At 42.8% G+C, this 72,089-nt stretch overlaps 1 long non-coding RNA gene across 1 annotated transcript; it reads left to right on the top strand.

The window, feature by feature from the left end:
* Window positions 1-15,745: 15,745 nt before the first annotated feature.
* Window positions 15,746-50,526, top strand: LOC130357045 (uncharacterized). The gene is made up of 3 exons (XR_008889082.1): window positions 15,746-16,640; window positions 45,551-45,615; window positions 50,262-50,526. It is a non-coding gene; the product is annotated as an uncharacterized LOC130357045 (long non-coding RNA).
* The last annotated feature ends 21,563 nt before the right edge of the window (window positions 50,527-72,089 follow it).

The raw sequence follows: 72,089 nt of genomic DNA on the forward strand, positions 1-72,089 counted from the left end.
TCGCTTCATTAAACTCCATTTAGTGCAGTCCAGGCTCCAGAGCTAAAATGGCGAATCTACATATAAGGATATGGGGCAAGGAATGCTGGGAAGGTGGGAACAAGGGTAGGCAGGATGACTCTGAATCACATGCAGGATGCAGCCTATCAGCAGCCAGTCACCCCAGTGATGTCACAGCCCTATATAATCGTCAGCCATATTCCGGCTAGTCACTTCGTCCTTTCACAGCAGAGAGATAGGACAGACAGCGCTGTATGTTACACAGAAAAGCTTTTTCCAGCAGCGTTCTGGTGGACAGAGAGCAGTGCGTTTTTCACAGAAAATAATTTTTCTGCAGTGATTAACCTCCCAGTCACTTTCTACAGCATTGTATTACAGAGAGGGGCAGGGAGCTGTGTGTTGCCTCATACGTTTGAACAAGCTGGCTCAGCTGGAGAAATGTTAGGAGAGGAGGGAGGAATATGTTTTTAGCGCAACTCTGTGTCTTTGTTCCACAACAAATGGTGTGCTGGTTATACTAGTCTGTAGACAGTATAATACATACCCAGCAGTCCATTCCTAATAGTCTTTGAGAGAAAAAGTGCAATTTTGGGTTAAGTACAAAGCGACTGTGTGCTGCAGCACTGTTATGCACTGCTGATGTTGTGCACAAATACTTATTTATGCGTACTGTAGCACATTTTTCTGCCCTCATAAGTGCGTACCTTATACCTACATCTAAATGGTGCACTTTTTTGTACCTGTTAAACTCTCAAGGGCTTAGATCAGTGTTACACAACCTTTTCCAGTTAACCCCCCCCCCCCCCCGAAAAATTAAACTTCGAGGGGCACCGCTACCGAGGTTGACCAGCAAAAAAAAAAAAAAAATTGAAAAACCGCAGTACACAATCTATTCTATCTGTGGGTATGTAGATTACAGTGCCGCTTTAGACAGCAACTCACAAATGATGTCTTCTCTAATCGGCGTCGTACCCTTCTCTTCTTCATCTGGTCTGGGACATCATGACGATTTTTTCCAGCCACAATTCTTTACTGTTAAACCTGCAAAAATAACTTTTAGGCTTGGCACTTTTTTTTTTTTACATGGGTGACAGAGGGGTGTAGAAGAGTGTACATGGGTGGCAGAGGGGTGTAGAGGAAGGTACATGGGTGTACATGGGTGACAGAGGGATGTAGAGGAGTGTACATGGGTGACAGAAGGGTGTAGAGAATGTGCATGGGTGACAGAGGGGTGTTGAGGAGTGTACATGGGTGACAGAGGGGTGTAGAGGAGTGTACATGGGTGACAGAGGGGTGTAGAGGAGTGTACATGGGTGACAGAGGGGTGTAGAGGAGTGTACATGGGTGACAGAGGGGTGTAGAGGAGTGTACATGGTTGAAAGAAGTGTATAGAGGAGTGTACATGGGTGACAGAGGGGTGTAGAGGAGTGTACATGGGTGACAGTGGGGTGTAGATGAGTGTACATGGCTGATAGATGGGTTTACATGGGTGAGAGAGGGGTGTACATGGGTGACAGAGGGGTGTAGAGGAGTGTACATGGGTGACAGAGGGGTGTAGAGGAGTGTACATGGTTGAAAGAAGTGTATAGAGGAGTGCACATGGGTGACAGAGGGGTGTAGAGGAGTGTACATGGGTGACAGAGGGGTGTAGAGGAGTGTACATGGCTGATAGATGGGTTTACATGGGTGACAGGGGGGTGTAGATGGGTGACAGAGGGGTGTAGAGGAGTGTGCATGGGTGATGGAGGGGTGTAGAGGAGTGTACATGGGTGACAGAGGGGTGTAGAAGAGTGTACATGGGTGACAGAGGGGTGTATATGGGTGACAGAGGGGTGTAAGGGGTGACAGAGGTGTGTAGGGGGGTTAACATCGGTGACAGATGGATATAGAAGAGTTAACATGAGTGACAGGGGCATAGGGGGTGAAAGAGGGGTGGACAAGAGTGACAAGGTGGTAACAGAGGGGTGGACAGGTGTGACAAAGGGACAGAGGGGTGAATAGGGGATGGACATAGGTGACAAGAATGTGGTCAGAAAAATTCACAGCAAAATCCCACGGCACCCCAGTGTGCTGGGGCCAAACGGTTGAGAATCACTGGCTTAGATACTGTGAAAGTCCAGGCAAAAGTAATCACCGACTGGTGTTTTTTTTAAATACTTTTTTTAAGCATATTATAGCACATTTTTCTGCCCTCATAAGTGCCTACCACATACCTTCATCTAAGTGGTATACTATTTTGTACCTGTTAACCTGTTAAGGGCCTAGATACTGGGAAAGGACAGTCAAAAGTACACACCTGCTGCTGTACTAGACAAATACTGCTAAGCGTAATGTAGGGCATTCTACTGCCCTCATAAATGCATACCATATAGGTACATCTAAGTGTTGTACCAATTTGTTCCTGATAAAGACTTAAGGGCCTAGTTACTGTAAAAGGCCAGCCAAAAGTACACACCTGCTGCTACCAGAAATCAATACAAATCTCACTTGACATATTCGTATTGCTTTTTCTTTAGTGTTCAATCTTCACAGTACAAAAGTCGATAAATAGACCATTAACTTTGTATAATTAAATAGATACAAAAGTTTTTCACCCAAAGTGCTCACTGTGACAGTCCTTGTTCAGCTGACCGAATAAATTTCACCCTTCCACGGGCATAACGTAGCTGACCTTCCTTCCTCTCACGAAGGGGTAGACAAGTGTGAGGTTGCCGGACACTTCCAACGTTTTGGAGGACACGCCCCCTTTATCAAGTGATCCTATCTTGCACCCATCACCATTTACATAGTAATTCAAGCAAAAGACCCTTCGTAATAAAATCAAACATTTTATAATAATTCTAAGTAGCAATAATTTGATGTTATAAAGCCAGAATACCTACAAAAATCAAAGCAACTGATGTTATAGGAATACCGAGAAGCTACACATTTCATTGAGCCCATCCGGGTTCAATTAATAAAATTTTTCAATACAGAACACCTCTCTGTAGTAACTTAATTTTTAGGATCTCTTCTGTATTTCCTTCAATTTCTTCTATTACCATCCAGCGCAATTTGCTGGCTTGGTGACCATACTCGAAAACATATTTAGCTACTCCTGTCTCACCGAACTTGTTCGTTATTTCAGTTTGAATCTGGGTAATGGAAGTTTTCCTATTCCGGATTGCGCACCGATGTTCGCTAATCCAGCATTTCACGTTTCTCATTGTTTGGCCTACATATACTCGGCCACATGGGCATTTAAGCATGTAGACTACATGTTTGGAATTGCAGTTATACATACCCCTGAGAGAAATTTTAGTACCTCTCAGAGGATGATAAATGCAATCTGTTTTAATGATACTATTGCAGTTCTGACAACCCAAACATGGAACGGTCCCTTTCTTTGCAGTATTTAGAAATAACTGTTTAGATGTGTGCAGGGCACGACTATGTCACGCTGTTCTTCACATGTTTTGCCTTGGCGAACGGAGTCACACAGGGGAGGAAGTGCTAAAAGTGATTCATTAAGAAATCAATCATAGCTTACTCCACTAAAACTGGAAATGGGAATCATGGTGACCGACAACGGGAAGAACATCTTGACTGCGATGCGACAAGGAAGTCTGAGCCATGCTCCTTGCATGGCACATGTGTTCAATCTGGTTCTCAAGCGGTTCCTGAAGTGTCCCCCCCCCCCATCTGCATGACATCCTAACAATGGGAAGGAAACTGTGCATGCACTTCAGCCACTCGTACACAACAAAGCACATCCTCCTTGAGCTGCAGCACCAGAACGGCATCCCCCAACGTAGTCTGATTTGCGACATTTCCACACGTTGGAATTCCACCCTCCATATGTTGGATCAACTGTACGAACAGAGTAAAACCATTACTGATATCTTGATGATCCAAGCAGATAGGGGGACTTCTCTGTGTAACTTCAATGTCAACCAGTGGCAGCTCACACGTGACACCTACCATTTGCTCAGGCCCTTTGTGGAAGCCACATTATTAGTAAGTCGCCAAGATTATGGGAGGAACAACATCATTCCACTGCCTCATCTACTACAACACGTGTTGGAAACGATGGCTGGTCAGGGCACTGGAGACATGGCACCTACATCTCAGGGCCACATGAGCCCTGTGGGGGCTGAACTGTAGGAGGAGGAGGGGGGAGGGGCACAGTGGAGCACTGTTTAAATTTCGCTAAATGGGCAGTTTTTCTAGTCATCTCACAGCAGAGGAGTAGGAGGTGCAGCCAGAGGATCTAGAGTGTTATAAAGAAGGCGAGACAGAGGACCCAGACACACCGTGGCAGTATGCAGTGGAGATGGAGGCAGGAAGTCCCTCCGAGTCACTTACACAAATGAAACAATGCATGCTCAATTGCTTGCGTAGTGACTGCCAAATTGTAGTGACTGCCAAAATGCATCAGAGTAGACTGATCATGGTGCCACACCAACACTTCACAAATATGGATAGTGCAAAACATATTTAAGGTGCTGCTCCCCAGCTACAGAAATTCCTCAGCATCAGACCACAATGTAAGTATTGAGGATATGCATTAGCTAAAACTTAACTTTTCTAACTTTTTAACTTAACTATTTTATATACATGTACCCCAAAAATGTTTTATATCTAAGAAAAGCAAAGGTGTGCAAAGAACACCATGTGCCACCTACACCACTAAGTATTAATGTGATGCAAAGACCTCTAAAAGGTGGAAGGGAACAACGTATGGTTCATTGTAACAGGTGGGGGTAAAAACTTCTCATGTTTCTCGCCCCATTAATTCCTTTCTTGGCAAGTGTTACTCACCCTAAATAAGGGCGGCCCCACACAGGAACCTCTCCCTATTTCCACCCAAAAACATTGCCCTTTCCCAGGGTTTTTAGTTTGAAATAGGGAGAGATTTCTGTGTGGGGCCGCCCCTTTTAGGGCAAGTAACACTTGTCAAGAAGGGAATTAACACCTTAAGCCCTTTTTCACCTTAAAGACTGAGCCCTTTTTTTGCAATTCTGACCACTGTCACTTTATGCATTAATAACTCTTGGAAGCTTTTACTGTTTATTCTGATTTCGAGATTCTTTTTTCCATGACATATTCTACTTTAACATATTGGTAATTTTTCGTTGTTATTTGCATCCTTTCTTGGTGAAAAATCCCCAAATTTTATGTAAATTTTGAAAGTGTTGCTTTAACTTTGAAACTCTCTGCTTGTAATGAAAATGGATATTCCAAATAAATTATACAGTATATTGATTCACATATATATGACTAATTTATGTTGGCATCAAAAAGTTTACATGTTTTTACTTTTGGAAGACATTAGAGGGCTTCAAAGTTCAGTAGCAATTTTCAAATTTTTCTCGAAAATTTCTAAATCGGAATTTTTCAGGGACCAGTTTAGTTTGAAGTGTATTTGTATTTGAAGTGTATACTCCATAAATGACCCCACTATAAAAACTGCACCCCTCAAAGTAATCAAAATGACATTCAGAAAGTTTGTTAGCCCTTTAGGTGTTTCACAGGAATAGCAGCAAACTGAAGGAGAAAATTTAAAATCTTAATTTTTTACATTTGCATGTTCTTGTAGAGCAATTTTTTTTACAAGGAGTAAAAGGAGAGAAATCCCCTCAAAATGTGTAACCCCATTTCTCTCGAGTAAGGAAATACCTCATATGCGGATGTAAAGGGAAGGAGCGACGATGGGATTTTAGAGAGTGAATTTTGCTGAACTGGGGGGCATGTCCCATTTAGGAAACCCCATATGGTGCCAGAACAGCAAAAAAACATCCCACATGGCATACTATTTTGGAAACTATACCCCTCAAGGAATGTAAAAAGGGGAACAGTGAGCCTTAACACCCCCAGGTGTTTGAAGACTTTTCGTTAAAGTTGGATATGTAAATGAAAAAAAAAAATGTTTCATTAAAATGCTGCTTTTCCCCAAAAATTTCACATTTTTACAAGGGGTAATAGGAGAAAATGCCCCCCAAAATGTGTAACCACATTTCTTCTGAGTATGGAAGTAGCCCATGTGTGGACGTCAAGTGCTCTGGTGGCGCACTACAATGCTTAGAAGAGAAGGAGTCACATTTAGCTTTTGGAAAGCAAATTTTGCTGAAATGGATTTGGGGGGCATGTCACATTTAGGAAGGCCCTATGGTGCCAGAACAGAAAAAAAAACCTCACATTATTTTTCATGTACACATCTGACACCCCACAGGTGTTTTGCGACTTTTCGTTAAAGTCGGATGTGTAAATGAAAAATAACTTTTTTTACACTAAAATGCTGTTTTTTCCCCCCAAATTTTACATTTTTACAAGGGGTAATAAGAGAAAATGCCCCCCAAAATGTGTAACCTAATTTCTTCTGAGTAGGGAAATACCCCATGTGTGGACATAAAGAGGGACATTTATCAATGTTTGCTTATGTATTCTTTTTTTTAGTAATTTTTTCCTTACTTTTTTTTTGCTTACGTGTGACTTATTTATCAACTGGTTTCAGCCTATTAATAATTTTCTTTCACGTAAGCAATTTTTCCTTTTTTACTTTGGTAGTAGCTTTTTCTGCTCCATGTTTGAGCTGGAGTAAATTTAGTCAATTTTTAACGCTGTTGCGACTTTTTTTGCGCAGTTGCGACTGTCGCAGTTAATAAATACCTGATTACCCGTAGTCCATTTTAAAATTATTACTACATAGTTAATTTTTGGAAAACTTGCTTTTCTCGCTTTCCAGTAAAAATGTCGCACGAAAAATCGCGTAGTCGCAGTTGCGACAATTTTGCGACAATTATAGTAAAGAAAACCTGACTAAACCCGTTGATAAATGTCCATAAAAGTCTTCTGCTTCCGCACTATAATGCCCAGGAGAGAAGGAGCGCCATTGGACTTTTGTAGAAAGAATTTGTTTGGAATGCGGGGGCCATGAGCATTTACAAAGCCCCCATGGGGCCAGAACAGTGAACCCTCCACATGTGACCCCCTTTTGGAAACTACACCCCCTCACAGAATTTAATAAGGGGTGCAGCATTTTAGTAAACATTTTTTTTTTCATTTTCCCATCCAAATTTAACGAAAATTCATCAAACACTATACTCCTTGTTACATTTTGTGAGGGTGTAGTTTCCAAAATGGGGTCACACGTGGGTATTTATTTTTTGGTGTTTACCGTATATACTTGAGTATAAGCAGAGTTTTTCAGCATGATTTTTCGTGCTGAAAACGCCCCCCTCGGCTTATACTCGAGTGAACTCTCCGCCTGTCAATCCCTTCATCAGTGGTCTTCAACCTGCGGGCCTCCAGATGTTGCAAAACTACAACTCCAGGCAAGCATGGACAGTCATCGGCTGTCCGGGCATGCTGGGTGTTGTAGTTTTTAAACCTCTGGAGGTCCGCAGGTTAAAGACCACTGCGGCCTTCATCATCATCCAGCCCCCCCCCCCCCTTCCTTTTGGTTTGTACTCACCTCCCCTCGGCGGGAAGTTAGGGTGAGCTGGTTCGGGCCATCTATGCTGCAGGGACCGTCTGATGGGGATGGTTAGTCGTTGCGGGCTGTCCATTTTCACCGAGGGGGGGCACTCTTCTCCGTGCTTCGGGCCCGGCCCCGGAGTAGTGATGTTGCCTTGATGACGCCACACAGGGACGTTCATGCGCAACGTCCCTGTTCATCGTCGTCAAGGCAACATCGCAGGGCCGAGCCCGAAGCGTAGAGAAGAGGCCCCCCCGGTGAAAATGGACAGCCCCTAATGACTAATCCTCCCCACCAGTTGGTCCCTGCAGTATAGATGGCCCGGACCAGCTCACCCTAACTTCCTGCCGAAGGGCATGCTGGGAGTTGTAGTTTTGCAACATCTGGAGGTACGCAGGTTGAAGACCACTGATGAAGGGATTGACAGGCGGTGATGATGAAAGGGGGAGGGGATGATGACGGGGGTCTGGATGATGACATGGGGGGATGATGTATTTCCCACCCTAGGCTTATAGTCGAGTCAATAACTTTTCCTGGGGTAAAATTAGGGGCATCGGCTTATATTCAGGTCGGCTTATACTCGAGTATATACGGTATATCAGAACCGCTGTAAAATCAGCCAACCCTGTGCAAATCACCAATTTAGGCCTAAAATGTACATTGTGGGCTCTCACTCCTGAGCCTTGTTGTGCGTCCACAGAGCATTTTACGCCCACATATGGGGTATTTCTGTACTCGGGAGAAATTGCGTTTCAAATTTTGGGTCTCTTTTTATTCTTTTACCTTTTGTAAAAATAAAAATTATTTGGCAACACCAGCATGTTAGTGTAAACATTTCAATTTTTTTCCACAGGCTGGTGTAGACGCCAACTTTTCTTTTTCACAAGGAGTAAAAGGAGAAAAAGCCCCCCAAAATTTGTAACTCATTTGCTCCCGAGTATGGAAATACCCCATATGTGGCCGTAAACTGTTTCCTTGAAATACGACAGGGAGCGCCATGTGCAATTAAGGACTAAATTAGCGTAGGGGTTTACGTAGGGGTATTCTAGCCAGTGATTCCCAAAAGGGTGCCTTCAGCTGTTGCTAAACTCCCTGCATGCCTGGACAATCAGTGGCTGTCCGGAAATACTGGTTGTTGTTTTGCAACAGCTGGAGGCTTCGTTTTGGAAACACTGCCGATGTTTTTAATTTTTATTGGGGGGGGGGGGGGGGCAATGTAAGGGGGTGTATATGTAGTGTTTTACCCTTTATTATGTGTTAGTGTAGTGTAGTGTTTTTAGGGTATATGCACACAAGCGGTGTTTACGGTGAGTTACCCACTAGGAGTTTGAGCTGCGGCGGAAAATTTGCCGGAGCTCAAACTTGAAGCAGGAATCTCACTGTAAACCCACCCGTGTGAATGTACCCTGTACATTCACATGGGGGGGGGGGATCTCCAGCTGTTGCAAAACTACAACTCCCAGCATGCACTGACAGACCATGCATGCTGGGAGTTGTACTTTTGCAACAGCAGGGGGCACACTGCTTGAAAAACCTTCAGTTAGGTTCTGTTACCTAACTCAGCATTTTCCAACCAGTGTGCCTCCAGCTGTTGCAAAACTACAACTCCCAGCATGTACTGATCGCCAAAGGCCATTCTGGAAGATGTAGTTATACAACAGCTGAAGGTACGCAACTACAACTCCCAGCATGCTGGGAGTTGTTGTTTTGCAAGATTTAGAAGGTAACGGTTGAGAAAACCACCGCACAGTGATCTCCAAACTGTGGCCCTCCAGATGTTGCAAACCTACAAATCCCAGCATGCCCAGACAGCAAACTGCTGTGTGGGCATGCTGGAAGATGTAGTTTTGCAAGATCTAGGAGGCCACAGTTTAGAGACCACTGCGCAGTGATCTCCAAACTGTAGCCCTCCAGCTGTTGCAAAACTACAACTCCTGTATTAGCAAACAGCTGTCTTGGCATGCTGGGAGTTGTAGCTTTGCAACATGTGGAGGGCTTGCGTTTAGAGACCTTTGAATAGTGGTCTCCAAACTGTAGCCCTCCAGATGTTGCTAGGCAACGAGCGGCGGGCAACGAGCCAGCCACATGTTATCGCTGCCCACTTCCGCCGCTGCCGATCGCCGCTGATGGTAAGTGACCTCCGGCGCCAGTCACAGGACAGTGTCCCCATGCTGCCCTGACTACTGTGGGTGGGCAGAACAGGGGAACCAAACTTTAACCACCCTGCCCCCGATCTGCTATTGGTCGGTCGCTTCTGACCGGCCAATGGCAGGGATAGGAGGGGTGGCACCCCAGCACCCTCACTCCTATGTGTTAAACAAAACAAAAAATTTGGGTACATATATTTTATCCTAAGAATATTATTAAAAATTACATTTTATATAATGCATATCCTTAATACTTGTGCACTCTAACACTTTTACATAAGAGACTGTTTTCTTCTGCCTACCTTCCTCAGCTACTATTCTGATCCTGCCACCCGCCTGATGCCACACATCAGATGCCAAGTTCTCCTTCTTTCACCTACCTTAATCACCGGGTACTGGAATTGTCACCCACCACCCACTCAGTCACTGGGTCACTTTCTGGACTCCTAATGCTGCTGATGCCACCTCCAGGCTGTCTCATTCTGCCACCATATCTTTTCCTCATGCTGATTCCAGCTCCAGGCTGTCTCATTCTGCCCCCATATGTTCTCCTCATGCTTCTGCCATCTCCAGGCTATGTCATTCAGCCACTATATGGTTTCTTCATGTTGATGCCAGATCCAGGCTCTCTCATTCTGCCACAAATGTTCTCCTCATGCTGATGCCAGCTCCAGGATGTCTCATTCTGCCACCATATGTTCTCCTCATGCTGATGCCAGCTCCAGGCTGTCTCATTCTGCCACCATATGTTTTCTTCATGCTGATTCCAGCTCCAGGCTTTCTCGTTCAGCCACCATACGTTCTCCTCATGCTTCCGCCACCTCCAGGCTGTGTCATTCAGCCACTTTATTGTCTCCTCTCACTGAAGCCAACTCCAGGCTGTGTCATTCTGCCAGATTATGGTCTCCTCAGGCTGCTGCCAACTCCAGGCTGTGTCACTGTGCTGCCATGTGGTCTCCTCATGCTGCTGGCACATTAAATAATACTTTTTAGGTTAATCTATTAGAAATCTTCAATTTAAATGTTAAAAAATATCTTTAATAATTTCAATTGTGAGGCCCTATGGTCTCATCAGGCTGTTGCCACCTCATGGCTGGGTCATTCAACCACTATATGGTCTCCTCATGCTGCCGCCACCTCCACACTGTGTCATTCAGCCCCTATATGGTCTCATGATTCCACCACCTCCAGGCTTTGTCATTTGACCACTATGTGGTCTCTTCATGCTGCTGCAACCTCCAAGCTTTGTTGCCATATGGTCTCCTCACACTGATGCCACCTCCAGGCTCTGACATTTTGCTGCTCTGAAACAGTGATTCTAATAGCGACGCCTGTAATCTGCATGTCATACTGAATAACAGTATTATTTCACTAACACAGCACACTCCCTATGAGTGGTACGACAAGGCAAATTGTTCTACACCCTTATTGAGGCTCTCTGTAGCCCGGAAATAGCTGTTTTTAATAGCAATTTGCCGCAAATAAATTCGGACAGAACCCAATTTTTGGAAAAATTCGGCAAATTGGCCGAATTGAATTTTTCAAAATTTTGCTCATCTCTAGCTGTGAGTCCAAAGCAGCATTGTGCTTTGAGAAAGACCTAAAAATTATGTATTGAGCCTTATTTGTACCTTTGTGCTGTAGAACCATACTGTATCACAGTGCTGATTTGGAAATATATTTATATTCTTTCTATCTGTCATTCCCATTTATTCTTATTTTTTGTAGGTTGCAAACACAAAGCTCCAGCTGTGTTTTGTGACAACCCTCCTGTAAAGCAAATGAGGTTTGAAGATCACAGTTTCTTGCAATCTGTGTATAAATTACAATGTACTTTTTGTTTGTGCTACAGCTTGGCATAAGCAAGGACAGTCCTTTGAGCTCAGTATTTCTTTTTTTTCTTTTACTTTTCTTTGCTTATCCTCTTAAATTTTCCATTCAGATTTTATCAGCCTGAATGTATACATTTATAATAAATGTATATATATATATATATATATATATATATATATATTATTTTTTTTTTTCCAATAAATGACTTATTTCTGTTAACAAAAATCGGTGACCATGATGCTTTAAGTGTTTCACTTTGTGTCAGTAAATTTTCAACTTTATTTATTTGTAACATTCTGTATTAATGAATTCCTCAATTTATGTTTACGGTATACATAGGTACAAATCCTCTGAACAGATGTAGTGCTAAATAATTTAAAATTAATAATTACATAAACAACTAAATAAATTTATCTTTTTACTTGTAGCCACATAAGAAAGACATATATATATACAGTATGAAGTTAATGAATCGTTTTAAGGGGCTACCTGATACAAAAACTGCAGAGACATGATAATTGTCTATTTGTTGGGGGTACAACCATTGGGCTGCTCATAGTGTTAAAGGGGTACTCTGGTTTCAAAAAACATATCCACTACCCACAGGATAGGAGCTATCTGTCTGATTCCAGGGGGTCCTACCAATGCGTACCACCCAACACACACATAATCTCTTGTACGGTGCACTGGCTCTCCTCGTGGACAGAGCGGTCGTTGATGAAGGGAATGTGAATAGGGGATAACCTTTTCATGGTCCACTGATAGTTTGTGCCTTCTTTTGTTTTTGTTGTCCAACATTTATGTTTCTTTCATTTTAATTATTTGCATGAAACAAACAGGAGAATTACTCCTGGACAGTGGTTGACCTGAAAATAGCTGACCACTTTAAGAGTCCCATCCAGGCAGTGGATGCCTATAGAAACTGGATCAAATATAGTTAGAATTGGACTATGTTTTAGACATTAAAGTCAATGTGATGATCGGGTTGTATGTCAGCTTCGTTTTGACAAGTTTGTTGACGTGTAGCTCAGCAGAAACTTAGGAATGCAGATCAAATGTGGCCTTACATGCACGGCAATTTAATAGCCATGTTCTAAGTTTACAGGGGTATCATTTCATGCTGTTAACCTGGCTTACACAGACCTAATCTATATATATAAAACTCAACGTGTGTTTGTGTGTGGGTGTGTATGTATGTATGTATGTATGTGTGTATGTTCCACAAGAACTTCCAAACGGCTAAAGATATTAAAATGAAACTTGGCACACATGTTACTTATATGTCAACAACAAACATATGATAGGTGATTTAACCCTTACTCACCCCCATTTTCCAGGGGCAGGGTTTATGTTTAAAGTCCCATACAAGTCTATGGAAAATATATGTTACTACTTAACTTCGAAACGGCTGGAGATGTTTCCATAATACTTGGTTACATGTTACTTATATGTCCACTTAAAATATAGGATAGTTAATTTAACCCTTAACTACCCACATTTGTGAGGGTCGGGGTTTTTGTTTAAAGTCCCATGCAAATCAATGGGAAATGTATGTTCTCACATAACTTCTGTACGGCTGGAGATATTTCAATACCTGGTACACATATTACAGGTCCGGATATGAGGACGGGATGGGAGGTCGAGATAGGAGGTCAAGATAGGAGGAAGGGATGGTCGGGATATGAGGATGGGATATGAGGACGGGATAGGAGGACGGGATAGGAGGTGGAGATAGGAGGTCGGGATAGGAGGTCGAAATAGGAGGTCGAAATAGGAGGCTGGGATAGAAGGTCGAGATATGAGGATGGGATAGGAGGTAGAGATAGAAGGTCGGGATAGGAGGACGGGATAGGAGGTCGAGATGGGAGGATGGGATAGGATGACAGGATAGGAGGACGGGATAGGAGGACGGGATAGGAGGAAGGCATAGAAGGACGGGATAGGAGGTCGTGATAGGAGGACAGGATAGGAGGTCGGCATAGGAGGACAGGATAGGAGGTCAAGATAGGAGGACGGGATAGGAGGACAGGATAGGAGGACAGGATAGGAGGGCAGGATAGGAGGAAGGGATAGTAGGACAGGATAGGAGGACAGGATAGGAGGTCGGGATAGGAGGTTGAGATAGGAGGACGGGATAGGAGGTCGAGATAGGAGGACGGGATAGGAGGACGGGATAGGAGGACGGGATAGGAGGCCGGGATAGAAGGCCGGGATAGGAGGCCGGGATAGGAGGTCGAGATAGGAGGTCGAGATAGAAGGTCGAGATAGGAGGTCGGGATAGGAGGCCGGGATAGGAGGTCGAGATAGGAGGACGGGATAGGAGGTCGAGATAGGAGGACGGGATAGGAGGTTGAGATAGGAGGACGGTATAGGAGGTAGGGATAGGAGGTCGAGATAGGAGGTCGGGATAGGAGGCCGGGATAGGAGGTCGAGATAGGAGGACGGGATAGGAGGTTGAGATAAGAGGTCTGGATAGGAGGTCTGCATAGGAGGTGGAGATAGGAGGATGGGATAGGAGGTCGAGATAGGAGGACGGGATAGGAGGATGGGATAGGAGGTCGAGATAGGAGGTGGATATAGGAGGCTGGAATAGGAGGTCGAGATAGGAGGACGGGATAGGAGGTTGAGATGGGAGGTCGGCATAGGAGGTGGAGATAGGAGGACGAGATAGGAGGTCGAGGTAGGAGGACGGGATAGAAGGACGGGATAGGAGGTCGAGATAGGAGGACGGGATAGGAGGACGGTATAGGAGGACGGGATAGGAGGTTGGGATAGGAGGCTGGGATAGGAGGTTGAGATAGGAGGACAGGATAGGAGGTTGAGATAGGAGGTCGGGATAGGAAGTCTGCATAGGAGGTGGAGATAGGAGGACGGGATAGGAGGAAGGGATAGATGGACGGGATAGGAGGTCGAGATAGGAGGACAGGATAGGAGGTCCAGATAGGAGGTCCAGATAGGAGGACAGGATAGGAGGCCGGGATAGGAGGCCGGGATAGGAGGTTGAGATAGGAGGTCGAGATAGGAGGTCGGGATAGGAGGCCAAGATAGGAGGACAGGATAGGAGGTTGAGATAGGAGGTCGGGATAGGAAGTCTGCATAGGAGGTGGAGATAGGAGGTCGAGATAGGAGGACGGGATAGAAGGACGGGATAGGAGGTGGAGATAGGAGGTGGAGATAGGAGGCTGGGATAGGAGGTGGAGATAGGAGGAGGGGATAGGAGGTTGAGATGGGAGGTCGACATAGGAGGTGGAGATAGGAGGACGGGATAGGGGGTTGAGATAGGAGGACGGGATAGGAGGTCGAGATAGGAGGACGGGATAGGAGGTCGAGGTAGAAGGACGGGATAGAAGGACGGGATAGGAGGTCGAGATAGAAGGACGGGATAGGAGGTCGAGGTAGAAGGATGGGATAGGAGGACGGAATAGGAGGTCGGGGTATGAGGATGGGATATGAGGACGGGATATGGGGTTGGGATGTGACAACAATATATGGGGATGGGATTTGAAGTAAAAAGCTTCCTCCTTTGTTTATTTTCCTCCCCAACAAGGATGAGGAAGGAAAAACCGGGCAACGCCGGGTACTCCGCTAGTAAACAATATAAAAACTTTAGTCCCATCCACTATACATAGATTGACCTCCCACCACTTTAGGATCTGTGGAACACAAACTAAACATACATTTATAATACAGGTAGATATGTGAAATGGAATCAAAGGAGGCAGTTTCTGAAAGCCCCCCATTATACATGCAATTGTCCCCTGCTTCATCTTTCTATGAGGGGTAAAAAATATAATTAGGAAATATTGTTTTATTTTTTCCTTTTTTATTTTTTGGCGGACGGAAGAAGCATGGCGGCCAAGGGGTGGTGAGATCATGTAGGGAAAGCAGCATATGAAATGAAAACCAAGGTCTATAATGTGATTGACTGCTTTCATGTGTCAGTCAGCACAAAGGCCAATGGGATGCAGCAAGGGACACAGATAAAAGAGAACTGACACCACTACATGCAGAGTGACGGAGCTACTGAAGAGAGCAAGAGAGACTGTTATAGGAACAGCTAGTGTTTAGAAAGATAGGTAGAGATACAGATTAGAAATAGAGACTGTGAGGGAGATTTATCAAAACCTGTCCAGAGGAAAAGTTGCTGAGTTGCCCATAGCAACCAATCAGATGGCTTCTTTCATTTCTCAGAGGCCTTTAAAAAAATGAAAGAAGCGATCTGATTGGTTGCTATGGGCAACTCAGCAACTTTTCCTGTGGACACGTTTTGATAAATCTCCCCCTGTGTGTGTATGTGAACAGGATTAAATCTCCATGCAAGAATCTTATAGGGGCTCCTATACACCAAAAGAGCTTAATCACAGCCTCTGAATGGTTCATCTTTCCCTACTACAAATACAAAGCCTTTTTTAAGGCTCATACCTGCATATACCTGAATTGAATAATGTTCCTGAAGCAGCTACAGTAGCCAGTGAGGTGCAGTGATCTGTGCCACCCACCCACAAATTGTATTCAAGTGGCACCTATATATGTCTATCTGGCCTGTGAAGACAGTAGTGATCTGTGACTCTAATAGTGTTCCTGAACCAGCTACAGTAATCAGTAAGGTGCAGTAATCTGTGCCACCCACAAAGTGTAGTCAAGTGGCATCTATATATGCCTATAGGGCCTGTGAAGACAGTAGTGATCTGTGACTCTAATAGTGTTCCTGAACCAGCTACAGTAGTCAGTAAGGTGCAGTAATCTGTGCCACCCACAAAGTGTAGTCAAGTGGCATCTATATATGCCTATAGGGTCTGTGAAGACAGTAGTGATCTGTGACTCTAATAGTGTTCCTGAACCAGCTACAGTAGTCAGTGAGGTGCAGTAATCTGTGCCACCCACAAAGTGTAGTCGAGTGGCATCTATATATGCCTATAGGGTCTGTGAACACAGTAGTGAATATACAGTAATAGATTTACACAAACACTTTCAGTTCTCATTGTGCTGACTAGGGATGAGCGAATCAAATCTGACGAATCTGAATTCATTACGAATTTCAGGAAAAATTAGCTTTCCAACTAATCTGAATATCGCCCCCGATTGGATCGCACAAATCGCTTCATTAAACTCCATTTAGTGCAACCCAGGCTCCAGGGAATCTAAAATGGCGGATCCACATGTGAGGACATGGGGAAAGGAACTCTGGGAAGGCGGCAAGACGGGTAAGTGGGATGACCCTGAATCACATGCAGCATGCAGCCTATCAGCAGCCAGCCAACCCTGTGATGTCACAGCCCTATACAATCAGCAGCCGTCTTGCGTCCAGTCACATCTGCATTTTATTTCAGAGAGAGCGTTTCATTGCAGGGAGAGATTGAGCATTGTGTACATTGCACAGAAACACAGCTTCACAGCAGCGATTTACCACAAGCTCAAATCACTGCATAAAAGCACTGACAGAGAGAGAGAGAAAGTACACTTTTGGGTGTAATACACAGCGACTCCACTGCTGCAGTGCGGTGTACAACAACTGTAAAACTTAAAGGGGCCAGTTAGGCAGAGCAGTAAAAGCCATTGTCACTAGCTATTAGTGCCTAATAATACTGTGTGGTGGCAGATGAGAGGATACTGTCTTGTGGGAGTGTAGGGTAGTTAGGGTGTTGCTGTTCAGGATAGTTAAGGGCGCTGTTAACACTTGTCACTCATAACGCCAGGGTGAGGGTTAAATGCTGTATCCTTGATAGGCCTATTGCCACCCTTCCCAAGAGCAATAGGTGATGCAGATATAAAGGATTGTCCACAACCACTGTTAACTGAAAACTTGCAGGAACTTTTACTGAAGAATTTCTGTACATGCAGCAATAGTAACAGTCCAGATAACATAGTCTCTATGCATATAGCTGAGCAGCGATTGACAGTTGGTTGGGATCCGATAAGCTCAATTTAGCTTCTTAGGGATTGTATAGCAGAGATCCGCTGGATTTAGGGGGGGCGTTTAGGTCCAGTGATCTTGCGATGAGTAGCAGGGAATTGCTTAGTCTATCCGCTAGGTTGGTCCATACAGCTGTCACTCACTGTTACAATGGATTGTGGGTGATCACATGTCTAAACCACCAAAGGCCCTTTAGCAAAAATCATAGAGTTCTGAACCTAATCACATGACCTGCAGGTTCTGCTACGCTTGAATAGGTAGACAATTACATATATACATATATCTGTACTTATATTTATATGAACTTCTATATAGTCATAGACTAACTGAAGGGTGACAAGGGGATAACTATAGAAGAGGGACCCCGACGTCCTAGGGACTCTGACTATGAGGACCTCTATACAGGTAATGTATACAATACGGTACTGGGACACCACAACTGTACTGGGCTCTACTGCACAGCGATTCTGTACTGCTGCAGTTGGTGGTACAACAACTGTAAAGCTAACAGGGGCCAGTTAGGGTGAGCATGGAAAGCTATAGTCACCTGATTACAGTGCCTAATACAGGTTGCAATGTGGAGCTTATTGTCCTCTCATAAGTGTAACCTATACATACATAGGTGTGTAAATTTTTGTTTTTTTCCTGAAAAACTAATTTTGACCTAGTTTCTGTGAAAGGCCAGCCAAAGCTACATCCTTGTTTCTATAGCCTTACACAGTTTTAAGCGGAGCGTATTGTCCAGCTCTCATAGCTGTAAATAGTACATACACCTACGGGGTGTATGTTATTTTTTTTCTCCTGGAAAACTAATTTTGTCCTAGTTACTGTGAAAGGTCAGCCAAAGCTACCCACTTGTTTCTGTAGCCTTATACAGTTTGTAGTGGAGTGAATAGTCCTCCTCTCATAAGTTTAAACTGTAGGTACACCTACATTGTGTAAGTTTTTTTCCCTGAAAAACTAATTTGGGGCTAATTACTGTGAAAGGCCAGCCAAAGCTACACCCTTGTTTCTGCAGCCTTATACAGTTTTAAGCTTAGCGTATTGTCCAGCTCTCATAAGTGTAAACTGTAGGTAAACCCACGTGGCGTAAGTTTTTTTTCCCCTGAAAAACTGATTTTGGCCTAGTTACTGTAAGAGGCCAGCCAAAGATACCCACTTGTTTCTGTAGCCTTATACAGTTTGTGGTGGAGCGCATAGTCCTCCTCTCATAAGTTTAAACGGTACGTACACCTAATTTGGGCCTAATTTGGGCCTAGTTACTGTGAAAGGCCAGCCAAAGCTACACACTTGTTTCTGTAGTCTAATACAGTTTTAAGGGCAGTGAAGCGTATTGTCCTCCTCTCATAAATGTAACATATATATTTCCTTTATATATTTTCCTGTTAAATTAATTTGGGCCTAGTTACTGTGAAAGGCCAGCCAAAGCTACACACTTGTTTCTGTAGTCTAATACAGTTTTAAGGGCAGTGAAGCGTATTGTCCTCCTCTCATAAATGTAATATATATATTTCCTTTATATATTTCCCTGTTAAATTAATTTGGGCCTAGTTACTGTGAAAGGCCAGCCAAAGCTACACACTTGTTTCTGTAGTCTAATACAGTTTTAAGGGCAGTGAAGCGCATTGTCCTCCTCTCATAAATGTAACATATATATTTCCTTTATATATTTCCCTGTTAAATTAATTCCGGCCTAGTTACTGTGAAAGGCCAGCCAAAGCTTTACACTTGTTTTTGTAGTCTAATACAGTTTTAAGGGCAGTGAAGCACATTGTCCTCCTCTTATAAGTGTAACATATACTCAGCTGGTGTATAAGTATGTCAGGCAGAGTAGTGCCAGGATGGGCACAGAGGACTGCAGAGGCCTAAATTCATCACTTAGTGGTTGCAGCAGACTAGGAATGAGTGGCAGCAGGAGTTGCAGCGAGAGGCCTGAGCTCCCGGTATCAGCTAGCAGTCGTGTCTCGACCAGCAACCCATCTGCCGTCATCGCTTGGTTAACTCGGTCATCCACTTAATCACAAGTGACATCTAACACCCCCAGTCAACAGTCGGGGAGTTCCTCAGACACAACGCTCAGTTGGCATGGCCCGGGAGCAGTCAATATCCTCCCATTGCCTCTTTCCTATGCTGTTGCCTCCCCCACAGAAGTATCGTATGCTGTGGGTTCAGCTCCACTATTTAGTGAGGACGATCTACTAGAGGACAGTAAGCAGCTACTGCCCAGCCAAGAAGTGGAGGAGACATCCGCCGCTTACTCCCCTAGGCTGGCAAGTAGTGATTAGGAGAGTGGCGTGGGAGGTGGTGATGCAGCAAGCGTTCAGGCTCCTGAAGCAGACACTGTTGATTAACCTAAGAAGGACATCAGTGATGTGCAGACACAACTCGATGATGATGAAGCCGATTGCACTTGGGAGCCCGGCGCAGAAGGGAGAAGAGAGTTGCAGGTTGTCAGTGAGGCAGCAGCTGAGCCAGCAAGGTGGTAGCATGGTTGGGATTCAGCATTGGTGGAAGAAGTGGAAAGTCTGGAGCCAAACATGCCCGGGGTAGACCACCTGCTTCACGGCAACCTACCGGCAACCTAGTGGAACAGGGGTTCCTGGAGTGGGTGGCAATAGCAGTCAATCAGCGCAGACTGTTGGTGGGAAAATCAGCTACTCAGCGGTGTGGCAGTTTTTCATCAAGCATCTAGAGGATGTTAAGGACTCGGAATGCAGGGCGTATCCATACGCCCTATGTCCTGAAGAGGTTAAAGGGGTATTCCAGCCCAAAACTTTATTTTAATATATCAACTGGCTCCGGAAAGTTAAACATATTTGTAAATTACTTCTGTTAAAAAATCTTAATCCTTCCAATAGTTATTAGCTTCTGAAGTTGATTTGTTGTTTTCTGTCTAACTGCTCTCTGATGACTGACGTCCCGGGAGCTGTGCAGTTCCTATGGGGATATTCTCCCAACATGCACAGCTCCCGGGACGTGACATCATCATTGAGCATTTAGACAGAAAACTTCAGAAGCTAATAACTATTGGAAGGATTAAGATTTTTTAATAGAAGTAATTTACAAATCTGTTTAACTTTCCGGAGCCAGTTGATATATAAAAAAAAAGGTTTTGCCTGGAATACCCCTTTAACCTGACCACATGCAAGATGTGTCGGCAGAAGATAAAGTGTGGCCAGGGTCCCAATGTTGGCACCATGACCTTGCGTCAACATATACAAGAATACTGAAACTAAATGGGAGACTTTTAAGAATATTTTAAATTCTCACTGTAAGAGGTATATACCTTATGGGAATAAAAGGGTCAGGAATAAAAGAAAACAAATATGGATGAATAAAAATGTTAAGGGGGCAATAAATTACAAAAAATAAAGCATTTAATCTACTAAAACAGGATTGCAGTGAAGAAGAATTAAAAAGCTATAGAGAAAAATATAAAATCTGAAAAAAAAACAAACTGATAAATGCCACAAAAATAAAGACAAAGATTAATTAAAATTAATTAATTAAAACTAACTAATTAAAACTAACCTTAAAATGTTCTTTAACAATATAAGTAGCAATAGGTCAAAAATGAAAGTGTAGGCCCTTTAACCCTTTAACGACGCAGGACGTATATTTACGTCCTGCGCCGGCTCCCGCGATATGAAGCGGGAACGCGCCGCGATCCCGCATCATATCGCGTCGGTCCCGGAGCTCATCAACGGCCGGGACCCGCGGCTAATACCACACATCGCCGATCGCGGCGATGTACGGTATTAACCCTTTAGAAGCGACGGTCAAAGCTGACCGCCGCTTCTAAAGTGAAAGTGAAAGTGACCCGGCTGTTCAGTCGGGCTGTTCGGGACCACCGCGGTGAAATCGTGGCGTCCCGAACAGCTGACAGGACACCGGGAGGGCCCTTACCTGCCTCCTCGATGTCCGATCGGCGAATGACTGCTCCGTGCCTGAGATCCAGGCAAGAGCAGTCAAGCGCCGATAACACTGATCACAGGCGTGTTAATACACACCTGTTATCTGTGTAAAAGATCAGTGTGTGCAGTGTTATAGGTCCCTATCACCCCCCCTTTTCCCATAAAAAAAATAAAACAGTGTAAAAAAAAAAAAAAATAAACATATGTGGTATTGCCGCGTGCGTAAATGTCCGAACTATAAAAATATCTAATTAATTAAACCGCATGGTCAATGGCGTACGCGCAAAAAAATTCCAAAGTAAAAAAAAACGCATTTTTGGTCACTTTTTATACCATTAAAAAATTAATAAAAAGCGATCAAAAAGTCCGATCAAAACAAAAATCATACCGATAAAAACTTCAGATCAAGGTGCAAAAAATGAGTCCTCATACCACCCTGTAAGTGGAAAAATAAAAAAAGTTATAGGGGTCAGAAGATGACATTTTTAAACGTATACATTTTCCTGCATGTAGTTATGATTTTTTTCCAGAAGTGTGACAATATCAAACCTATATAATTAGGGTATCATTTTAACCGTATGGACCTACAGAATAATGATAAGGTGTAATTTTTACCGAAATATGCACTGCGTAGAAACGGAAGCCCCCAAAAGTTACAAAATGATGTTTTTTCTTCGATTTTGTCGCACAATGATTTTTTTTTCCGTTTCTCCGTGCATTTTTGGGTAAAATGACTAACGTCACTGCAAAGTAGAATTGGCGACGCAAAAAAATAAGCCATAATATGGATTTTTAGGTGGAAAATTGAAAGGGTTATGATTTTTAAAAGGTAAGGAGGAAAAAACGAAAGTGCAAAAATGGAAAAAGCCTGAGTCCTTAAGGGGTTAAAAAATTACGAGGAAGAAATTATAGACGGGGATCAGGAAAAAGCAAATATATTAAACAAATTCTTCTCCACTGTACTCACTGGGGAAAATGAAATGCCAGGGGAAATATAGCGAGATAAGGTAAACTCCCCAGTATAGGTTACTTGTCTAACCCAAATATATAGGGCAAATACTATGTGCCAGGGATGTGCATATATAAAACTTAGCTTTTAATTTATCAAAAATACTAAAAAAAGATATAGTGGTGTTTGGTGATGTATAAATGATATTTGTTAGATCACTAGTATCATTGGTCTACACTGGCCTCTGCAGGGCCCAGCCAGTCCAGTGCAACCAATCACCCTAGGCGGCACATGCACACCACAAGGTGATAATAGTTTTAAACCACAACGCGTTTCTACCTGCTGGTACTGAGCAGGTGTCCTCAGGAGGTATAGAAAGTGATCAAGTGAATAATTTGCTAGAGGATTGTTGTATCCCTACTAGCTCCACAATTGCAGCTAAAAGAAAATTCTAGCTCATTGATCAGACCGCTTTCATGATAGACAATAATACCACATAAGTTGACATGGGTGCCTGTAAAAAAGAATATTTCTTCTATCCCTACAGTATTTGCTCATTCGGAGCTTATACATCTTAAAAACCTGTGGGGATAAATAATACAGGCTTTCCCTAGTAGTCACACGTGGTATACAGTTGCGGTCTGGGGCAATCTGCCTCCGTGATCTCCACCTGCAAAAAAAATGAGGGTATCGATGTTGAACATATTCCCTATGGAGAGATAGACCAGTACTGTGTTCTAACAGACTGTATGCAACTCACGGTTAGTTGTAAGCAGAGTGCTTAGACGCATCCCCGCTCTCCGCTGGGTGCCGGAAGTGTCCGGACACTCTCACCTGATGCGGTGAGATGTGGCGTCTGTCGTCACTTCCGCCGGCAGAGCTGCTTCAATCAGCGCGGCGCGCACCGCCCTCTGTGACGCAACCAGATGGGCGTGCGTAACCATTGTAAACAAATACACGCCGCGCTGACACCAATGAAAGCAGATGCCGGGAGTGACAGTTAAATTAACAAGTGATGTTAGTAAATCCCATTCGGCGGATCCCAACATTGGTAAATCACTATATTAGATCAGGTATGCTGCATAGTAGGGACTTGAATCAATAGATTAAGGGCAAGTTGATAAATAATGGCTCACTATTTGTACATGTGAGTGCTAAAGAGCTCATTATATTCTGATGAGATGTGTCAAAGAATAATGTTTGATTATGTTATTAGATAAGATACTGGGGATCAGCCAGATCACGCACCAAAACTGTATTTGTAATTATTTTATTCAGAGTGTAATTATTTATACACGTGACATGGGGGGATGGAGAGCCCTATGAGGATGTTGACAGAGGTTAATGGGGCCCTAGGGAACCTATCCTTTCCCTATTACACCCTATAGAATTGACCCTAGGCCTATAGACAGAATTTTAAGACAATTTGTCTTCAGTCTTCCCTCATACCTTAGGGATACGATGGACCTCCTAAAAAGGATTGAGGGAATAACAGTAAATAACTCTACTATGCTGGCAAGCATTGACGTCGAGGCGTTGTACTCGTCCATACACCATACAATGGGTTTGCGAGCCGTGGAGTATTTTTTGAGTGCACGTGGATCGCAGTTCCAGGAACACAACCAATTGGTATTACAATTATTACAGTTTACACTAACCAGAAATTACTTTCTGTTCCAAGGTCGCTTCCATCACCAGCTCAGGGGGACTGCCATGGGGAGCCCTTGTGCCCCCAGCTATGCAAACCTCACCCTGGGCTGGTGGGAAGCGACCACCCTGTTCCACGACGAACAGGAACACTTCAGTGAATCAGCCATGATTTGGCTTAGATTTATTGATGATGTGTTCGTACTGTGGAATGTGACCTCTGAAGAATTTAGCCAATTGGTACAATCTATTAACAATAATGATATAGGGCTCTTGTTTACGTATGAAACTCAGACCAAAGAATTAGCCTTTTTAGATATAAAAATTTTCATTGATTCTGACCACGCTTTACAAAGTACTATACATCGGAAATTAACATCTACGAACAGGCTCCTGAGGTGGGAGAGCTGCCACCCGGGCCCCCTCAAAAGGGGGATCCCGAAGGGGCAGTTCTTACGCCTCAGGAGGAATTGTTCGAGGACAAAAGACTATAAGAGAGAGGCCCGAGACATGACGGCACGTTTTCGGGAGAGGGGTTATCCCCAATACATCCTCACTCAGGCATATAGAGAGGCATCTGCCAGATCACGCACCGAGCTTCTTAGCCCCAAACCATCTACAGAAACTACAATGCAACCAGCCAGAATTATTGCCACATATGATAAATTAGCAACACCAATACGGGATATCATCAACCATCATTGGGAAATTCTGAAAATGGACCCTGACTTGCACGAAATAGTGGGAATAAAGCCAGAGATCACCTACAGAAGAGGAAAAAGCCTGGGTGATTTACTGGTACATAGCCATCTAGACAATCTGAATTTACAGGGTCAGACGTGGCTAAACAAACAGAAACCACCACAAGGTTGTTTTCAGTGTGGCCATTGTCGCGCTTGTCAACATATCTGTAAGACAGCGATGGTCCCTACATCTACCCACGGGATCAAACAGTTCATCAACTTCTCCACCGTGTCTGTGATCTATGTAGCTATATGCACATGCCCTATGCTTTATGTTGGTAAAACCATCCGTCCTTTAAAAAAACGAGTATTGGAGCATATAGGTGACATACGGCACTCACGTGATACACCAGTAGCAGTCCATGTCAACACAGTACACGGAGGAGCAGTTGGTGATATTAAATTTGTGGGCATTGAGAGAATAATCCCTTCAGAAAGAAAGGGCAACCTTGATAGGTTGCGCTTACAAAAAGAGTGTAGATGGATCTACAATTTGAATTCCATCTCACCATGGGGGTTAAATGAACAACTACAATTTGCTTGTTTCTTATAATGCGACATGGGTGCTCCGATTGAGGTGACCACTAGGCAGTTAGGGATGACTTTAGTAGGTCGGACAGGAGTAATATACTCACCTCCTCCCCCTAGAGAGGATATTATAGATACAGAGTAGGAGGTTCCTGTGCGGGACCGCCCTTTTTAGGGCGGCCCCCCCGCCTAGGCCTAGGGTCAATTCTATAGGGTGTAATAGGGAAAGGATAGGTTCCCTAGGGCCCCATTAACCACTGTCAACATCCTCATAGGGCTCTCCATCCCCCCCATGTCGCGTGTATAAATAATTACACTCTGAATAAAATAATTACAAATACAGTTTTGGTGCGTGATCTGGCTGATCCCCAGTATCTTATCTAATAACATAATCAAACATTATTCTTTGACACATCTCATCAGAATATAATGAGCTCTTTAGCACTCACATGTACAAATAGTGAGCCATTATTTATCAACTTGCCCTTAATCTATTGATTCAAGTACCTACTATGCAGCATACCTGATCTAATATAGTGATTTACCAATGTTGGGATCCGCCGAATGGGATTTACTAACATCACTTGTTAATTTAACTGTCACTCCCGGCATCTGCTTTCATTGGTGTCAGCGCGGCGTGTATTTGTTTACAATGGATACGCACGCCCATCTGGTTGCGTCACAGAGGGCGGTGCGCGCCGCGCTGATTAAAGCAGCTCTGCCGGCGGAAGTGACGACAGACGCCACATCTCACCGCATCAGGTGAGAGTGTCCGGACACTTCCGGCACCCAGCGGAGAGCGGGGACGCGTCTAAGCACTCTGCTTACAACTAACCGTGAATTGCATACAGTCTGTTAGAACACAGTACTGGTCTATCTCTCCATAGGGAATATGTTCAACATCGATACCCTCATTTTTTTTGCAGGTGGAGATCACGGAGGCAGATTGCCCCAGACCGCAACTGTATACCACGTGTGACTACTAGGGAAAGCCTGTATTATTTCTCCCCACAGGTTTTTAAGATGTATAAGCTCCGAATGAGCAAATACTGTAGGGATAGAAGAAATATTCTTTTTTACAGGCACCCATGTCAACTTATGTGGTATTATTGTCTATCATGATAGCGGTCTGATCAATGAGCTAGAATTTTCTTTTAGCTGTAATTGTGGAGCTAGTAGGGATACAACAATCCTCTAGCAAATTATTTACTTGATCACTTTCTATACCTCCTGAGGACACCTGCTCAGTACCAGCAGGTAGAAACGCGTTGTTGTTTAAAACTATTATCACCTTGTGGTGTGCATGTGCCGCCTAGGGTGATTGGTTGCACTGGACTGGCTGGGCCCTGCAGAGGCCAGTGTAGATCAATGATACTAGTGATCTAACAAATATCATTTATACATCACCAAACACCACTATATCTTTTTTTTTAGTATTTTTGATAAATTAAAAGCTAAGTTTTATATATGCACATCCCTGGCACATAGTATTTGCCCTATATATTTGCTATTATGCTGGATGATTAAATTATTCATTGGGGAAGACGTGGACCCCGTTAAATAACAACCACGTCTCTTTATATACTTGTCTAACCCAGGAAGAAGTACAGTGCCACCTACAAAAAATCTAAATAGACAAATCGCCAGGTCCAGATGGCATTCACCCCCGTGTTCTAAAGGAATTTAGTAATGTAATAGACAGACCCCTATTTTTAATATTCAGGGACTCTATAGTGACAGATACTGTTCCCCAGGACTGGTGCATGGCAAATGTAGTGCCAATATTTAAAAGGGGGTCAAAAGGTGACCCCGGGAATTATAGACCTGATAGTTTAACCTCCGTTGTACGTAAATTACATAGTAGTTACATAGTTCATAACGTTGAAAAAAGACCAGAGTCCATCAAGTTCAACCTATATCCCTACTGAGTTTATCCAGAGGAAGGAAAAAAAAAACTCAGACGAGAGGTAAAAATTCCTTCCCGACTCCAGAATAAATCCCTGGATCAACATTCTGTCCCTATAAATCTAGGATACATAACCAACAATTTATTATTCTCCAAAAATGCATCCAGACCCCTTTTGAACGCTCTTACAGAGTTAACCATGATCACCTCCTCAGGGAGAGAATTCCACAGTCTCACTGCTTTTACAGTTAAGAACCCCCATTTGTGCTGCTGTAGAAACCTTCTTTTCTCAAGACATAGAGGAGGCCCCCTTATTATAGATGCATTCTTGGGTATAAATAGATCATGGGAGAGATCTCTGTACTTCCCCCGATATATTTATTAATTGTTTGAGGGTTTCCTAAGGAATGCTTTTTTGGAGTATCTTGATAAAAATAAATGTATGACTCAATATCAGCATGGATTTAAGAGGGATCCGTCCTGTCAAACTAACCTGATCAGCTTATATGAGGAGGTGAGCTTCAGACTGGACCAGGGGCAACATCTGGATGTCGCATATCTGGATTTTTCCAAAGCATTTGATACAGTGCCACATAAAAGGTTGGTGCATAAAATGAGAAGGATGGGGCTTGGGGAGAATGTGTGTAAGTAGGTAAGTAACTGGCTCAGTGATGGGAAACAGAGGGTGGTTATAAACGTTACTTATTCTGATTGGGTGACTGTTACTAGTGGGGTACCACAGGGGTCAGTATTGGGCCTGTTCTATTTAATATATTTATTAATGACCTAATAGAGGGGTTGAATAGTAAAGTAGCAATCTTTGCAGATGATAGTAAACTCTGTATAGCGGTAAACACTATAGAGGACAGTGCACTGTTACAAATGGATCTGGATAGGCTGGAGGTTTGGACTGGGAAGTGGCAAATGAGGTTCTACACTGATAAATGTAAGGTTATGCACATGGGGAAGTAAAATACAGGCTGGGATTATGTATTAAATGGGAGCACACTTGGGATGACTGACGTAGAAAACGACTTAGGAGTCTTAGTTAACAGTAAATTTAGCTGTAGTGACCAGTGTCAGGCAGCTGCTGCTAAGGCAAAAAAATCATGGCGTGCATCAATAGGGGCATAGATGCCCACAACAAGGAAATAATTCTACCGCTGTACAAATCACTAGACCACACATGGAATGCTGTGTACAGTACTGGGCACCAATGTACAAGAAAGTGGATAAGGGAAAAAATTGACCCATGCATCAGGCACTGTTCGGATTCCCAATATAAATAAGATCCAGATCCAAATGTAGCATGATAGTATGAGGTACTATGTTTATTTAGCACACTAATGACCCATTTCGGAGGTGGCACCCTCCTTCCTCAGGTGGCACCCTCCTTCCTGCCAATCTGAGGAAGGAGGGTGCCACCTCCGAAACGCGTCATTGGTGTGCTAAATGAACATAGTACCTCATGGTACTTTAATGCTACATTTGGATATGGATCTTATTTATATTGGAAATCCGAACAGCGCCTGATGCATGGGTCAATTTTTTCTCTTATCCACTACACTTAACAGGACTGGACTCTCCATCCCTGTGACCATTCAGGCTTTGCAGTTCACCTCCATCTTAACTACTACCACTATACCTCGATTCAGGGGTGATAAGCGCAGTTTTACTTCAGTAAGGTGAGCGGCCATCCGCAAAGCTGGTGCAATCCAGCCACTCCTTCATTCCCACCCCATTGTCTTGGGTAATACACGAGGCGCGGTCCCTCTCTTTTTGTCTTTTTCTATGGGGAATGGGAGGACTACAGTACCCAGAAAGATTACCAGAATTGGTGTTATTTAGTTTAGAATAAAGAAGGCTTAGGGGAGACCTCATAACTATGTACAAATATATCAGGGGGCAGTACAGAGATCACTCCCATAATCTTTTTATAGCCAGGACTGTATCCATATCAAGGGGGCATCCTCTACATCTTGAGGAAAGAAGGTTTCTACACCAGCACACATGGGGGTTCTTTACTGTAAGAGCAGTGAGACTATGGGTAAACAGTAAGACAATACACAATCGGGAACACTTTCTCTTAGGCTAGTGAGCATAAAGATCCGGCAGGGAACAGGAGGAAGTGTGGGGTTAAATAAGACCAGTTCCAAGTAAACACCAATCAGTGGTGCACTGGCCCTTAAAATCTCTGAGAACCGACACGTGTGCGCCCCCTGGGAGGTGGATTTTCACGCGCTGGACACCAGGGAGGACAGACGAAGCAGGAAGACAGCGGGGCAGGTGAGAATCGGCGGACCAAGCGCTATCGCATCACATCATGCAAAGTGCATTGCGGTCTGTGCGGGGAGTTGGGTAGAGTGTGTGCCCACAGCCGGCTACACGTTAACACATAAGGTCCATTGTAACCGGTGGGGGTAAAAACTTCACCTGCAAGGCCCTACTCTAGCACTATTAATTCCCTTCTTGGCAAGTGTTACTCGCCCTAAAAAGGACAGCCGCACACAGGAACCTCTTCCTATTTCAACGTTCACACACTGCCGTTTTCCAGGGATTTTAGGTGGAAATAGGGAGAGTTTCCTGTGTGGGGTCACCCTTTTCAGGGCAAGTAACGCTTGCCAAGAAGGGAATTAATAGTGCAAGAGTAGGGCCTTACAGGGGAAGTTTTTACCCCCACCGATTACAATGGACCATACGTTGTTCCCTTCCACCTTTTAGAGGTCTTTGCATCACATCAATACTTGGTGGTGTAGGTGACACATGGTGTTTTTTGCACACCTTTCCTTTTGTTAAATAAAAAAAAAATAATAATAATTGGGTACATATATTTTATCCTAAGAATATTATTAAAAATTTAGTTTTAAGTAATGCATATCCTCAATACTTACTTTTGCATACTAACACTTTTACAAAAGAGACCATTTTCTTCTGCCTACCTGCCTCAGCTACTATTCTGATCCTGCCAACCGCCAGATGCTACACATCTGATACCAAGTTCTCCTTTTTTCACCCACCTTCGTCACCGGGTACTGGTATTGCCACCCACCGCCCCATTCTGTCACCTGGTCACTTTCAGGACTCCTGATGCTGCTGATGCCACCTCCAGGCTGTCTCATTCTGCCACCATATGTTCTCCTTATGCTGATGCCCGCTCCAAGCTGTGTCATTCTGCCACCATATGTTCTCCTTATGCTGATGCCAGCTCCAGGCTGTCTCATTCTGCCACCATATGTTCTCCTCAAGCTGATGTCACCTCCAGGCTGTCTCATTCTGCCACCATATGTTTTCCTCATGCTGATGCCAGCTCCAGGCTGTCTCATTCTGCCACCATATGTTCTCCTCATGCTTATGCCAGCTCCAGGCTGTCTCATTCAGCCACCATATGTTCTTCTCATGCTGCCGCCAACTCCAGGATGTGTCATCCAGCCACTTTTTGGTCTCCTCTAGCTGCCGCCAACTCACTCCAGGCTGTGTCATTCAGCCACAATATGGTCTTCTCATGCTGCCGCCACCTCATGGCTGTGTCATTCAGCCACTATATGGTCTCTTCATGTTGTTGCCACCTTCAGGCTGTGTCATTTAGGCACTATATGGTCTCCTCTTGCTTGCGTCAACTCCTAGCTGTGTCATTCAGCCACTATATGGTCTCCTAATGCTTCTGCCACCTCTAGGCTGTTTCATTCAGCCACTATATGGTCTCCTCTTGTTGGGGCCAACTCCATGCTTTGTCATTTTGCCAGAATATGGTCTCCTCCTGCTTCTGCCACCTGCAGGCTGTGTCACTTTGCCACATGTGGTCTCCTCATGCTGCTGGCACATTAAATAAAACTTTTTAGGTTCATCTATTTGAAATCTTCAATTTAAATGTTAAACATATCTTTAATATTTTCAATTGTGAGGCCCTATGGTCTCGTCAGGCTGTTGCCACCTCCAGGCTGTTTCATTCAGTCACTATATGGTCTCCTCATGCTGCCGTCACCTAAAAGCTGTGTCATTCTGCCACCATATGGTCTCCTCATACTGATGCCACCTCCAGGCTCTGTCATTGTGCCACTCTGCGACAGTTATTTAAATAGCAACACCTCTAATCTACATGTCATACTGAATAACACTATTATTTCACTAACACAGCACACTCGCTATGCTTGTTATGGCATGGCAAAGTGTTCTACACCCCTATTGAGGCTAGCCCAGAAATAGCTGATTTTAATATCGATTTGCCGCAAATAAATTCGGACCAAACTGAATTTTTTTGGAATATTCGGCGAATCGATCGAGTAGAATTTTTCTAAAATTTGCTCATCTCTAGTGCTGACAGCTCATTGTGCTTCCACACAAAAAAAGTGTTGAAACTTAGATTTGACAAGTAGTTTGGTGAAAATGTACCCAAAAAAGGAAAAAAGTTATGTTCTCTGGCAGTAAGAATGTTCATGGCAGTACTAGTACAGGCAGTACTAGTTTAGTACATTTTGCTCCTCCCCCACCCTCCTTTTATCGCTTTAAAATCAAGCGCGGCCATGCTGTGTTACATCTGCTGAGCCTTGGTGAGAAAACCCACACAGCAGAGGAGCTACTATCCTTTCTTCAAAAAGAGGTTTCACACTGGTTCCCATGTCTTGAGGTGATATTGAAAAACAATGTTGCTTATATCTCCACAAACTTTGTCAAAGCGCTGGGTGTAGGTGGCATTACACACTCTGACTGTTTGGGACACGTGCTAAACCTTGTGATCAAATGTTTCTTGACAACTTGTCCAGTTGTCAAGCCAGTTAAGCTTACATGCAATAAAATTTGAGTTCGGTTTAGCTGTTCGTATGCTCTTAAACATGACTTGCTTCACCTACAGTGCTAAAATGTCCTTCCCCAACACCCCCTTATTTGTGATGTTCCAAAACGGTGAAACTTCAATTTACACATGTTGGAATGCCTATACCAGCTGCAAAAAAGCGGTGACCGACTTTTCCATGTGGAAGCAAGACAAATTCTGGAGCCAGTGTGATTTACAACTCAGGGATTGGCGGGTAATCAGGGACATTTGTCACGTGCTTGTGCCTTTTGAGGGGGCTACAAGATACGGCATTGGTGATGTAATGCCTCTGATATTCCTTTTGAAGGAGACTCTGATGGCAATGATGGAAAAAGGGATGGAGGAGACTTCACATCTTGATGGCAACAGTACGATTGTTCTTCTTGAGGAGGAGGAGTTGGATGAGGAGGTAGTGGGACTTGAGGAGAAGGATTTGGAGAAAAACGAGGAGGAGCATAACCAACTCTGGCAGTATGGCACAGAGGTGGAACATGCTTAAAAACTGGCAAGGATGGCTAGGTGTATGCTTTCCTGCTTGCACAATAACAAGCATGTTGTGGGCTTGAAGGGTAGAGAAGTGTTTTGGATAGCCACACTCTAAGATCTTCGTTATAAACCCAAAATGGGGGAATTTTTCTCGCCTTCTGAGAAAGAGGCAACATTTGATTTGTATAAGGAGAAGCTTTGCAGCCAGCTTGCCACAGCTTTACAGCTACAAACACCTGCTGGACAGGGGTCCAGTCTCAGCTCTCCGCAGTAATTGCTCCCCTTCCTTAGCAGCAGTGGCAGTATCTTGATGTTTGAGCACATGATAACAAAGTTTCTGCATCCTGTATACTCCTCTGACATGAGTCATCAAAGGGATGTAAATCAATACCATAATAATTGGGTTAAGGCCACCTCAGCAGTGCCTTTTCTCTGACGGACACCATGAGTCCATTAGACCATTGTCCAGAACTTGTCTAGTTTGCCATGAATGTTCTGTCTTGTCCACCCTCAAGTGTAGCTTCAGAGAGAGTGTTCAGCGCAGCAGGCAGTGTGGTCACGCTGAAGCAAACAAGATTGTTAGCCAGCAGCGTGTAAAAACTCACTTTTACTAAAATGAGTCGGGCATGGATAAGTTTAGAATTTAAGCCTCCTGTGCCAGATGCCACTGATTAGGCAGCACTACCACCACCCGTGCTGGACGCTAGTGGCATCTGTCCGCCATCTAATGCTGTACAGAAGTAACAACAGTTATCCACCAGCCCACCATCTTCCTGCCACTACCAGTCCACCATTTCATGCTGTACACTAGTGACATCTGTCCACCATCTCATGCTGTACAATAATAACATCAGTTAGCCCCAAGCCCACCATCTCCCTGCCACTACCAGTCCACCATCTTATGCTGTACGCTAGTGACATCAGTCCGCCATTAATGCTGTACGCTAGTGACATCAGTCTGCCATCTCGTTTTGTAGGCTATTAACATCTGATTTCCTTCTCATTCTGTATGCTATTAACATCAGTCAGCCACCACCTGCTGTACGCTGGATACTACAAGAAACACCAATACACCATCACCCTATTTCCAGCAAGGCCTACACATATACACAACCCCTCATCCCCCAAAAAGGGATACTTCTTTTGGCTTTTCAAACTAAAGCTACTTCTTCTTCAGTTTTCACTATTTTAGAATCCCAGTTCTGTTACTACTCCCCAAAAAAGGAAAATTTTTGGCACTTTGGATAAAGCCACTGTGTCTTTCCATGCCTCCGTTTGCATATTAACACTGGCAGGCATCTACAAAAAACCAGAGATACTTTATGGTGCTCTATTTTGGTGTGAATAAGCCAAAAAAATAGGTGAGCTGTAATAGTTACCATGGGTTACTGCGTGTCGCCATAACTGAACCATAAAAACCCTTTAGGACCGAGCGTTTTTCAATTTTTTCACTTTAGTTTTTTCCTCCTTACCTATTAAAAATCATAACCCTTTCAATTTTGCACCTAAAAATCCATATGATGGCTCATTTTTTGCACCTACAATTCTACTTTGTAATGACATCAGTCTTTTTACCCAAAAATCTATGGTGAAACAAACAAAAAATAATCATTGCACGACAAAATTGAAGAAAAAACACAATTTTGTAACTTTTGGGGCTTCTGTTTCTAAGCAGTAAATTTATTGCTAAAAATGAAACCTTCTCTTTATTCTTTAGGTCGATACGATTAAAATTATACCCTACTTATCTAGGTTTGATTTTTTCTTCTGGAAAAAATCATAACTACATGCACGAAAATTTATATGTGTAACACTTACTTTTCAGTAGACAGGACACAGGTAGTAGTGGATCCGCTTGACCTGTGTGGCAGATGACATGGACCATACCAGGGAGTGGAGTCTAAGGTGCCACTAGTTTTCACCAGGCCCACCACAAAGCGGGATGGACTTGATGCGGCAGACGGCACCCAGGTCGCTACCCCTGGCACGGCTCGACCCCACAGGCGGCTGAGGAAACTCGAGGCACAGGTAGGATGAGGCAACTCGTGGTCAGGAAAGCAGGAGGTCAGGGCAGGTGGCACAGTAGCGAAGTCAGGCAGGGGGCAAAGGAGCAAGGTCAGATCACAGAAAAAGGGTACGATACATGGCAAGGCAATACTCTGGAACGCTTTCTAGGGTAACAAAGACCCGGCAGGGAAGTGTGGGAGGGGGAGGAATGTATTAAGTGAGCACAGGTATTAATTAATGGGCGCACTGGCCCTTTAAATTTCAGAGCTCCGGCGTGCGTGCTCCTTAAGGGATGGGGACATGCGCGCCGGAGTACAGAGGCCGAGGAGAGTTCAGGAGGAGCAGGAGGTGAGTGACGGACTGGGACTCGTATGTGGGCGTGTCCCGCAATGCAAATCCTAGCCCTGCCGGCTTCAGCAGGAGACGGGGCCATGCGTCACGGCCAGCATGTGCAGCTGGAGCACTAAACATGACAAATTGTCATCTTCTGACCCCTATAACTTTTTTATTTTTCTGTGTACAGGGTGGTATGAGGGCTAATTTTTTTGCACTGTAATCTGAAGTTTTTAGTGGTACAATTTTTGTATTGATTGGACTTTTGATTGCTTTTTATTAATTTTTTTATGATATAAAAAGTGACCAAAAATACGCAACTTTGGACTTTGGAATTTTTTTGCGCGTACGCCATTGACCGTGCGGTTTAATTAATGATACATTTTTATAGTTCGGACATTTACACACGCAGCGATACCACATATGTTTATTTATATTATGGTTACATATTTTTATATGGAATTTGAGAAAAGGGGGGTGATTGAAACTTTTAATAAGGAAGTGGTTAATGGTGTTTTCTTTTAAACTTTTTATTCCACTTACTTTTTTTTTTACTTTCGGTTGCCTTAGGGGACTTTTAGGAGGAATCATTAGATTCCTCATACAGATCAATGTGGTTTCATAGAACCACATTGATCTGTGTGCTCTGCGCTCGATTGATAAAGCATGGTCCTTCTAGTCTTTATCATTCACAGAGCAGCAGCCACCACAGAAGGAGAGGTAATCCCTCCGGCTACCCCACTGGACCACCAGGGATGGTTTAAATGTCCCTTTAGATGCTGCTGTCAACTTTGACGGCAGCAATCTAAAGGGTTAATAGCCGGACGCAGCGATCGCTGCATGTCGGCTATTAACGCCGGCCCCCAGCTACAGGAATAAGCTGGGGGCCGGCCGGTATGATGCGGGTTAGATTTGGGAGCCCACACCATACAAGTGTTAGACAGTGTTAGACAGGGGTTTAGAGCTGTTAGGCAGTGTTATAAACGTTTAGGGGCTTATTTATTTTGCAGTTGGAGGCGAACTGAGCCGAACCGAACTTATGATTTCCAAAAAGTTTACTCTCTATAGAGTTCTGGGAAATCACTTACTGCATCTACCCCTGAAGAAAATAAAAAGGCATAGCAGTAGCATCAACATTTTTAAAAATAGTTTTTACATGTAATTTGTTAAAAATGTATACTATCGTTTGTCAGTTTTAATAAAAAAAATAGAAAAATCTTAATTTGTAATTATTAAATAAAATGGTTCCTCAATGATAATAATAATTTGTTAGATGCATATTTGCATTTCGTCTGTGTGATCTTGAGTAATGTTATTTACACTGAGAAATACCTTTGACAAACATTGTCAATAGATCCCGATGTACTTAGGTTCGTCATATCAAAGGGACTCTGCTTAATATGCAAAATGCAGAACTAAAACTAATCTTGTATCTCGGCATGACGTCTTCTGTTGCTGAAAATTCAAAGTATCTTAGTTTTTTCTTAATTAAGTTAATCTGTGTGGCTGTTTCCCCAAACATATGGCTCCACAGCTAATATCTTAAAAGTATGAGAATACCAATGCATATGGTATATACTTATAGAGTAGGAAAAAAATTCCTGTCACTACGCACAATAAAATTCACAGGAAAAACTGTTAAAAAACTGGGATAAAAAAAAAAGGGGGGTTGACACGGCAGACATTGAGGACCACCCCAAGTGAGGCAGTGGTAATGGTAATTTTTTACAGAAATGTCCATTACACCAATATTGCACTTCTGTTGCAGTGACTACTGTACACCAAATGAAAATTTTATGTAATTTGCAGCATTTGGGAAGCGGTAGCTACTTGAATCGAGTTATGCCTGTACTGGCTTCAATTCAAGTAAGCATAGTCCTCATAAGAATTTAAGATAAAAAAAAAAGATGGTTAATGGTTAATGTCATTTAAGGGTAGGGACACACGTAGGGCATGGAAGACCACGCTCACTTTTCCCTTTAAAGAGTACCTGTCATCAAACAATATTTTCTAACTACTCCTAACACCCCTCCTGCCCTGAAAAAAATAAAAAATAAAAACTTCCTAGCTTTTAATGAGCTATGTATAATACCTTTCCCCTTGCTCACATTGTGTGAGCTCCCGACAGGAGACAGTGGGTGTTCCGCAGCAGGCGCAACGTCACTGAAGTCTGTGAAAGCTGTGCCTCACCACTGAAGCCTGTGAAAGCTGTGCCTCGCCATGCCCCGCACACACTTCCAGAGTTTGGACTTCTGCAAGTCCGGGTGGAGACCAAATTAACTATTTGTGAACAGAACAGAGCCATCTAGTGTCCTTTTTTTTCAATCATATTATAATAACATAAGGAGCAGTATATTAAAAGTTTAGTTTGGGGACAGGTACTCTTTAATTTTTTTTTGTAAATGTTTTATTATCAATTTTCAATGAGCTGAGATTTTTGTATTCATTTAAATGGGCACTGTCAGATGCAAAAGCTTTTTATATGTTGTTACTGATGAAACTTAAAGACCTTTTGTAATATGGTTGTTTAAAAAAATTAAAAAATATTTACTAAAGAAAATGGCTCCTAAAAATCCCACCACAAGTGATTGATACTTAATCGGACACTAACCAGTCATGCAGCAGCATCAGGCTTGTCCATGAGTTATAAACAAGAGATGACTCGTGGACAAGGCTGCATCAGCAGACACACCAATCACCTTCCACCACCACCTTCCCCTGAGAGGAGCTAATAGGTGACAGAGGCAAAAAAAAAATGATGTACATGCTCTCAGGATTAAGTACTGAGTAATATATATATATCCTGTTGGTGTACGCCCTGAGTCCGCTCCCGATCTATAACATAGCGGGTCGGGCCCGGCCTCTAACAACGGCCGGGACCCGTGGCTAATAGCGCGCGGCATTGATCGCGCTGCCGTGCGCTATTAACCCTTTAGACGCGACGTTCAAAGTTGAACGTCGCGTCTAAAATGAAAGTGAAAACATTCCGGTTAGCTCAGTGGGCTGTTCGGGATAGCCGCGGTGAAATCGCGGCATCCCGAACAGCTTACAGGACAGCTGGAGGGTCCCTACCTGCCTCCATGCTGTCCGATCGCCGAATGACTGTTCAGTGCCTGAGAACCAGGCATGAGCAGTCAAGCGGCAGAATCATCGATCACTGGTTTCTTATGAGAAACCAGTGATCAATGTGAAAGATCAGTGTGTGCAGTGTTATAGGTCCCTATGGGAGCTATAACACTGCAAAAAAAAAGTGAATAAAGATCATCTAACCCCTCCCTATTAAAAGTTTGAATCACCCCCCTTTTCCCATAAAAAAACAGTGTAAATAAAAATAAAAATAAACATTTGTGGTATCACCGCGTGCAGAAATGTCCGAATTATAAAAATGTATCATTAATTAAACCGCACGGTCAATGGCGTGCGCGCAAAAAAATTCAAAGTCCAAAGTGAAAGATTGAAAGAGTTATGATTTTTTAAAGGTAAGGAGGAAAAAACGAAAATGCAAAAACGGAAGAACCCCTTAAGGGGTTAAATATACACATATAATTCATTTATTTATTTTGGGATCAAGATGGAGAAACAATACAAAAAAATTATAATAATAATCAACATTAACATAAGCAATTGCCTTTATTCACAACATATCAGATTCCTGAGAGAACAAACCATTTTCTTTTGTATTTTTATTAGACTGAGAAGAGAAAAAATTTTATTTTTGGGTACAAAATTAGTTCTAAATTTGCTATGATTTAGGATTTAAAGGGATATTCCAGGAAAAAAAATTACTTCTATTAAAAAGTCTTAATCCTTTAAGTACTTATGAGCTTCTGAAGTTAAGGTTGTTCTTTTCTGTCTAAGTGCTCTCTGATGACACCTGTCTCGGGAAACACCCAGTTTAGAAGAGGTTTGCTATGGGGATTTGCTTCTAAACTAGGCGTTTCCCGAGACAGGTGTCATAAGAGAAAAGAACAACCTTAACTTCAGAAGCTCATAAGTACTGAAAGGATTAAAGGGGTTATCCAGGAAAAAACTTTATATATATATATATATATATATATATATATACATATCACCTGGCTCCAGAAAGTTAAACAGATTTGTAAATTACTTCTATTAAAAAATCTTAATCCTTTCTGTACTCATGAGCTTCTGAAGTTAAGGTTGTTCTTTTCTGTCTAAGTGCTCTCTGATGACATGTGTCTCGGGAACCTCCCAGTTTAGAAGCAAATCCCCATAGCAAACCTCTTCTAAACTGGGCGGTTCCCGAGACACGTGTCATCAGAGAGCACTTAGACAGAAAAGAACAACCTTAACTTCAGAAGCTCCTCAGCACTGAAAGGATTAAGAATTTTTAATAGAAGTAAGTTACAAATCTGTTTAACTTTCTGGAGCCAGTTGATATATAAATATAATTTTTTTCCTGGATAACCCCTTTAAGATTTTTTTTATAGAAGTAATTTACAAATCTGTTTAACTTTCTGGACCCAGTTGATATATATATATATAAAAAAGTTTTTTTCCTAGAATACCCCTTTAATATTCAACATGTGTAACATCCTTAAGGTGTAATCTGAATAATAAATGTGGCCAATTAAAAATTATAAAAAACATCAGTCACTGTTTTTAATGAAAGGGTTACTGTCAATAGAATTTTTTATTTGCAATTGTAATAATAGAAATAGACAGGCATTCTGCACTCACCGCAAAAGAACTGGTCACTTTGCTCCCATCTCGGGCTGTTCCTCTGGGCGGGCTGGCAAGGTAGCGTGGGGCACTAAGAGGTGACTGCTGGCATTTTCACGCACAAAGATGCGCTTCTACCTGTAACGCTCACCTTTCAGACGACAGGAATCCTGGTGGATGTGGATCCACTGGACCTGTGTGGCAGATGACTCGGACCATACCAGGGAGCGGAGTCAGGTGTCGCTAATTTTAACCAGAGCCCGCCACAAAGCGGGATGGACTTGCTGCGGCAGGCGGCATCCAGGTCGCTACCCCTGGCATGGCGCGACCACACATTCAGCTGAGGAGATGCGAGGCACAGGAGGGATAAGGCAGCTCATAGTCAGGATAGCAGAAGGTCAGGGCAGGCGGCACAGTAGCATAGTCAGGAACGTAGCAAATGGTCAGTAGGCAGGCGGCAAGGAGCAAGGCCAGGTCACGGAGCAAAGGATCAGATACACAGCAAGGCAATAACAGGAATGCTTTCTCTCAGGCTCAAGGCAACAAAGATCCGGCAGGGAAGTGTGGAGGGTGGAGGAATTTATCAATGAGCCACAGGTGAATTACACTAATGAGCGCACTGGCCCTTTAAAACTTAAAGCTCTCACAGCAAAAGAACTGGTCACTCAGCTCCCATCTCGGCTGTTCCTCCAGGCAGGATGGCAAGGTAGTGTGGGGCGCTCAGAGGCGACTGCCGGCGGTTTCATGCACAAAGATGCGCTTCTATTGGCCGGTAGTGTTACGTTATGTGCTCCGGCCACACACACTGGGCGTGAGCGCATGGTCCAGCTACCTGCTTCTGCAAACATGGCTGGGTCTCGCATCGCCAGGTGTCTCTCCTGCCCCCACCTCTGCCTCTCCGGCGCGCATGTCCCCATCCCCTATGGTGCGTGCCGGAGAGGCAGAGGCGGGGGCAGGAGAAACACCCGGTGAGTGACAGACTGGGACTCGCATGTGGGCTTGTCCCGCAATGCGAGACCCAGCCATGTTTGCAGAAGCAGGTAGCTGGACCATGCGCTCACGCCCAGTGTGTGTGACCGGAGCACATAATGTAACACTACCGGCCAATAGAAGCGCATCTTTGTGCATGAAACCGCCGGCAGTCCCCTCTGAGCGCCCCACACTACCTTGCCATCCTGCCCGGAGGAACAGCCGAGATGGGAGCTGAGTGACCAGTTCTTTTGCTGTGAGTGCAATACGCCTGTCCGTTTCTTTTATTACAATTGCTGACATCCACTTTGTATTGTCCTAGCACCGCCATTGGTCTGATTCACCTGGTCACCTGTAGTGTAATCCCATAATCTATCTCAGGAAGCTGTATTACTAAGGTATCGGTGCCGCTTGCTTCTTACTTATTTAGTCATGGCTGTAAATGTTGGCACCCCTGAAATTTTTCAAGAAAATAAAGTATTTCTCACAGAAAAGGATTGCAGTAACACATGTTTTGCTATACACATGTTTATTCCCTTTGTGTGTATTGGAACTAAACCGAAAGGAAGAAAAAAAAGCAAATTGGACATAATGTAAACCAATATCCAAAAATGGGCTGGACAAAATTATTGCCACCCTTTCAAATTTGTGGAAAAATAAGATTGTTTCAAGCATATGATGCCCTTTTAAACTCACCTGGGGCAAGTAACAGGTGTGGGCAATATAAAAATTACACCTGAAAGCAGATTAAAAGGTGAGAAGTTCACTTATTCTTTGTATTGTGTGTCTGTGTGTGCCACACTAAGCATGGACACCAGTAAGAGGAAAATACAACTGTCTGAGGACTTGAGAACCAAAATTGTGGAAAAATATCAACAATCTCAAGGTTACAAGTCCATCTCCAGAGAACTAGATTTGCCTTTGCCCACAGTATGCAATATTATCGAGAAGTTTGAAGCCCATGGCACAGTAGCTAATCACCCTGAGCGTGGACAGAAGAGAAAAATTGATGAAAGGTGTGAATGCAGGATAGTCCGGATGGCGGATAAGCAGCCCCAAACAAGTTCCAAAGATATTCAAGCTGTCCTGCAGGCTTGGGAGCATCAGTGTCAGCGCAAACAATCCGTCAACATTTAAATGAAATGAAACGCTATGGCAGGAGACCCAGGAGGTCCCCACTGCTGACACAGAATCATAAAAGAGCAAGACTACATTTTACCAAAATTAACTTGAGTAAGCCAAAATCCTTCTGGGAAAATGTCTTGAGGATGAGACCAAGATAGAGCTTTTTGGTAATGCACATCATTCTGTTTCCGAAAACAGAATGAGGCCTACAAAGTAAAGAACACAGTACCTACAGTGAAATATGGTGATGGTTCAATCATGTTTTGGGATTGCTTTGCTGCCTCTGGCACTGGGTGCCTTGAATGTGTGCAAGGCATTATGAAATCTGAGGATTACCTACGGATTTTGGGTCGCACTGTACAGTCCAGTGTCATAAAATTGGGTTTGCATCTGAGATCTTGGGTCTTCCAGCAGGACAATGACCCCAAACATACGTCAAAAAGCACCCAGAAATGGATGGCAACAAAGCGCTGGAGAGTTCAATGTATATGTTTTTCCTACTCTTTGGGCACAAAATAAACATTATTCAGTGGAAACTTTTTTTTAATTATTTTAATGTGCTCTTTCTATTTAAGATAATAAATGTAATTGTTTTTGCACATAAAATTCAGTACAGAAGGCATGACCTAGAAGTTAAGGCAATGCTTTGATATGTGTAAGATCTTCCAAATTCCAAGGATTTTCTTTCTTTTTTTTCTCCTATATAAACTAAATAATTAAACAGATTTCAAAATTCTTGTAAGCCTTTTTCTTGGAAGCATTTTTGTAAATTTGGAAACCAATTATGTTTTAATAATTTTTCATGCGTGTTTTTTTATTTTTTATTTGGCTTGATAAAAAGTCATAAACATTTCAGCGATTTCTTTTTTGGTGCTTTATGATGCAGTTATTGTGTAATTGGTTCCCAAAATAGTGTGTTTCAGTACATGCATTTCATGAGTACATATTTTTTTAAGTGGCAGCATACATACATTGAACCGTATTTACTACATGCACCAGCATTTTGGGGCAAGTTGCACAAATAAACAATGCAAATCATTTATGTCAGATTTATGCACACTTTCATGACACTTTTCAACAAAGTCTCACAAAAGGGGCATGGCACAATAAATAGGGGTTTAGGGTCTGCAAAATGGGTGTGGTCTATATTTGTAAAAAAAAAAAAAGGTTTTTTTCCTGGTTTTTTATTTTTGTAAAAAAATGCCACCTTTATAATGTCACACTTTAGTTTTTACACTTTTATTGAATATATTCCACATTTAATTATTCATATTAAGAAACAAAATGACGGGGGCATGGCTTGGGCGCGCTGGAGATGAGCTGCGTGTGTTGAGAGCTCCTGCAAGGGCAGTGATTTAGGGGCTATTTCCAGGCTATGGGAGGCAGGAAAAATTACAAAAAAAACCCTAAGAAGACCCCTGAAGCTAAGCACCGCACAATAGAGGAGTTTTTTACAGTGCCCGTCCCTGCTGCTGCGGCTCTTACCGAGTTCGCAGCGCGGCCTTCTCTCCCTGCACCGCCGGAACATTGCACCTCCACTCACTCAGCCAGAAGTGCACGGACTGCCGGCAGCCACCCGCCGCGACAACACAGGGCTCTGGAGTGCCACGCTACTGCTGATCCCCAGTGCCCGGGGACTGAAACTGGCATGCATAAGGTCAGACAACTTCTTTCTCCTTCACCCACTGTGGCCACTCACCGGCAAACAAACATGGCGGCGCTCCACCCTCATGCTGCAGCGGCCTCCTCTCCCTCTGTGATGCCTCCTGTAGTGAAATCAATGGTCGCACTGCCGAATCCCCATAATGAGAACTATGCAAACGCTATATCCCTGAGCCCACAACCCGAGCACCCCACTCCAGATGAGGCTGCTAAATATGCCAAGGCTCCACTGTCTGTCCCCCCTGGCATCAAATTGCCTCAAATGTTACATCAGAGTGCTGCTTTACCTGGTCTGCCTGCTCAGACTTCAGTCACATCCTCCACTAACCATTCTGTGCTCCCTGCAGGGAATCAACTGACAGAAAATGCCTCTCATTCCACTTATCCTTCACATCCTGACCCAAATTCCCTCACTTGCAACACAAGTCTGTCTACATATACCAATCCTCCTGAAAGGGTTCCTGGTCCACCTGCACGTGACGTTACCGACTGGTCAGCTGACATGGACTCCGACAATTCCCAGTCTGATGGGGATCCAATTGACTCTTCCGCTGAAAGCGACACACCAGAATATTGGGGTGCTAGCCCCCCCGCAAAGAAAAAACTGTTCAAAACGCCTATGAAGTACTCCCGCTCTGCTAACCGCAGTCCCGGCCACTCATCTTCTGATGATACTCTGAAATCATACCAAACTAACGGCCAAACATGCCGCACGCCTGGCAAGCGAACCACGACTCAACCATCTGTTCTCGCCCCACAACCGGCATGTCCGTCTTTACCGTCGCCTGAAATGGCAGCCAACACTCTTAAAAATCACCCGGAACTACAAGCCTTGTTAGCTTTATTGCCAACCAAGTCTGATATGCTAACACTTGCATCTGACCTAAAGTCTGCCTGGCGTCAGGATCTCAAACCAGTGAAGTCTGCGGTCTCTGCTATACAAACCCGTGTTCAAACATTAGAAGACTTTCAGAAATCGGTCTCCTCTCAGCTCCAAGACTTGCAACAAGCTACCCAAAATCTGTCGCTGCAACAATCAGCTACTACCGAACACTTAGACGACCTTGACAACCGCAATAGGAGGAACAACATTAGACTCAAGGGTCTTCCTGAAACTGTTCCTCCGCATGAAATAACAGGTACCCTCCAAAAAATATTCAACACCATTCTACAAAGGCCCCTAGATTCCCCACTGGAGCTAGATAGAGCACATAGAGCCCTGAAGGCTAAAAGCCAAGACCCTTCCAGACCTAGAGACATCATCTGCAGAGTACATCATTTCCTCCTAAAAGAGGAGATCATGCGTAAAGCAAGACGTCTCCCCACTATCTCATATAACGGCACCACTGTTCAAATCTATCCCGACCTCTCGCTCCGGACCCTCAGACTAAGGGCAACTCTGAAACCCCTCCTGCAACTTCTTCAGAATGCCCAGATCACCTACAGATGGGGATTTCCATTCTCTCTGACTGCAAAGCATGGAACTGTGACTGCTACTATCCGTCGTCCAGAAGACCTCCCTGAGTTCTTAATGACATTCAAACTCCCAAAGATATCGCTGCCGGATTGGCACAAAATGTATCTACCGCTGTCTCCTATTGGACTCCCTGCTCCGAATAGACGGCGTGACCCGACTGGAGGACAAGTCGACCCTACACCAGGACCCCTTCCCCAGAGATCCAAACGCAAGTCCTGATGTGATTGGTCTTGTATTATTCTTTTTGCTTACCTGCCTCAACAAGTATTGGCTCCTTTGAATGTACCATTCACTTAATTTATGATGCCCTGGTCCCCCAGGAACTTGGCCACCAGTGTGGGTGTAGAACCCAGTGGCCTATTCCTGAGTAACCAATTTCATCTAACAGGATTTTGTTAGTTAATATGTTCTTGTGTTACGTATTTACCTCGTTTGTATACCTCCCTTCCTCTCTCCCTCTACCCTTCCCCCCACATTCCCCCCTTGAGGGAGTAGCTAAATCTCCCTTAGACAGTGAGGGACATGGCTTACATACAAGACCCACTAACTACCTCCTCCCTCCCCTACATTTCCTACGAATTAGTTAACAATGCATCTTACTGCCTCCCACTCAGTAACCATCACGCAGCCTAAGGCTGCTAGTTGTACACTACCCCTTAGTTAGACAAGTTCCCTCCTGCTGACTGTAGGAAGGGACCCATTCACTCACAGTTAGGCCCTTGCTTTTGGCTCTTTTTGACCCCTACTTAGAGGCCTTCCTTGCATCTTTCTTTACTGGACCCTCCGTCCGGCGCCTCTTCCACGCTACCCACCCTAGGTACGTGATTGGGCTGGACCCGATCACTTTTCTGGCCCATATGGCCCAACCTTGTAGTACCCACACACCCATTCCCTTATGGTTGCTCTCTACTTTCTGTATCTCCTCTGCTCATACCTCTGTTTCTTTTCTTTTCTCCCCTAGGACATTATCTTGCTATTCACGACAGCCTTGTGGACGAGAGTCATCGGTGATCTGCACTCCAGGCGGTAAGTGGATCCTCAACACTACATACCACAATGGCAGCTAATATCACATTGACCTCCCTTAATGTTAAGGGTTTCAATACCCCAGAGAAAAGGGCCCAAATTCTCTACTCACAGCATAAGCAAAAAACACACATTCTTGCACTCCAAGAGACTCATTTCAAAGAAGGACATGTACCCAAACTACAAAATAAATATTACCCCACCTGGCTCCACAGTGTGAACCCAGTTTCACGTACTAAAGGAGTCTCTATTGCATTTCACAAAGCGTTGCCAGTTACAGTGACCGCCTCAGTACTAGACCCAGATGCCAGATCCATTTTTACTAATTGTATCATTTCAAATCACGCGGTGACTATTGCTGCCATCTATGCACCAAATGTAAACCAAATTCCCTTCCTCCTGAGAACACTGGAGTCCTTAACTGATTTTGCTGATGGACCGATTCTACTTTGTGGAGACTTAAACTTGCCCATGTTCCCTGAGGTTGACACGTCCTCTGGGAAATTGTACCTTTCACATAGTAAATTGCGAGCTCTCAGGAGGAAACTTCACTCTCTTCAATTGGTGGATGTCTGGCGCTCCCTCCATCCGCAGGGCAGAGACTACTCTTTCTACTCCCATTCAAAACAAATGTACAGCCGCATAGATTACATCTTCTGCTCCCATCATCTTCTCCCCTCGATAACCAGCTCCCACATAGATGTCATCACACTCTCAGATCACGCACCTGTCAATTGCTCATTCACGCTCCCCTCTTGGGTTAAGCCTCATTCCTCTTGGCGCTTAAATGAATCATTACTCCTGGACACCATGTGCATGCAGGAACTCAAGGAAACCATACGGCACTTTAAAAATGACCACATAGCTGATACGTCTTCCCCCTTGATTAAATGGGAGGCGCTGAAATGTGTTCTAAGAGGTGTATTGATAAGCCATGGGGCAAGACTCAAGAGGGAAGCGTCGGCCAAACTCCAAATGCTGCTGCAGCAACTACACTCTCTCGAAACACTACACAAGAGATCACAACAAGACTTTGTGTTCCGTGACCTGATTCGTGTCCGCGCAGAGATCCTCTCTCTACTGAATGCTAAACATCGACACTGTAAACAAATAACCGGACGGCTGTTTTATGAATGGGGTAATAAGTCGGGCAGACTGCTGGCCCGAGCTCTGAAAGCTAAAAAGTCCTCCCTATTTATTTCTAGCATTAAATCCCCATCTGGTGGGGTGTCTTCCCTCACACCCGCCATCCTCGAATCATTCAGACAATACTACACGTCCCTTTATAATCTACCAAAACCACCAGGGTCGGCGTCACGCCCACATAATGGTCCCTCCTTAGCTCATTACATCAATGACACTGCTCTCCCTCGACTTCCAGATACGACGATTCAGGCAATGGAAAGACCCTTCTCTTCGGATGAACTAGAAGCAGCCATATCCTCCCTGCCTGCCGGCAAGAGCCCGGGCCCGGATGGATATACAGCTAGATTTTTTAAATCCCTCTCCCCTGAGTTGTCTGCTCCATTGCTTGAGGCGTTCAATGACATATCGGACATCTCGCCCCCCCCCTCCCTCCTTCCTCAAGGCCTATATTACAGTGCTCCCAAAGGAGGGCAGAGATCCCCTACAATGCTCCAACTATCGCCCAATATCCCTTATTAATACAGATGCCAAATTGTTTGCTAAGTTAATCGCCAACAGACTGTCCACACATATGCCATTCCTAGTTCACCCGGATCAAGTTGGTTTCATTACTGGTAGAGAGGCCAGAGACAACACCCTTCGCACATTCTCCATGATTCATCACGCTCGAACGAGTGGTGTTCCCCTCCTCTTACTATCACTAGATGCTGAAAAGGCCTTCGACCGGGTGGACTGGGAATTTTTAGAGGAATCTTTGGCTCAAATAGGGCTTGGTAAGTCAATGTTGGGTCGTATAATGGCGCTATATTCTAATCCACAGGCACAGATTAGAGTGAACGGCCGGCTATCTGCACCATTTAGCATTCGCAATGGCACAAGACAGGGATGCCCCCTGTCTCCGCTCCTCTATGTACTCTGTATGGAACACTTGCTAACAGCCATACGTAACAACACGGATGTTAAGGGGATTATCCACTCCTTTGGGCCATTGCAAATGTTCAGCTTTCGCCGACGATCTGCTCCTATTTATAACCTCTCCACTCATTTCGCTTCCCTCATTAATGTCCACATCACACGCCTTCTCGAGATATAGTAATTACAAACTCAACCCCACAAAATGCGAGGCTTTAAACATATCCATTCACCAAACACTTCTTGGCCAACTCCAATCGTCTTACCCCTTCCACTGGCAAACAACTTCCATCAAGTACTTAGGTATACAGGTCCCGGCTGACCCGCTAAACACATTCCGTCTTAATTTCCCTCCTCTATTGAAGTAACTCAAATCAGACCTGACCAAGTGGGATCGTAAAGATTTCTCTTGGATTGGCAGGATTAATATTTTAAAAATGAATATTCTCCCACGTCTGCTATATCTCTTTTCCTGTATACCATGTCACATTCCCAAGACCTTCTTTAAAGAACTCTATGCACTCCAATCAGGATTTGTATGGGCACACAAACACTCCCGACTGGCGCGCAGCGTCCTTGTCAGGAGGAAGACGGAGGGGGGCTTAGCCTTGCCTGATTACATATCTTACTATGTGGCTTCAATACTGTCCCGAGTCATCGACTGCTTCTTTCATTCCAAAGACAAACAGTGGGTCCTTTTTGAAGGCTTCATGGCTAATATCGCCCCACATAATCTTCTCTGGCTGCCCCGTCTGTCTTTCAACTCACGAAGACTTGCGGACCTCCCACCAATACTCCATTCCATAGCTAAATTGAAACTGACTTACATGAACCGACTCTCGCTTTTCTCCTCTGACGGACCACTGACACCTATCTTTAACAATCCAGACTTTCCGCCAGCAACTAACGCCCGCTCTTTCCTTACCTTACATCGCCAGGACGGAGCTACCCTTCGTAATCTCCTGATTGCCACATCTCTCAGACCCCTACGGGACCTCCTGGACGGTGCACATCCAACGACCGCTCACACACTTCAATATGCTCAATTGAGACACTTTTATCTATCAGCTAGGAATCGTTTACACCTTCACCGCTCCCTCACACAATTCGAGTCATTGTGTGTCTCCCCCTCTACATTGTATCGGCCGATCAGTGTCCTCTATCCCATCGTCCTAGCTGCATCCTCTACCTCCCCGCACGCTTATCGAGCTGGATGGGAGAGGGACATTGGCCGCCCAATCAACGACGGGGATTGGAACAAAGCTCTCTCTCTATGCCACCGCACATCCATCTCCTGCAGGGCGCAAGAGACTAATTACAAGCTTCTCACCAGATGGTACAGAGTGCCTGCTTTATTGGCCAAATTCTATCCAGAAGTCTCTGATGCTTGCTGAAGATGCGGTGCGGCTAGAGGCACTATTCTCCACATCTGGCTCGACTGCCCCACAATGACATCATTCTGGGCCGGGGTTCTAAGGATTGTTGCACACCTCACAACTTATAAACTGCAGAATACACCCGAAATTCTCCTACTGAACATCCTCCCCTGCGGTATCCCGAAACACACCTTAAAACTGATCTCATTTCTTCTGGCAGCAAGGACAATAATACCGAGACTGTGGAGATCCAAAACTCCTCCTACCATATCTAATTGGTTTCAGGAGCTATCTTATCTACATAGGGTGGAGGAGTTGAGGGCAGAATCCCTTCGCCATATAGACACATACCACAGGGTCTGGCATCCCTGGACACAATTCACGTCCTCTAGACTATATGAGGAGGTTCACCTATCCAATTGATAGCCAATAGCTTCCCCCATTAGACATATTCATGACAGGTACACCTTGGTCCTTGACTGTCACTTAGGCCATACATCGCACGCCTGGCTGTCACGGAGATCTGGTGTCTACTCGCCACACAAGGTATGTCTTTATTCTCGCCTGTCCTTTTCACTTGTCTATTCTATTCTATCCCCCCTTCCTTCCCTCTACTCTCGCTGCTCTAATACAACTCCCCCTTCTCTTTTCTCTTTTCGTTCTTTACTTACCTGTTGTTGAAGTGACCCTACAAGTGCTATGTCAGTTGTCCTTGATGTCCCCATGCTGTCTCGTGTCGCATAGATTTAGTAGAACTGTTTGTCTATACTACTGAATACACATGAGACAATGGCCATGTACGGTGACTCGCTAATTAGATGACTGTACTTTTACGATGATTGTTACGTCCTGTTGGTCGTATGCCATTTTGCTCATGTCTCCATTGATATTACATCTATGTTAGTACTTTGATACTTCTTATACATCTGTTAAAATTCAATAAACACTTATTGTTAAAAAAAAAAAGAAACAAAATGACAACTATGATAGAAAAAATATTCTTAATAATTAAATACTGTAGATATCTGATAGGAATGTTTCACAATTCTGTAACCATGCATTTTAGTAGTTGAAATTTACTGGAGCATATAACATAATTACATTATATTTATTTCTTTAAATTATAGAGTGATGCTAAGAAGTCACTTTTAAGAGTAAGTATTATTTTATGCCTTTCCAAGTTTCTTTGCTTTATAGTCTGTGTACTTGCAGGTCCACAGAGTCTCTACAGGAATCCAGCACAGATGCTCTCTTGATGCTTTATCTCTTGCTCTGTTCACTTAATACGTCTACTTCAGACTTTTAGCTATAGAATACACAGAGCTAATTAGTGACAACACAGCAAGACATTGTTTTGGAGGACTGCAAAGAGTGACAAACCATTGAGACTGAAGGAGACAGACTAGCAAAATGGACCACAACTTAATCGTACGCTATTGGAATATTTATTATATGACTAAACTATTAAACTTCTGTCGAAATGTTACATACAAATAAAAATGTTTAATACTAAATTTGATACAGAATTGCTATACTGTGACTAAAATTATGCACACAAAAAGTGTGCAGTCTGTGCTGACACATGGGGCAACAGCCCATGCTGAAGGTGAAACCGAAGATGGTGACACTTATTTTTTTTATTTAAATAAAAATAAATAAGGAATATTTCCATGTATAACAAAAAGAAAACAGACAATAATAATAAATGTTATAAAATCATAACTTAGACCCTACAGTAAACGTTATACAAACATAACCCCACAGGAGCAGCATAGTCACAAAACATAAAATACAATGAATGAAATAAGGTGTCAAGCAAGGATACAGTGATTCATCTATAGGGAAAACCAGTTTCGCCAAAAAAGCAAGTGAATAGCATTAACAAGATTCAGAAGGGAATGCATAACATGAGCTAACCCTATGCTAGAGTGAACTCACAAAGAGGACTATATGAAAAAACAATGACCTAGAGTCAATGCATAAACCTCAAGATATAAGAAAGGACAAACACAGCACCTAGAAACGAAAGTGAAAAATGGGAGAGAAAAAAACAAGAAAGGAAGAAAAAAAATTATTTGTCAAAAAATGCCACTATACATAATTTATAGTGCACTGTAAATCCATTTCACAAAATCGAATATGGATAATAGGTGTTTTTTTGGAGAGGTTTCACTGTATTTTATTTTCTTAAAGTGTCACTGGCTCTATATACAGACAAACACAATCTAATACTTCCAACATTGAACTGCTTATGGCTTTTATAAAGAACATTAAGTAAACCTCTTCAGAGTAGGGAGAAAAAGGAAGTAAAACTTTTAATGTAAAAAGACTTGTGAATTCCCTTTTAGCAGCAATTACGTCCACCAAACATTTCTTTAAACTGCAAAAAAGATTTGCACAATGTTAAGGAGGAATTTTACACTATACTTCTCTGCATTTGTTTTCATCAGTACTTCTAGGATGCCTTGCCGACATATTTCTTTTCAAAGTCATATCCACATGCTTTGCTTGCATTGAGGCACAGCTAACACTCTTTCTTGAGATCCTGTTTTGTCATTAGCCAGGTTTGAGTATCTTTATTTAATAGGCAAAGTGTGATACCCACAATTCCAATCTCATCTCTTATACAAAAAAGCACCACCACGCCTGACGAAAATGCTGGAGCGGCTTTGAAATGCGTTGCGTGGATCCCTATTTGTGCAATAAATTATTCACCTTACATATATTCCTTGTGGCAACGTGATTCATCTCTTTTTTCTTGGATCTCTTTTAACATACAATCTCATCTCTTAGCTTTAAACACTTTTTGCCGATTAGCTCTTGGAGAAAGCAGTAATACAAATTTAGAAATAACAACACAATTGTTTGGATGTTATTAGTAGGGTTCTGGCCATTCCTGTTCTTAACCAAACTTTGGGGAAACTACGACTTGCCGAACCTTTGTTCATTGCCAGATTAAGCTCGAATTTTAAAGTAGCCCTACTTCACAAGGAAAAAAGGTTGCTGCCTAAAACCACCTACTGGAAGTAGCTTTATTTTTCAGAGACTTTATTAGCCTATTGACTAGTGACACAGAACATCCTTGCTGCACTGATACTGCTATTAATAATACCTATGTGTCAAATACCACAAAAAAACTAACAAAAAAAATAATAAATATATATATAAATATATATATATATATATTATAACACTAAAAACAATAAACACATTACTTATCTTTCATTCAACTAGAGTTAATGAATCAAAATGACATTTAATAATAAACATTTGCTATATCAAAGGAGCTAGGACCTATGATAACTCTGCCATTGATGATGGTTAAATATCACAGAATGTTTTGTTTTGTACATTGACAATCTTATTTAATTGTTAAATGCTTTTAATAACAATGCTCCAATTCTTTTCTTTGGTTTTGATTTTTTTTCTCAGCCTTCATCACAGAAGCAATGATCCTTTCTGACCTGGATACTGTAATTTCCCCTTAGGCAAGCTTTACTACAGATATCCTGTATCTCTTTTTTGTCTGATCTTGCCACTGATTCTTGCAACAAAGACTTTTATTAATATTTATGGCAAGTCCTAAGGGACGACTTGTTTTTGGGAGGATTGTTGCACTGAATAATTATTAACCATCTGTGCAATAATTCAGAGCCCTCTTCCCTGAATTTTAGCAGAGGAATCCATAGTTGGGCATCAGATGAGAGGATAGCCTAAGGGAGTTTGTTAGCTTTAAAGAAAGACTCGTCTTTGTATAATCTAAAGGATATATAAGGGGTTTGTTTAATACTTGTTTAAAGCTTGCAGTATGTATTTGAGAAGATGTGTTGGTACAAAAGCATTGCTTTTGTACACCTATTGTCTGCACATCAATGTTCTTTTCAAATAAAACTTTGTCTATGTCTTTCTTGCTACCAAAAATCAAAATATATTGCACCAAAAATTCCTAAGCAGATCTTTGTTGTCTGAGTGGAATGATTTAGTAGGACATATGTTTGTCAAAACACATTGTTATTAAAAGTGACTTAAAGGGGTATTCCACCCCTACACATCTTATCCCCTATCCAAAGGACCCTGAGGAATGTTCCTCATATCCTGGTGGCTCGTACCATCATGCCTCCTACATGCAAATCTATGGGAGGGGGCGTGACGGCCATCACGCTCCCTTCCATAGACTTGCATTAAGCAGGCGTGTCCATGACATCAAGAGCAGACGTGGCCGTGACATCATGAGCTTCCGGCGCTGCACCCGTCACTCTAAATGAATGCCGGGTGCAGCAGGAAGATCACAAGGGTCCCCAGCGGCAGGACCCCCGCAATCAGACGTTGTATCCCCTATGCTTTTAATGGGGGATAATTATAGCTGAAAAATGGCTCAGCAGCAACATGTGGCTCTCAATCTTCTTTCATATGATTCTTGGATACCTACAATATGTCAAACAACTCCAGGAGCGTAAGTATAGGGGGATGCAGACGTGGCATTTACACTTGGGTCTCAGTATGTGAGGGGATCCCCAGGCACCTCTTCCCCTAGTGGATGACACCAGTATTATAAACTTCAAATTTTGAATTTGGGCGAAGAAGTTACAAGCTACACATTTGCCTGTACTCCTTTCACTGTTTTGAAACGTACAACATCTATAATTAATTTTGGCAAACTTGTATTCTTCAGAACTGAATAAGAACTGGAGACATTCAGGTGGCTTATGGTAGTGAAGTAGAGCAATTCAGGTTTGATATTTATGTGTTTTCCATGTTCTGGCTAAAGCCTTTTTATCAACCGTGTTGACACTGTGATTGGGATGATTTTAACCTTATAAATAACCACTCTAGTGGAAAGAAAATGTTTTCAAATCAACTGCCAGAAAGTTAAACAGATTTGTAAATTACTTCTTTTTAGAAATCTTAATCCTTCCAGTACTTATCAGCTGCTCTATGCTCCAGAGGAAATTGTGTAGTTCTTTTCAGTCTGACCCCAGTGCTCTCTACTGACACCTCTGTCCGTGTCAGGAACTGTTCAGAGCAGGAACGTTTGGCTTTTGGGATTTTCTCTGGAAAGTTTCTGACATGGGCAGAGGTGACAGCAGAGAGCACTGTGGTCAGACTGAAAAGAACTACACAACTTCCTCTGGAGCAAACAGCAGCTAATAAGTACTGGAAGGATTAAGGCTTCCTCAGCAAATAGGAGCCTAGACTCATATGGAGTGAGTGAGGGAACCTTCGGCGTACAAACAAATCGATCGGACCCCCGCATACATGTTGTGGGGGTTCTATTCGGTTGGGGGGACTGTCATTGCGGCATTTAAGTGCCACAATCACTATTGATCATTGCACTTTAGGGGTTAAAGATGGAGATCAGCGAGATTGCTGTTCTCTGAAGTTGATAGAGTTCCTGCGCTTGCCTCATAGTGGGACCACTGTTCAGGATGTAAATATACATGTGTTGCACGTACATTTACATCCATTGTCCTTTAGGAGGTAGGTAAAGAAAATACCACATGACTTACAAAATAATATGGATTATTCTGAGCAATGGACATGACGGATTGGCAATACTATGGTGGCACTACTATATTGCCTACACCATCAATACTCCATTAGCACACAGTGGAAGATAATCGCAAAAAAATAATACAGCTATGTAGGCAATATATTATCCTCAGGGGTGGACTGACAGCCCCCGGACCAAAAAAAGGCAAGGGCCCCTGCTAGGCTCTGGAGCTCGTCAATCTTCTGCCACACCCCTATTCCACCCAAATACCACACGCAATAAACTAAAATTTATATATGTAAGAAACACTTTAATGTAGGTAAATTTCCATGACCAATAATACTGGTATACAAGGAGTAAATATATACCACCACACAATAACTGGATAATACCGCCATACTGTACTGAATAAAACCACTATATACAGACCAGTATACTATAAAGTATCTGTATACAATATAAGTGATTATATACAGGACCATATGGTGGTAGATATCAGCTGTACACAGGATGTGCATACCATATAAGTGATTACAGTGATATTTTGGGACTCACAATTACGTCTTTTCTGATCAGCGGTGTACTCTTTCCTTTTCTTCTCTGTCCGGATAAGACCGCCATGTGGATTTCTTAACATCTGCAAGACAAACATGTCGGACTCTGCATTTTTCCAGTGCCCTCCCCTCCTCTACACAATCTTTCCATCTATAGACCCACAAACTGTAATAATGCCCTCTTTAGTGTCCTGCACAATAAAAGGGCAGGTAGGTAGGGAGCCAGATAAATATGTAACTAGGTAGGTAGATCAGGAAGCCAGATATGTAGGTAGGTGACAAGCTAGTTAGGTAGAGGGCTAGCTAGGTAGTTAGGCAGCCATGTATGAAGGCCAGTTATGTACATAAATGGGTAGCTGGGTATGTAGGTAAGTAGTTAGGCATCCATATAAAGTTAGGTAGCCCCCCCTTCCCCGTAGGTGTAGGCAGCAGAGCTAGCCCCCCCCCCCCCCGTCCCTGCAGGTATAGGCAACAGAGTTAACTCCCCCTTCCCTGTAGGTATAGGCAGCAGAGTTAGCCCCCCACCCTTCCCCATAGGTATAGGCAGCAGACTTAACCCCCCCTTCCCCATAGGTATAAGCAGCAGCGTTAACCCCCCTTCCCAACAGGTATAGGAACAGAGTTAACCTCCCTTTCTCCTTAGGTATAGGCAGCAGAGTCCCCCCCTTTCCCCATAGGTATAGGCAGAGTTAACCCCCATTCCCCATAGGTATAGGCAGAGTTAAACCCCCTTTCCCCCATAGGTATAGGCAGAGGTACCCCCCCTTTCCCCATAGGTATAGGCAGAGTTACCCCCCTCTTCCCCATTGGTATAGGCAGAGTTTCCCCCCCTCTCTTCCCCATAGGTATAGGCAGAGTTACCCCCCCTTCCCCATAGGTATAGGCAGAGTTACCCCCCCCCCTTTCCCCATTCATATAGGCAGAGTTAACCACCTGTTCCACTTAGGTATAGGCAGAGCTACCCCCCTCTTTCCCATTGGTATAGGCAGAGTTACCCCCCCTCTTACTCATAGGTGTATGCAGAGTTACCCCCCTTCCTCCCCTTTCCCCATAGGTATAGGTGGAGTTACCCCCCCCCTTTCCCCATAGGTATAGGTGGAGTTACCCCCTCTCCCCTCCCTCTTTCCCCATAAGTATAGGCAGATTTACCCAGAAAGAGGGGGCGCTCTACGATCGGACCGGCCGTTCAGTCCGCCCCTGATGATCCTACAACTAGGGACAATTTTGCTCTGAACACTTTGCTCAATGTCCAAAATTTTTTAAGTTGATAATTAGACAGGGTGAGAAAAAGGGTTAGGCTGGGGCATATGTCTAAAATAAAAGCTTCTGCATGTTGTTATATTCAGTGTTGCTCCCGGAAGTCAGTCATCCGTCCACTATTTTTTGCCAGTCAGCTGTATAACTAGAAGTAACCTTTACGGTCTATTCACACATACATTATTCTGCGCAGATATGATGTGCAGGATTTTATGCTGCAGATTTCAATGTAAACCTAATGACTGAACACAGCTTCAAATTCTGCACATCAAATCTGCGAAGAATACTGTACTTTTGAATAGGCCCTTAAAGGGGTACTCCGCCCCTAGACATCTTATCCCCTATCCAAAGGATAGGGGATAAGATGTCAGATTGCCGGGGTCCCGCTGCTGCACGTAATGACGGGCAATACAGGGGCCGGAGCATCGTTACGTCATGGCTCCACCCCTCGTGGCGTCACGGCCTGCCCCGTCAATACAAGTCTATGGGAAGGGGTCGTCACGCCCCCTGCCATAGACTTGCATTAAGGGGATGGGCTGTGATGTCATGAGGGGCGGAGCCATGACGTCACGCTGCTCCGGCCCCTGTATCGCCCATCATTACGCACAGAGCAAATTCGCTCTGTGCAGTAATGATGGCGGGGTGCCGCAGCGGTGATCCCCGTCGTCCCCAGCAGGGGGACCGTGGCGATCTGACATCTTATCCCCTATCCTTTGGATAGGGGATAAGATGCCAGGGGCGGAGTACCCCTTTAAGGTTATTTGCCTGCGGTCTATACCATATTGCTCTCCTCCAGACAAATCATCTAGCTCAGCAACGATTCCACTAAAGATGCCAACCACTTCCTCTTCCCCTGTCTTTTGCCCTGGCCTGGCTTGGTGTATAGGTAGTGTAATTATTATATTATTGTTATTATTTTCTATTGTAAATAACAGTGATAAACATTACGTAGATGACTATGTATTTTTTTCTTGCTCACTCTTGAGTTTCCCTGCTTCAGTTACGAACATAAGAAAAAAAAAGGGACTCTATGTAGCACTGCCTTTACCTCTTTCAAACCTGGAGTCTGCATTACCAAAACCATTGACAAATCTTCCTGTGAGAGAAGAAGATGGGACTATATGCAGCAATGCCCTCACCTTTTTCAAATGTATGCCTTTTCCCAATAGAATGCACTGATACTACAGCAGTCTAGTGTTTATGGAATTTGGAATAGGTGAGGTCATTGCCACTTAGTCACATTTTCTTCTCTCTTAGGTATATACTACCATGGTTTTGGTGAAGCTGCCTGCATTGGAAGGCCATGGAGCCCATCTTTAGCAGGTTTTGCTTCAGTTTTATATGTGTAGTGGATAGAGGCTGAAGTGTGTGCTACCGTGCCCTTTGTCCAGCTGTAACTTGCAATCACTGCAGGTTTTAGGACTGAGGCCCTGTGAGATGGGAACACTCTCATTGTCTGAACACTGTTTGTTTAAATTAAAGGGGTTATCAAGGAAAAAACTGTTTTTTTATATATCAACTGGCTCAAGAAAGTTAAACAGATTTATAAATTACTTCTATTAAAAAATCTCTGTCTAAGTGCTCTCTGATGACACCTGTCTCGGGAACTGTCCAGAGTAGAAGTAAATCCCCATAGCAAACCCCTTGTACTCTGTGCAGTAGATGACAGTAGAGCACTGTTGACTGACAGAAAAGAAGAACTCAACTTCAACAGCTGATAATTATTGGAAGGATTAAGATTTTTGTAATAGAAGCAATTTACAAATCTTTTTAACTTTCTGAAGCCAGTTGATATATAATTTTTTATTTTTTTTCGTGGAACACCCATTTAAGTTAAATATCAGTACTGACCTTCTGCTGTTTGGCCACAAGATGCCGCTGTTTCCTAACACAGCTAACAGACTGCATGTTTTCCATATACATGAGAGGGGAGAGTGACCAGTAAAAAAAAAAAAAAGCCAGTTAAAGGGGTATTCCAGGCCAAAACTTTTTTTTACATATCAACTGGCTCCGGAAAGTTAAACAGATTTGTAAATTACTTCTATTAAAAAATCTTAATCCTTCCAACAGTTATTAGCTTCTGAAGTTGAGTTGTTATTTTCTGTCTAACTGCTCTCTAATGACTCACGTCCCGGGAGCTGTGCAGTTCCTATGAGGATATTCTCCCATCATGCACAGCTCCCGGGACGTGACATCATCATTGAGCAGTTAGACAGAAAACTTTAGAAGCTAATAACTATTGAAAGGATTAAGATTTTTTAATAGAAGTAATTTACAAATCTGTTTAACTTTCCAGAGGCAGTTGAGATATATAAAAAAATTGTGTCCGAGACCCTGATCCTGTCCAGAGGAAAGAGGATTGCTTCCAGGAACATGGATGAGAGCTGAGGAGCAAAACAACATAGACTGTGGTACCACGCGTTTGTTGAAGAGGCATTTGTTCTGTTCAGAGTCACCAGTGGATGCAGAGCAGACCCGGGTCAGTAAGATCATGCACGCACCTCATTACTTTGTTGGCACCCAGAGACTAGTGTTGGGCGCGAATATTCGCATTTCAAATTTTTATCATGGATATCGCAAATTCGCAAATATTTTTTGCCTATATTCGCATATGTGAATATTCGCATATTAGCACATTTGCATATGTGAATATTCACATATTCCTTCTTTTCACTTGTGGGCCAATTAGAATGATGGAAATACACCTTCAGAGGTTATCAACAACATCCCTAGCAACCAATAGTAAAGTTGCCCACCCCCTCACTGTTTTCTTCCTCGAATATGCGATGAATATTCCTCTATATATTTGCAAAATATCGCAAATTCGAATATGGGCAATGCCACTCATGATTACTAGAGACTAGACCAGGCCTGTTAGTTAGGGTCTCTGTTCGTGTCAGGCCACATGTGTTGCTACTGTTCATTGCAAGGACTCCATAATTTAAATTGACATTTCACAATTGGAGAGCGATAAATTCCCCACAAATCAAGCCAGGCTGGTGTTTTGTTCAGGAGGAATACTCAGGCACATTCTACAACTCCAGTTAGGGGAGGGGGAATAAGGTAGACCTTTGTAAGATTGTAAGCTGTTGTGCTGCACCGCAGGCTAGCCTAAACCACACACCTATACAATTATTCTTGTGTTTTTAGGGTAATAACAGGTAAGGTGTGGCAGACTAGTTGTGCCTGCCGATAGGCAAATTAACACTCCTTTCTCCTTCATTGGGCGCCAAGCTGTGCAGCACAAGGGTCTCCGCCTTAGGCTCGGTGTATGTAAGTTTATTGTATGTTTCCAGAATTTATGTTTGGCTTCATTACCACTTTAAGTAGAATTCGGATCTGACAAAAGCTGGTGGTGAAGTTGTTTTCCTTGTTCGTGATTTCGCTGTATCCTGGGGAGCCCACCCCGGTACACCGTTTACAGCCCAGTGCTATTTCAACTTTTGACATGTCTGAGCAACATTTCAAAAGTTGTTCTAGTGAAGCTTTAAAAGAAATGACAGCATTGCCGCAGCCTCTATCCACTCCACAATTCTCATTGAATGCTGAGCACTCTGCAATAAAGTGACTATTTGCAGCTTATGAACTCTAACTGGTAAGCAAGTGAAATTGTGGACCTATACGAACAAAAAATCTTAAAGGGGTACTCCGGTGAAAAATGTTTATTTTATTTTTTTTAAATCAAATGGTTCCAGAAAGTTAAACAGATTTGTAAATTACTTCTTTTTAAACATCTTAATCCTTCCAGTACTTATGAGCTGCTGTATGCTCCAGAGGAAGTTGTGTAGTTCTCTTCAGTCTGATCACAGTGCTCTCTGCTGACACCCCTGTCCGTGTCAGGAACTGTCCAGAGCAGGATATGTTTGCTATGGGGATCTGCTCCTATTCTGGACAGTTCCTGACATGGACAGAGGTGTCAGCACATAGCACTGTGGTCAGACAGAAAAAAACAATACAACTTCCTCTGTAGTATACAGCAGCTGATAAGTACTGGAAGGATTACACTTTTTAAATAAAAGTAATTTACAAATCTGTTTAACTTTCTGGCACCAGCTGATTAAAAAAAATGTTATAGATACACTTTCAATATAAAGTATTTTCTATTTAATGAATGTGTGTGTGTGTGTGTGTGTGTGTGTGTGCATTCTATATCTATACAAAGAAGACATTAGCTTTCCCTTCTTTCCATCTTCATGCAGTCAATGTACTTTTTTCTCAATAAAAAGTTGTACTGAATACGTAATGCAATAGGTTTCACCAATTTACTTGCAGGGACACCAGTAGACTAGGTAATTTACCGTTGCTCCATCAGGAATATATACTGTATTGATTTCCATAATTGTCCTGGAGAAATGAAAGTTGATTGTAGTTAAATGTACAAGGCCACTGTGGTTTTCCGCTCAGCTGATTATCTGTTCATTTGTAGTACAAGGGTTTGTGATGGGACCATAGCTCCCTCAAAAGACGCTAATTTTCTCATCCAATATTCATTTCTAGCTTCATTCCCCATAAGAGCACCTTATTTTGAAATCTTTTGCAAGTATTTGCAGTGAGAGGATAGTTTTGAGTAAGATGCTTTTTAAAAGTATCTAGTTGTTAGATACAGTAGCAGAAATAAAACTGTAATAATGTATTCAAAAAGCCATTGCCAACAGTTTGTTAGTCCCCCCAGGACTTCTATTTCTCTATGCACATACAGAGATTCAACGAATATGGCTAGCTTTACATCAAATACTGTTATAGATCCAGAATTATATATGATTTTCTATAGCACTTTCCCTAATTACAGGGAATTTACTGTTAGGAAAGTATCTACTTTTTAAAGAAAGTTACATTTTTTATTATTTATATGTTCTTTAGCTTTTTTGTGTGATATTATGTATAACTTGTTTTGCTCCCATCACTGTCTATATGGGAAAAAAAGATTCTGAAATATTGCACCTTCCTCACAGGTCACTGAACCCTTTATATAGAGTAACACTTGACACCACCTCTCACACTTGGGCAGGGTCAGCAGTCACCTCATTATAAACACCCAGGATTGCAATGACAGGATATGTCTGTATTATAAAGCTGAATGTAATAAAGTACAGTGTAACATAGTACATCCAGTTCAGCCTGGTATTCTGTTGTGTTGATCCAGAGGAAGGCAAAAAAATAAATAAATAAATAAATAAAAAACTATAAGGTAAAAGCTAATTTCATTCTTTTTAGAGGAGTAAAATCCTTCCAGACTCAAAATCTGGCATCAGAATAAATCCCCGCATCAACAACCCTTTTCTAGAATCTAGCTATTATAACCTACAGAAATGTAACCTTTCCACTCTTGAACTCTTTTATAGAGTTCACCATGACCACTACCTCTGGCAGAAAGTTCCATAGTCCCACTACTTTTAAGGAAAAGAACCCCCACGTGTGCTGGTGTAGAAACTATTTTCTAGTTGTGGAGGATGTCCCGTTATATATATCATCATAGTTATAAAAAGATGGCAGTAGATATCTCTGTGTAGACATTTAATATATGTATACAGAATTTGTAGGTTGACCTGCAGATATCTTTTTGTTAAACTAAATAAAGCCAATTTTTATAATCTTTGTGTGTACTGGAGATTTGCACAGTGGGAGAACTATTTCTTTGTCATGGATATCTATGCCCCTTTTGATGCACCCCATGATATTGGAAAACAAGTGTAATCCAGCTCACCCTCTCGAAGCCAGTCTGCACGGACTGGGACGATCCAGTTTCCGGGATACAAATAGAACAAGAGAGCGATGATGTCCAGCGCATAAATGCTCAGTAAAATCAGAATTCTTTATTCCAAACGATCAGACAACAGGAGTAACATGTGATACGTTTCGGCTGTCTTACGCAGCTTTAGTCAAGGTTGTGTAAGACAGCCGAAACGCGTCACATGTTACTTCTGTTGTCTGATCATTTGGAAAAAAGAATTCAGATTTTACCGAGCATTTCTGTGCTGGACATCCTCCCCTTGTTCTATTTGTACCACGTGGTATTATCTGCCTATTATCAGGTTGCTACAGTTTAATTTACTGTTAACTTAAAATTTTAAAAGCATTCCTGCCACTTAAAAAAAAAGAAAAAAAAAAACTCTTGTCATATTACACAGATATGTCAAAAGTTTTGATTGGTCAGGATCTGGGTATTCAGACTCCCACCCATCATTAGATGGAGCAAGGAGAGGTATGTGACTGAGTGATTCCCTCCCCACCTTGCTGTGTTCCCCCATGTTATTGCAGGAGGCACCCTTCATAGACTCACAATGGAGCCTGTGTCCTGCAGTGAGTCGGTGAGTGAACCACTTAGCCATATGCTCCTCCATGCTCTACCTAGCAACCTGTTAGATAACATACAACAAGTTAGATCTGGTCCCCCAGATCATACTGTATACATGCTGGCTGCAGGTCAAGATTTATAGGACTTATACATTCCCTTCATTTTGCCTCCATTCCCTCCATTTTGTATCCATTCCAGGGTTTGCCTAAAAAAAATAAAAAATACAAACCCAAATTCTGTACATAATATTACAAGTCAGATGCAAGGTCACCGTAACAAAAAGAGTTGCAGTATAATGCATAGAGCCCTGTAAGGGTGCATTCACACCATATTTGCGAGATCGGCAGCCGGATCTCGCAAACGTGGTGTGATGCACCCTGATAGAGTCTGGACTCCAGGCAATAAGGGTCATGGCAATTACCTATTTGCCATATAGAAGTCAAATATGAAATTACAATTTGGCAAATGTCATGGGAGCCACATTGCATAATTCAGCTCATGACCTAGTCGTCCTGTGACCGAAACCACTAAGTATTTATTTCAGCATTTTATAAACTTTTTTGTTTTTCTTTATAATTTACACAAGTTATCTGAGTGATTCTAGAAATTGCACAATATATAATGAGCCTGGGCTCTGTTTGTCAACAACAAAGTTTTAAATCCCATGTCTCACACAGCCATAAAGTAAAATGATCAAATTCTGGCTCCTTGCAGCTGCTTCTAAGGGGACCTCACCGCATATAGTTTTATACAGCTCCCACTGAACTATATATTTGTTAGATGGCCATCTTTTCTTGTTACAGTAATCCAAGAGAACAACTAAACTTAGTAAAGATAAATAACAATCTGTCACATTGCAACAATTCTGAAATTGCGTTTGCAAAAACCATAAAGTGCTACAATGAAACTGGCTCTCGTGAGGATCCCCACTAAGAGCGGGCCAAGTAAGTGTGTAAACATTTGACTTGTGCTGTAAAATATATTAGCCTTCACAAAATATTAATCAGACATTTAACTCTTTCATGGCAGTTTTTTTTTTTTTTTTTTTCATTTTTCATATTTTTTTAAGCCTACCCCAAACTGTCTTTTTTCTTCTAGAATAAACTAGAGAAAATCCACAATCTTCCCTGAAATAACTTAGAAAAGTAATAATGAATAAAAATTTACTGAAAAGTAATTAATGAAAATCAGACATTGCTTTCGAATGGTAGTTTAACAGAATCATTTTGAAAACCAAAATAATAAATATGTCCTTAATAGAAATGATGGTCCCTGAATGTAATATTTAGTTTGATAACCGTGAGGAAGTTACCGCGATCCAGCAATTCCTGTACCTCTGCAGGTATCTTGGCCGACTATTCATAAGATACTGCTCCAGCTGTCTCAGGTATGAAGGTGTCTTCTCCACAGTGCAGGTATCTTGGCCGACTATTCATAAGATCCTGCTCCAGCTGTCTCAGGTATGAAGGTGTCTTCTCCAGACTACAGGTATCTTGGACCACTCCTCATAAGATCCTGCTCCAGCTGTCTCAGGTGAGAAGGTGTCTTCTCCAGAGTGCAGGTATCTTGGACCACTCCTCATAAGATCCTGCTCCAGCTGTCTCAGGTGAGAAGGTGTCTTCTCCAGACTGCAGGTATCTTGGCCCCACTCCTCCTAAGATACTGCTCCGGCTTTCTCAGGTGGGAAGGTGTCTTATCCAGACTCCAGGGTTCAGCTCCTTCCACAGATATTCAGTAGGATCAAATCAGAGCTCATGGAAACCACTTCGCAATAGTCCAATGTTTTGCTCTTTGCCATTCTTGGATGTTTTGAGCTGTGTTTTGGGTCATTAATCAGTTGGAAGGTCCATGACCTGCGACTGAGACCAAGTCTCCTGACACTGGGCAACGCATTTCTCTCCAGAATGTCTTGATAGTCTTTAGATTTTATTGTACCCTGTACAGATACAAAACACCCTTGGCCAGGTGCAGTAAAGCAGCCCCAAAACATAACCAAGTGCCAGTTTTGCCTCATCTGTCCAAAGAACATTGTCCCAGAAGCTGTGTGGCTTGTCCTTTGGACAGATGAGACTGGAGATTTTAAGCAAGTTTGTTTTACAAAATGATTCTGTTTAACCACAATTCAAAAGCAATGTCTGATTTTCATCAGTTAATTTTCAGCAAATTGATATTCACTACTACTTTGGCAGTTTTCAGTTATTGAGGGTGCATCATGTGTTTTTATGCCTTAAACAAAATAATACCAACAATTTTGTCTGCACATGTATTTGTATATATATATATATATATATATATATATATATATATATATATATTAATGCTTCAAAGGGGTATTCCAGGAAAAAACATATGTTTTTATATCAACTGACTCCAGAAAGTTAAACAGATTTGTAAATTACTTCTATTTAAAAAATCTTAATCCTTTCAATAATTATCAGCTGCTGAAGTTGAGTTGTTGTTTTCTGTCTGGCAACAGTGCTCTCTGCTGACATATCAGCTTGTCTCGGGAACTGCACAGAGTAGAAGAGGTTTGCTATGGGGATTTGCTTCTAAACTGGGCGGTTACCAAGACAGGTGTCATCAGAGAGCACTTAGACAGAAAAGAACAACTCAACTTCAGCAGCTCATAAGTACTGATAGGATTAAGATTGTTTAATAAGAAGTAATTTACAAATCTGTTTAACTTTCTGGAGCCAGTTGATATATATAAATAAAAAAGTTTTTCCCTGGATAACCCCTTTAACCCCTTAAGGACTCAGGGTTTTTCCGTTTTTGCACTTTCGTTTTTTCCTCCTTACCTTTTAAAAATCATAACCCTTTCAATTTTTCACCTAAAAATCCATATTATGGCTTATTTTTTGCTTCGTCAATTCTACTTTGCAGTGACATCAGTCATTTTACCCAAAAATGCACGGCGGAATGGAAAAAAAAAATCATTGTGCGACAAAATCGAAGAAAAAATGCCATTTTGTAACTTTTGGGGGCTTCCGTTTCTACACAGTGCATATTTCGGTAAAAATTTCATCTTATCATTATTCTGTAGGTCCATACGGTTAAAATGATACCCTACTTATATAGGTTTGATTTTGTCGCACTTCTGGAAAAAATCATAACTACATGCAGGAAAATTTATACGTTTAAAAATGTCCTTTTCTGACCCCTATAACTTTTTTATTTTTCCACGTACAGGGCGGTATGAGGAGTCATTTTTTGCACCGTGATCGGAAGTTTTTATCGGTATGATTTTTGTTTTGATCGGACTTTTTGATCACTTTTTATTCATTTTTTAATGGTATAAAAAGTGACCAAAAATGCGCTTTTTTTGACTTTGGAATTTTTTTGCGCGTATGCCATTGACCGTACGGTTTAATTAATTATATATTTTTATAGTTCGGACATTTACGCACGTGGCGATACCACATATTTTTTTTTTTTTCTTTTTTTACACTGTTTTATTTTTTTTATGGGAAAAGGGGGGTGATTCAAACTTTTATTAGGGAAGGGGTTAAATGACCTTTATTAACACTTTTTTTTACATTTTTTTGCAGTGTTATAGGTCCCATAGGGACCTATAACACTGCACACACTGATTTTTTACACAGATCACAAAACAGGCATGTTAATACAGTGTTATCGGCGCTTGACTGCTCCTGCCTGGATCTCAGGCACGGAGCAGTCATTCGCCGATCGGACACCGAGGAGGCAGGTAAGGGCCCTCCCGGTGTCCTGCCAGCTGTTCGGGATGCCGCGATTTCACCGCGGCGGTCCCGACCAGCCTGACTGGGCAGCCGGGTCACTTTCACTTTCGCTTTAGAAGCGGCGGTCAGCTTTGACCGCTACTTCTAAAGGGTTAATACCGCACATCGCCGCGATCGGCGATGTGTGGTATTAGCCGCGGGTCCCGGCCGTTGATGAGTGCCGGGACCGACACGATATGATGTGGGATCGCGGCGCGATCCCGCTTCATATCGCGGGAGACGGCGCAGGACGTAAATATACGTCCTGCGTCGTTAAGGGGTTAATATTTATTGTGGTCTTTGTTCATTTATAATGTTTTGCACTGTATCTTGAAGAAATGTACAAGATATCTCTATGCAGAAGTGTACTCATGTGACCCTTATTGCCCAATGGGAGGCCCTCTAGTTATATAGTGTGTGTGTGGGGGAGGGGGTGTGGGCGGGGGGAGTTATTTGTTAGTGTATCAAGTGAGTGTATTAAGTGAGTGTGGAGTGCAGAGCTCGGTGTGAGCTGCAGTGTGGAGAAGGGTCAGCAGGAGTGGGAGGTAATTCAAGGGAATTCTAAGGAACATCTTCTAGAAAGCAATCAGACTCTTGCAGTCACATTGCAGGTCTCTGATTGGCTTGCTGACAGGCACCACACCTGATCGCTGATGTTGGTCCTTCCTGATAGCAGCCATCACTCACCATCTATTAAGCGAGCTCAACACCTGCACTCGCTTTATAGACTTACTGTATATTGCACCATAGCACCAAGGCCCAGGAGGCATGTAAAATGTATGTGTGGGGGTTGGGGGGTTAAGAACTAGATCTGTATAGTCTGGACGAAAGATAGTAAAGAAGGGATGTGATTGAAACCTTCAAATATTTTACAGGATGAAAAAGGCGATGGAATGCATGTTAAAAGATTTAAATACATTAAGGGTGTAACGCTGAGCACTCCGGTCCCTGTTCCTGGACCGGAGCGCTCGCAGCGTCTGTCCCAGCGGGGTGCCCCGGTCGGACTCTCTGACCGGGGACACTCCGTCTCTGCTCCCGTCAGGGATGCGGTCCGTGCTGCGGGATGTCCCCGTGTGCGTCCTGCGCCTCAGCGGCACTTACCCGTGCCCTCTACGGCCCTCTCCTCTGCTCCTCGCTCACGGGACTCCCGGAGCACGTGTCCCTGCACTATAGGGCGCGCGCGCGCCGGCAGTTTGAGATTTAAAGGGCCCGTGCACCATTGATTGGTGCCTGGCCCAATCCGTTCATTTTCACCCCTATAAAGGTGTTCCGCCCCTTCCTGCCCTTCCGGATCTTTGTTGCCTCAGCGCCCTAGGGAAAGTGTTTTTGTGTATATCCTTGTCTGTTGCTGATCCCGTTGCTAATGACTACCGCCTGTGAACCTGTACTGCCTGCCCTGACCTTTGCTACATCTGACTACGCCTCTGCCTGCCCCTTCTGTACTTCGCCTGTCTCAGCTGCCAGTTGAGGTTGAGCCGCTATCGGAGGATACGACCTGGTAGTTACCGCCGCAGCAAGTCCATCCCGCTTTGCGACGGGCTCTGGTGAAAACCAGTAACTGCTTAGAACCGATCCTCCGGTACGGTCCACGCCAATCCCTCTCTGGCATAGAGGATCCACACCCTGTACTGCTTCCCGCTATTAGTCCGGATCCTGACAAAGGGGTTCCTAGCAGAATACATGAAAACACTACTTACACATTTCAGGCCATAAAAAAATTGCTTTTCCTATATTATCCTGCTACGAATTTTGTATTGATTCATATATAGAACTAAGTGTTACTTACTATTCATCACAGTCTGGATACTGGATTTACTCTTATTCTACAGCAGGTGAGCTCAGCTTTTCTTTGCATAGGTAATTGCAATTAAATATATATTCATATGGTAACATTAAATGCTTTAATAATGATTTTTGGTAAAATATTGTCAATATATAGCACACGGATCACATGTGTGTGCTCTTGGAGAGGGCTGCATATAGTGCTACTCTGATATCAACGCCATATTTGTTAAAATGCCAAAATTAGACTTTTCATAAATATTACACTTTTTTGCCGGAAAACAAAATCTAATTGATGCAAAAGCAATACATCAAATGAAAATTACAATTAAAAATATATAGTTAAAAGAAAAGGAAAGGCAAGTCAGAATTGCTTTACTGTGGAGATAGTGTGAATCCATGCTTATTGTGTGGCCTGTGTCTCCCCCCGGAGGATATGCTTCTAAATGCCTGCATATAGTATTTCTATGGAATGTATTGTTGGATTTTCTGGTTTTGTTGATGAATGCAGCCATTATGATAACTTTATGTTTCTGAAAAGCTAAAATGTTCTTGCAGGTATGATAAAGTATGTAATGTTAGAAATTCTGTGATCCTACTTCTATTTGTTCAATATGCCCTTTACAATTATTTAGATATAATAATAATAATATATAAAAAAAATTCTTGACATCTACTCCTCACAGATCCCCATTTCAGGGTTGTTCCAAGAAATAGAAAAACACAGCTAATTTCTTTCAAAAACAGCTCCACGTCTGTCTCCAGGTTGGTAGTGGTTTTACAACTTGGCTCCATTCACTTCAATGGAACTGAGCTGTAATACCCCACACAACCTGGAGACAGACGGGGAATGTTTTTTGATAGGAAGTAGCTCTGTTTATCTATTCCTGGATAACCCCTTTAAACGCGCCTTTCTATTTTAGAAGTATGTTGCAAATGTGGTGAAAAATATAACAATTCAACCATATATTCCACATGGTTCATTTATTATTATAATTTTTTTTACTACTATGTGATAACTTTGGCACATTATCTATTGTTTTAGGCACTTATGTAACTATATTCATATATCCTCCTATCTTCTCCACCTACATCAATAGTGAGAGTGGGGTAAGGTATCTGAGGTACAGGGGTGACTCTTATTAGGGCGAATGCCCCAGCTACGTAACAAACAGGGAAGAGATTAATGGAGAGATAGTATTTATTAGGGGTTAGATATTTTGAAATTCCTTTTCCTTCCCATAATGTATAGTCAGAAGAGACTAGATTAAGCAGATTTTAGGCACACCCTTATGTTTACATAAGTGCCTTGACATATAAGAGGTTTGACTGTAGTGTGGCATCTCTACTGTGTTTGCTGTACAGTGGCATTTTTGGTTTTTCGGGTCATTATTTAGATTTTTAATGGCTTAAATAAAGTTTTTTTTAGACAAGACATTCTAGTCTCATAGGGTGAACGGCATAAACATAAAAAAAAGTCAAAAATTGCTGTGTTTTGGTCACATCACATTCACAAAAAAAGTGGGAATGTGCAAAACATTGGCCTTCATTCAGCCTCATATATGGAAAATTAGAAAGTTATAGGTTGTCAAAATAGGGCAATTTTAAACATACTTATTTTGCGAAAAAAGTTTGCATTTTTTTTAAAGAAGTACAATAATGAAATAATGAAAATGAAACCCACCAACATTTGCTACATTTCAGTTTTCTTTTGGATTTCCTCACACAAATAATATTTTTGGGGGGTTTGCAGTACATTTAATGGTAAAACCATGGTATAACAAGCCCTCACATGGTTCAGTAAATAGAAATGAACAAATTTAAGATTTTTAGAAGGCTATGAGGAAAAAACGAAAACACAAAAGAAAAATTGGCTGCGTCCTTAAGGCCAAAATGGGATGTGTCCTTGAGGGGGTTATCATGGCCTCGCCCACCGATCGACGTGATAGGCCAGTAAATTGTAACTGGCAAGACATGGCTCTTCCAGGCCAATCTGACCTCCGATGGCCTGGAAAATAAAGGTGATCCATGCTGTCAGAGACCGCACCAATCACCCTGGAGTTCGTGCCCTCCTCCCGTTAGTTCATATTTTTTGTCAGTCATGATTTGGTCAAGACTGATCAACCAATCACGGTTCCCAGCAGGGAAAATGAAATTGTGACAAATGTTTGACCAATTCAGATGCCTTGGATGTCCTTAAGTGGTGAAACGTGGAAGAAGCCTTAAGTGGTGAAACGTTGGGTGAGGGTGATGGTGGTCTGGCACACACAGCTATCTGGTCCACTTGGTAATTACTTTGTTGTTATACACTGGTATTTGTGTTAGGCAGGTTATTTTTCTATATGGCTTTATACTCTTAGTCACTGGGACTCCTTATGATTGTATAGTACCTATTACACTGTGGGGATTTTGTGTTTATTTCTTCTCCCGCTTTACTTGATTATTATATTGGGCCTTTTGTTTTTTGTGTTCCATATATTGTGTCATAGCTATACTCATTACAGCACCCTATACCTACCAGACTCTCCTTCTTCTTTAATTTTAAAAGTTTTATTAATTTTGTCAAAATACAAACACTGGATGAGAAAGTGGACCCAATGCAAGGGGTCAAAAAACCCACGCAGGGGTTTAAAGGGATACTCCAATGGAAAACTTTTTTTTTAATCAACTGGTGCCAGAAAGTTAAACAGATTTGTAAATTACTTCTATTAAAAAATCTTAATCCTTCCAGTACTTTTTAAAGGCTATGTACTACAGAGGAAATGCTTTACTTTTCAGATTTCTCTGATGTCATGACCACAGTGCTCTCTGCTAACCTCTGCTGTCCATTTTAGGAACTGTCCAGAGCAGGAGAAAATCCCCATAGCAAACATATGCTGCTCTGGACAGTTCCTAAAATGGACAGCAGAGGTCAGAAGAGAGCACTGTGGTCATGACACCAGAAACATCTAAAAAGTAAAGCATTTCCTCTGTGGTATATAGCCCCTAAAAAGTACAAGAAGGATTAAGATTTTTTTTAATAGAAGTAATTTACAAATCTGTTTAACTTTCTGGCACCAGTTGAATAAAAAAAAAATGAAAAAAAGTTTTCCACAGGAGTACCCCTTTAAAGGCAAGGAAATTACAATAAAATAGCAAATGATCAACAATTGTCACAGTCTCAGCAATCGGCTGAGAAAAGTACAAAGGAGAATAAAGGAACAGTGTAAAACCTATAGATACAGTCAAAAGACCAAAAGTGCAACAAGGGTAACTAGCATACCCTAGCAGAGAGAAGAATAGATAATGGGAAAAGGATCATCCAAAGTATAAGAAAAGAGGAGAAAAAGGGAGGCGAAGAAAAGGAAGGAGAGAAAGAAAAAAAAAGGGGGGGGGGGTGAAAACTAGGGAGGATCAGAGGCAAAATCAGAACATAAGGGCAGTCAGTAGGAGGTAGGGTCCAGGGAGACATAATGAACACTGCAAATCCACATTTCCCATTTCTTCCGAAACTGTGTCTCCCGGTGGTTAGATAAAGCAAATACCCTTTCATAGTCACAAGACAGGTTGACATATGACAGAATTTCGGAGAGGGAGGGGACTGGTGGTGATCTCCAGTGCCTTGCAATGCATAACTTGGTAGTCATGAGAATCTGCGCAACCACTGTCCTGGCTTCGTAGGGTAAGTCCTCTAAGTCAAGGAGAAACAACACTAAAGCAGGGGTTAGGGTGAAAGGTCTGTCAAGCAGTCATGGAAGAATTAGTTCAGTGCCCTTCCAGGATACCTGAACGAGCGGACAGTCCCATAGGGTGTGAAATAAAGTACCCCTGTGACCACACCCCCTCCAACACAAAGGTGAACAAGAGGCATAAATAAGGTTCAGTCTATGGGGGGGGGGGGTAAAATACCACCTATGGATGATTTTGATCATTGCTTCCTGGTGA

Source organism: Hyla sarda, chromosome 2, assembly GCF_029499605.1.
Source record: "Hyla sarda isolate aHylSar1 chromosome 2, aHylSar1.hap1, whole genome shotgun sequence".
Lineage (NCBI taxonomy): Eukaryota > Metazoa > Chordata > Amphibia > Anura > Hylidae > Hyla > Hyla sarda.